This window comes from Melozone crissalis, unplaced genomic scaffold, assembly GCF_028551555.1.
Source record: "Melozone crissalis strain CALT ecotype California unplaced genomic scaffold, PUWL_Pcris_2 ptg000114l_1, whole genome shotgun sequence".
NCBI classification, from domain to species: Eukaryota; Metazoa; Chordata; class Aves; order Passeriformes; family Passerellidae; genus Melozone; species Melozone crissalis.
In genome coordinates this window covers 5,634,783-5,706,543 of record NW_026535891.1, presented here as the reverse complement: position 1 = coordinate 5,706,543, position 71,761 = coordinate 5,634,783, and the positions used below count along the sequence as shown (strand labels likewise).

The 71,761-nt window shown below is 48.8% G+C and overlaps 1 protein-coding gene and 1 pseudogene across 1 annotated transcript; both read right to left on the bottom strand.

Moving 5' to 3' along the window:
• Positions 1-19,819: 19,819 nt before the first annotated feature.
• LOC128948214 (olfactory receptor 14J1-like) lies at positions 19,820-20,752 on the bottom strand (annotated as a pseudogene).
• Positions 20,753-41,484: 20,732 nt separating this feature from the next.
• On the bottom strand, positions 41,485-53,869 carry LOC128948124 (olfactory receptor 14J1-like; the record flags this gene model as incomplete). The annotated part of the gene is made up of 2 exons (XM_054292707.1): positions 41,485-41,499; positions 53,408-53,869. Coding segments are annotated over 2 exons (477 nt in total), but the record flags the coding sequence as incomplete, so codon positions are not given.
• Between the last annotated feature and the right edge of the window lie 17,892 nt (positions 53,870-71,761).

The following is a 71,761-nucleotide window of genomic DNA, read 5'->3' as shown; positions in this document are numbered from 1 at the left end:
ATCAGTCCCTGAGAGGGAGCTGGAGAAACCACTCCAGAACTCCAAGGCAGAATCCAACTCCAAAGTTTCTTGGACTTTTAATGGGTCCCACTGAGGGACATGACTGAGAAAGTGTTCACAGGCCCCAGGCAGAGCAGAGAACTGGAGGCAGTGATGACAGGTGGGGACAAAGAGAAGCCAAGTCTTGGTGCCCTGGGGCACAGCAGCAGGTTCTGTGCCACCAAGGGCTGTGAGGAGACACCTTTTCCTGAGGCACTGAGGCCTCCTGGCACAGCCCCAGCCAGGCTGGGCACTGTCAGCCCCTTGTCCTGCCCTCAGCATCCCCCCCTAGCCCACATCCCAGTGGCCTCAAGGATCTGGCTGGAAGGAGTCCCTGGGGAGCCTTGCTCAGCAATGGCCCTGGGGGCTCCTTAATTCTCACAGAGTTTTTCAAAGGACTTTGGGTTTGGCTTTTGCCTTTGAGTCTCTGAGAGGTTTGTGCAATCATGGCCTCCAATTTTTATCTGCTTTAATTAGTCCCTGGAGAGGCTTTGTCAGTAACAATAGTCAGTTGGGCTCATTAATGCTTCAGAGTACTTCAGTTGTTTGAAGGTACTTGGTGTTTCCCTTTGGACACAGACTCTGGGAGAGGTTTGTGCAATCATGGCCCTAATTATCTGCTTTAATGAGTCTCTTGAGAGCTTAGTAGTGACACTCAGTAGGGCTCATTAATGCCTTGAGATACTCAAGGTTTTTAAGGTACTTTATGGATTTAAGAATACTTTTAGGTACTTCTAAGGATTTTCCTTCTCCCAGTTAGTCTCTCAGAGGTTTTTGTGCCATCCTTGCCCGCAATTCTCTCCTCCAAGAAGTCCATGAGGAGTCTGTGTTGGGTATCTTTCCCCTTTCTGTTTTACAACAAAGACAGAACTGAAAGAATTTTGTAAGTCTTTCTAAAAGCATCCAAACAAACATGAGACAATTAACAATACAACAACAACTACTAAGAGAATGAATAGTCCTGTTTTAGCTAGACATCATCCAACCCTTTAGTCCCTTGGATTGGAAGAGTTTATTGAACCAATCTTTGTTTCTGACTTGAAACTTCTTGAACCCTTCCTTCAGTACCTGAATGCTCTTGTGGATTGACTCACTGTGGATGGAGAGTTTTATGCAACACATGCCCTCAGGGTCTACACAGCCATGCCCATGTGCCCAGAGCAAAAACTCTATCGCTGTTCTGCAAGGTGGCATGTCTGATGGTCTCTGTCTCTGAGAGCAGGCCACTCAGTGTGAGGGAGTAGCATTGGTTTGCTTACTTAACAGGCACCCAAGATGGTCTAATTGTCCTAAAGCTTTAGCTGCAGTCACCCAAGGTAGTCCAAATTAGGAGTGCTACCATCTGATACCTGGATTAAAGCTTTCAAAGCCATCTCTTTGATATCATCCAATACTTCTTTGGAGATAGCTGCTGCATGATCGTCTGGTAGTCTGTGTTGTCCTTCTCCAGCTAGATGGTTGATTGTCAATTCTGTCCTTGCCTCTTTATTAGCATAGTCTGCAATTAATTGATTTAGTAAACACTTCCATCCCCCGTCCCACAGGGTGTATTCTGTAGATGACAACAACATGGCCATAATATATTTTAAATCATAGGGGGTTAAGACATGTAAACATGGCCCTCATTAGACCATTAAAACAAGGTAAGTCCTTCCTATGATTTTTAGCTGCCCTGCACAGATAATTTTTGTTTCTCTGTAAACCAATGGCTGATACCTGGGATTCTGCTCCCTTCTTTCATAAGGGGGCAAAGAGGAGTTTCAAGGTTATTTGCCAGTCTCCTTCCTTAACTGGAGGCATGGCCCAGGGTGGAGAGGATGATTGACAGTTGGGGCATTACCCACAGTTGTAGGGGTGGAGTCTGGAGATTCTTTTGGGGCGTAAGAGGAGGTCGTGGTAGCAGGAAGTGGAGGAGCCAAGATGGAGGGAGGATGATTGGGATCCTGAGCCACATTCAGGCTCCTTCCATCTTGAGTCTCCAAGGCATGATGCTCCAAGACCGTGTGGCCATTGCCATTTTGGACCATCGTGGAAGGTCTGAGAAAGGCAGATTTGAGGGGAGATACCAAGTTAGGAGTGACCAACAGATTGAGTTTTTGACACACTGCTTGCTGGTGAAGGATCTCAAGGATGGTGTGGAAGATGGGGAGCATGTGGGGTGCAATGGGGTCCCTTTTGATCAAAAGGTTGCACAATTTAAATCCCTCTGAGTCCCAAAATTCAGTGGTATGGATTTCATCAGCAGAGGCATCTGGAAAATTTTTAACGATCCATCACATGATTGATTTTAATTCATTCTTTGAAAATATTATGTCATGATCAGTGAGAATGAAAGGATCCATATATGCTCCTTTCTACTTTGGACATCTGGCTGCCCATTTTTCTCTTATTCTGCCTGATGTGAGAGGGCCACCGGAACACCCCAAATCAATTATGGGACGTGGGAGCATATTGTAAAAACACAGGGGCAAAATGGGCAATGAATGTCTTGCATTTCCCCAAACCCACCTGCAATCCTATGCAGGTGAAACCGTTGTTGTCCCTGCCGATCCTGGGCAAGGTCCCTTGAAGAAATGATGAATCCGCCGGGCCTGCCAATGCAAAATCCCAGGGAGCACTGGCCTATCCATCAGCTAACCGCAGCTGATGTGACTGACACAGGCAGCCCTTGATGTCATGGTCCCTGTTTGGGTGCTAAATGTCACAATGAAGGTGGCTGCAACAAACCTCTCTGGTTCCCTGACTTTAGGACGAGGGTGGCGAAAATGTAAAGGATCAGGATCAACGGAGTTGTTTAAAAGGAGCTTTAACAACAGAGTGAAAAACAATAAACATGGAGAAGTCGAGAACAGTATGAGGGGCAGGATCCAAAGACCTGAAACAAAGGAGAAGCAACAACATGTACACTTGGGGGTAGAACACTCTAGAACAATAACCATATAGGGAAGCAAGTAACCAATAGGGGAATAGAACTTGGACAAGTTAGCACAGCAACACTAAAGGCTTATGGGAGAACTCTCAAGCTCACCCTAAGTAAAACAAATAATTCCCATGGCTTGAAACTCACACCCAGTTCTTTTGGGGTAAAATCTGGCTGACTCAGTTACAGCCGGGCTAACTCTCAAAACGCTGCTTTGCACTGGCCCCTTAGGACCATGTGGCCCAACAGAGCCACAATGATGTCCTTGGTTCCACGAGGCCCCACAGTGTCACAATGGTCCCTTGGATCCATGGTCCTCTGCAGTGTCACAATGGCCCCTTCATTTCACAAGGCTCCCAAATGTCACGTTGGTCTCCATAGGAAGGAAAGTACAGACCCCCATGTTTCAGCAGCTGATGAACGGCAACCACCAGAGGCCAAGGCAAGCCTGACCTATCTGTCCGGGAAGGTTTGCTTGGACCAACCCTTGGATATCCAAAATTAGGAATGTGGAATCCTAATGTCAGACATTTGTGCCTGGAGAAGGATGATTTTTTCCATACAAAGAAAAGCACAGAGCTCTTTCCAGTGCTTGGAAAACAGGTGAGTTCTGGCACTCAGGAGTTAAAGACCAGCCAGACCTGTCTCTCCTGGCAGCTTTTGTCTGGCAGCAATCCTTGGATATAGGAAATTTGGAGGTAGAATCCAAATTTTGACCATGGATATCTGGAAAAGACGGACAGTTCTTTTCCATACAAAGGAAAGCCCAGAGCCCCAATGTTTCAGGGGCAGATGGGAGTGGCCTTCCACATTCCAAGGCCAGCCAGACCTGTCAGATGACCTCTGGGAGACCAAGGCAGCCACACCTATTTCATGGTCCCTTGGTTCCACAGGGCCCTGCAGTGTCACAATGGCTCCTTGCTTCCATGAGGCCTTGCAGTGTCACAATGGTTCTCTTGCTTCCATGATGCCCTCGGGTGTCATAATGGCCCCGTGGTTACACAAGTTCTTAAGGATCCTAATGGTCTCCATGGTTCCACAAGGCCCCCCAGTGTCACAATGGTCTATTTGTTCCATGAAGCCTTGCTGTGTCCAATGGCCCCTTGGTTCCATTGGAGCCCAGTAGTGCAACAATGATCCCCTTGGTTCCACAAGTTCCCATAGTGTCACAATGGCCCCCTTGCTTCCATGAGGCCCTGCAGGGTCACAATGGCCCTTTGGTTCCATGGGGCCCCACCGTGTCACAATGGTCTCCATGATTCCATGGGGCCTTGCAATGCCGCAATGCTCTCCATGGATCCATGGTGCCTTGCAGGATCACAACGGCCCTTTGGCTCCACGGGGCCCTGAAATGCAGCAATGGCCTCTTGGTTCCACAAAGCCGTGCTGCTTCACACTGGCCCCTTGGGACCATGCGGCCCAACAGACCCACAAAGATGTCCTTGGTTCCATGAGGCCCCACAGTGTCACAGTGGCCCCTTGGATCCATGATACCCTGCAGGGTCACAATGTTCCCCTTGGTTCCACAAGTTCCTACAGTTTAACAGGTTCCACAAGGGCCTGCAGTGTCACCATGGCCCATTGGTTCCAGAATGCTCCGCAGTGTCACAATGGTCTCCATAGGAAGGAAACAAGTGAGCCCCAGTGGTGCAGAGGCAGATGAGAGGCAGCCGCCAGAGGCCAAGTCTAGCCATACTTGACGGGCAGATTTTGTCTGGGAGTAACCCTTGGGTATAGAGAATTTTAGACGCAGAATCCCAATTTTGGCCATGGGTGCCTAGACAAGAAAGACCATTCTTTTCCATAGGAATAAAAGCACAGAGCCCCAGTGCTTCACAGTCAGATGGGAAGTAGCCCTTGACATGTCAAATTCAGTGGGACCTGTCAGACAGCCCCCAGGAGGCCAAACCATGCAGACCTGTTTCATGTTCCATTGACTTCATGGGTCCTCACACTGTCACAATGGTGTCCTTGATTCCATGAGCTCTGGCAATGTCACAATGGCTTCTTGGTTTCATGAGCCCCAACAGAGTCACAAGAGTCCGTTGGCTCCACGCAGCCCCACTGTGAAACAATGGCTCCTTGTTTCTATTTTAAATTAATCACAATCAAACCAGAGTTTGATCATTGATCCTTGCTTCCATAGGGCCCATGATTTGCACAATGGTCTCCTTGATTCCATGATTCCTAGATTCCACAGTCTCACCATAGTTTCCTTGGATCTCCATTGTCACAAATGACCCATGGTTCCATGAGGTTCCATAGTGTCACCATGGCTGCTGTCAGAGGCTGGATGAGATCGATTTCCCGAGACACCTTGGGATACTCGAATGCCCGTGTGGGGCCAGGGCCGGGTCAGGCCTTGGTTTGTGGTGGATCAGAGCCCCGCCCCCAGCCCTGGCCTGGCAGAGCTGTCAATCACACAGCTGGGGGTGATTTTAACACAGCTCTGATTAGCCCAGCTGTTAATCAATCAATCAGACACCAGCAGCTGGTGCTACCCTAGATCTGATTGGACAACCAACTGGCAGTCCCACCCCAGGGACGGGCTCATGAAGGCCCAGGGGGTTAAAGCCAGAGCACAAGGCCAGCCCAGGGTCTGGATCCTGCCTTCTCCTTGGGTTCCTCTGTTAGCGATTCTGGAACCCCAGCAGTTGGTACCTGTGTGTGTGTCTTCCTATGGATCTTTTTTCTGTTGTTCTCTATTTCTTCTCCTTCTAATCCAACTTACCTGGAACATTTTTGGGTAACTATACATGTTAAGGGTTAAAGGATTTTAGGTTAAATGTATGAGAATCCAAGGCACAGGGAATATTTCTCTGTCTGCTCTGAGGCATCCTGACCCCCAGAGAAACAATGCCTTTCACATTTGCCCGTGGAGAGGACTTCCAAGTCTTTGACTTAGATTACAATTTACCAAAGTGTGAAATAGATAATAAAGAATAGTATAGTATGTCACTTGGGTGAGAAATTTAGGTTTTGGGATTTTTAGTATGGTGTAGATATGAAGCAAGATGGAGCAATTGGGGTGTAGTCCCTGTCTTCTTCATCTACTCCATTTTCTGCAGTGTTGGTGGCAGAGGGTGATTGGTCAAGGAAAGCACAGCGCACATGTTATATGGAGAGACAAGGGATGAAGTATTGTTCGATAAGTAGAAATAACATAGGTTTTAAGAGTTAATTGGATGAGACAATTCTAAAAGAGCTTGAAACTGTACGTTTTGGGGCCATTTTGCAGTGCTTTTCCAGTGCACTGAGCCTGGTGTGGACAGCAATGCAAAACTTTAGATAAGATAACAATAAACAAGAAGCTGAAAAAATCCCATACATCTCTTTTTACCTAGCACAGAACTGCTACAGGAGAGTTTACGCCATCCAGGGAGCCCCCAGAAAGCCCAACATAAAACAAACATCAATAAATGGTGTTATCTGAGTGGATTTTTGAGGGAACACTTGGCTGACAATGTTTGTAATAAGTTTGCTTTTTTTCCATAAAATTGTTTACTGAAGGGTGTTGTCTTAATTGGCCAGTCATGTGAAATGTGTTGATTAAAGGACCAGTGAGGTCCACCTGTAGCAAACCAAGATGTAAAAGTAGATGATTGAATAAATGGGTAGGTTTTAGCCCTTAGCCTTCTGATGTGAGTCTGTGTCATCTCTGATTCAATGGTGACGTTTGGGCATCTATGGGGGCTATTGGGAATCCTTTCTGCACATTGTGACCCAACAGGATTTTCCCTAATAAATTTTGCCTGAAGGTCTCACTGTGCCCATGACAGGAACCCCTGTGAGTGTCTGGGACATCCTGGCTCTTTGGCAGCCTGGGGACTCCTGGGATGTCACCATAGAGCCCCCATGAGTGCCTGTGACAGATTGGTGCCTTTGCAGCCCAAGGTCCCCTGGGATGTCACCAGGGAATGGCTGTGACTGCCTCTGACCACAGGGCTCTTTACCATCCCAGAAAGCCCTGGGAGGTCTCCATGGAGCCCCTCTCTCTGCCTGTGACATTCCAGCTCTGGAACAGCCTGGAGACTCTTGGAAAGTCCCCATGGAACCCCTCTGAGGGCCTGTGACAAATCTGACCCTTAGCAGGCAACCATCACCATGACGCTGTTGCTATGGTCAGTTTCCATGGTAACCATCACCAGCCCCCTGTTGCTATGCTCAGACCCTTGCCAGCTCCATGGAGACCCCATGCCAGGGGTGGTTGCCATGGACACCAGCTCAGGCCTGCAGCCAGAGCCCGTTGCCATGGCAACCATTGGCAGCCCCATCCCCAGGCTCATGGGATCCCAGAACCACAGAATTGGCTGAGCTGGGAGGGACCCATCAGGATCCTCCAGTCCAACTGCTGGCCCTGCACATGACACCCCAACAATGCCAGCCTGGGCCTGGCAGTGCTGTCCAAACGCTGCTGCAGCTCAGAGAGCCCTGGAGCTGGGACCCTTCCCTGGGGAGCCTGGGCAGGGCCCCAGCAGCCTCTGGGCAAAAACCTTTTCCTGACATCCAACCTGAGCCTGCCCTGACTCAGCTGCAGCCGTTCCCTCCACTCCTGTCCCTGGATATCCATGCCGAAGGGGAGGAGGATGCACCAGAAGAAAAGGGCAGCTGGGCTTCATCCTTCCACAGGGAAGGCCGGGGGGCAGAAATCTCTGGCCCTGCCTCTAGATGCTCCCACAGGGATGTGAGGGCTGATCCCAGAGCCCCAGGGGTCACAGTCAGGGCTGCCCTCAGGGAATGCTCACCTGGTATTGAGGGGCAGCATGGGAGCACCTGGATATTGGAGCACCCAACTGCTCCCCATGTTTGGAGGTGCCTGAGGATGGCTGGGATGATGCCAGGGACATCCTGCAGTGACATCCCCCCTGTCCAGCTCTGGGTGAGCTCAGTCCCAAACCTGACCTTGATCCTGGTGTCAATCTCACTCCATGTTGAGACACACTCCCAGTTCTGTATTTAACCTCATCCCAGTCCCAGACTTGTCTAGCCCCAGACCAAATCCCAACCCCAGCCATAAAGGCAATCCCATGTCTAGCCTTAACCCCAATCCCAGCTCTAATCTAAATCTCTGCCCCAAGTCCAAGCCCAGCCCCAATTCCAGTCTCTTCCTAAGTCCTCAGCCCCAAACCAAATCCCAGGTTCAGCCCTTCTGGGGCTTTGGGGGTGTCTCTGTCCCTCTGACCCTGCAAATGTTTGGGTGGGGTCACAGCAGGGCTGAGAGGGACAGAGACCCCCTCCCCCGGCTTCCCCAGGTGTGAGAAGGTCGGAGAGCCCCCCCCAGCCCTGAGCACTCTCAGCAGCGAGAGGGACACAGAGCCCCTGGTCCCCAGCCCTGCACAGGCATTCCCTGAGGCCAGAGGGATGGAGACCCCCCAAGCATCCCTCAGGACGAGGGGACAGAGACTGCCCTGAGCACCCCCGGGCACAGGGAGGAGTGGGAGGGAGACGCCCCAGGCATTCCCTGGGGTGGGAATGATGGAGACCCCCTGGGGAACGGCCTGGGATGACAGAGACAGGGACACCCCTGGGGAATGGCCTGGGGTGACAGGGACAGGGACACCCCCTGGGGAACGGCCTGGGGTGACAGGGACTGGGACAACCCTCCCAAGCCCCTCTCAAGCATCCCCCAGGGCAAGAGGGACAGAGACCCATTGAGCATCCTCTGGGAACTGGACAAAATAAACTTGGCAGAAATCAAACTTAATTCTGCATAAAATACTTCGATGAACATTTGCTTTTCCCACAAGTCATGTGATGAAAACGCAAACAAATCCCAAATATTAATACACCAACAATACAAGCAATTCTGTGGCAATTCCAAGATTCATCGGTTCCTGCACAGCTCCAGCTCAGCTGCTGGCAGGTTCCAATAAAAGAAAAGTGTAAATTTGGCACAATACATATTATTAAAAGGAAGGAGAAGCCCTTAGTAGCTGTCACAAAGGTGACAGTGACAAAGAGAATAATGATTCTCACATTTGTCAAAGAACCCAAACCTGGGAATTCAGTTGTTATTCAGGAATCTACATACTTGAGCTGGGCTTCCTGTAGGACTTTTAGCAGCCTTGGGTTCCTCACCATGGGGTGAATGAACCTTATCAGTCTCGCTGGTAACGTTTGCTCCCTTTCCTCCAGTGATTTTAACAAACTTTTCAAGGAAAGACAACAAAATATTTTGTGTACATTCTGGGCCCACAACAGCCATTTTCCTCATCAGTTCTCCCATAAGTTGCTCAGAGGAAGCTGTGTCCAATTTTCTAAGAGTTCCTCCAGAGAGAACCACAACCTCCTCAGAGGAGGGAACCATGCTGTTGTCAAAGGCACTTGGGGTCAGAGAACAGTGCCTAAATTTAATGTGCCAAAATAATGTCACAATCTGGTTAGGAAAATTGTTAGAGAGATGCCTCTGCCCCAGTTACAGTACTAACGAGACCAAATCCAAAATGGAATTTATTGAACAGTAAATGTGAGGTAGAGAGAGAGATGGAAAGAAAGAGAAAAGGGGGGAAGAGCAAAGTGACAGGGACAGAGACCTCCCCTGGGGCAGGGCAAGTGTGACATTGTCCCCTGTGTGTGTGGCCTTCCTGGAGTAGGAGTTTTACACCTGAGCCAGTTTGGGTAAGGGGGGTGGTGTTCGCCTCCCGAGCAGGGATTACCCCACTGTTTCAGGTTGCAATGTAAGATGTAACCAAATGCATGTTTTCAATCCCCATCTTCATCAACTGGTATAAAAAGGTGGGGCAATGTTCTTTGTCTCTTCCATGACTCACCCCTGATAATGCCCTCCAGGGGAGATATCTTCTGTGAATGGGCCATTGAGTGTCACTGCAGGACTGATAAAATTCCATCATCCCATTGTGGGATGCTCCACCCAGGGGGAGGAACCAAGCATTTCTACCTGGATATAAGCTGAGGTATGAAAGACCAGAAGCAGCTTGCCTACTGGATTGCCAGAGGACAAGATCTCCATAACCACCACTGGACCTTCAGAGGAAGACCAGACCCTTCTATAGGATCACTGCCTTGACAGAATCATGGTAATCACTCCAACAGGACTGCAGTCACCATTTAATGGGACTGCTGCCACCACCCTGACCAGCAGGGTGTCAGGTTATATTCTGACTCTGACCGTTTAAGGCGGTGTTTCTGTATCGTTGCCTTGATCTTCATTTTCTTTTAAATTTTAATTCTGGTTTAGAGGCTTCCAGGTTTACCTTAAAACCACTGCAAAATTTAATATACTCATTCCTTGTTTTCCTCCAAAACCAGAATTTCCAATGCCCAGAACTGTGCCAGATGGAGGAGGAGGCTGTGATGAAAAGGAAGGAGCCCTGGAACACCCAGTCAGGTGAGGAGGAAGTCACTGCCCCTTTCCCCCTCTCTCCTGCTCCATCTCCCAGCCCAGCACTGCCCCTGGTTGCAGGATAAACCTGGGGTCAATGCCATCCTGCTGGGAAATCGCTGGAGGGATCTCTTTCCCCTTCTCTCTGGCATGGAAGAAAATCCCATTCTGTCCTTGTCCTTCCTCCCCTAGACAAGGAGCTGAGGATGGAGACAAGGGAGGAAAAATCTCCATGGCAGAACCTCGTGGAAGAGGCCGTTTTGAGCAACTCCATGGCACAGGAATACAACATGGAGGAAATACCATGGAGATCCCACAGGAGGAGGGGCTGAAAATCCAGCCCAGGGTCCTCTGAGGAAGAAAGACCCATCCTGAGCCAGGACGGTGGGAAGTTTCAGCCAGAGCTCAGGGCTGGTGGTCCATGAGCAGCTTAATGATGGGGAGAAGTGCTACAAGTGCTTGGAGTGTGGGAAGAGCTCAAGCAGGAGCAACCACCTGATCAGCCACCAGATGATCCACACTGGGGAAAGGCCCTATGAGTGTGGGGAGTGTGGGAAGGGCTTCAACTGCTGCTCAGAATTTATCAGGCATCAAAAGATCCACACTGGGGAGAGGCCCTATGAGTGTCCCGAGTGTGGGAAGCGGTTTCACACCAGCTCCAATCTCCTCCTGCACCAGCGGATTCACATGGAGGTGAGGCCATTCCACTGCCCTGAGTGCGGGAAGGGCTTTAACTGCAACTCCAACCTCATGACCCAGCAGCACATCCACACTAGGGAGAGGCCCTACAAGCTTCCCCAGTGTGGGAAGAGCTTCAACCACCACTATGCCTTGACCATACACCAGTGGAGGCAAGGGTAAGGGAAGCCCTGCGAGTGATGGAAGAGCTTCGTGCACTGCTCCGGCTTCATCCATCATTGGAAGACCCACATTGGGAAGAGCCCTGGTGATGCATATTCCCTGTGATCCATGCTGGGAAGACACGTGTCCATTTTCCTGTCCCTATCAATGACATGAGGTGGGACTGAAGCACGTGAGGGCCTGGCCATGGCCCTGTCATTACATTCACTCCCATCTCAGATCATTGCCAGGGGCAGGAAAGGGACTCTCTCTCTCCCTGAGGAGAAGGGTGTTTTCCAGGCAGGAAGAAATACATTGCTGGGAAGAGCCAGGCAGTTGTGTAGTAGTTTTCCCTGTAAGTCCTTTTTCTTATCCCTCCTGTTATCAGTATTGTTTCTGTTTGTGTTTGTTCCTTATCTCGTTGCTGTTCCCAATAAATTGTTCTTATTCCAGCCCAGGATCTTTGCCTTTCGTGCTTTCCATGGGAGGCGGGAGGGCAGCGAGGGCAGCGCGGTTTTAGCAGGAGTAGGAAATTGGGGAATCCCATTCCTGAAACCCTGCCTGTGGAAACTGAGCATCCCAGCTGGTTCCAGCACTGGTGGCCATGGCAACAGCCTTGGGAGCGGGTCCCTGGCTGGGGCTGTGGGAACCTCTTCCCTCTGGTGCCCAGGGACAGGAGTGGAGGGAATGGCTGCAGCTGAGTCGGGGCAGGCTCAGGTTGGATGTCAGGAAAAGGTTTTTGCGCAGAGGTTGCTGGGGCCCTGCCCAGGCTCCCCAGGGAAGGGTCCCAGCTCCAGGGCTCTCTGAGCTGCAGCAGCGTTTGGACAGCACTGCCAGGCCCAGGCTGGCATTGTTGGGGTGTCATGTGCAGGGCCAGCAGTTGGACTGGAGGATCCTGATGGGTCCCTCCCAGCTCAGCCAATTCTGTGGTTCTGGGATCCCATGAGCCTGGGGATGGGGCTGCCAATGGTTGCCATGGCAATGGGCTCTGGCTGCAGGCCTGAGCTGGTGTCCATGGCAACCACCCCGGTATGGGGTCTCCATGGAGCTGCCATGGAAACTGACCATAGCAACAGGGGGCTGGTGATGGTTGCCATGGAAACTGACCATAGCAACAGGGGGCTGGGGATGGTTGCCATGGAAATTGACCATAGTGATAGGGGGCTGGTGATGGTTACCATGGAAACTGACCATAGCAACAGCGTCATGGTGATGGTTGCCTGCTAAGGGTCAGATTTGTCACAGGCCCTCAGAGGGGTTCCATGGGGACTTTCCAAGAGTCTCCAGGCTGTTCCAGAGCTGGAATGTCACAGGCAGAGAGAGGGGCTCCATGGAGACCTCCCAGGGCTTTCTGGGATGGTAAAGAGCCCTGTGGTCAGAGGCAGTCACAGCCATTCCCTGGTGACATCCCAGGGGACCTTGGGCTGCAAAGGCACCAATCTGTCACAGGCACTCATGGGGGCTCTATGGTGACATCCCAGGAGTCCCCAGGCTGCCAAAGAGCCAGGATGTCCCAGACACTCACAGGGGTTCCTGTCATGGGCACAGTGAGACCTTCAGGCAAAATTTATTAGGGAAAATCCTGTTGGGTCACAATGTGCAGAAAGGATTCCCAATAGCCCCCATAGATGCCCAAACGTCACCATTGAATCAGAGATGACACAGACTCACATCAGAAGGCTAAGGGCTAAAACCTACCCATTTATTCAATCATCTACTTTTACATCTTGGTTTGCTACAGGTGGACCTCACTGGTCCTTTAATCAACACATTTCACATGACTGGCCAATTAAGACAACACCCTTCAGTAAACAATTTTATGGAAAAAAAGCAAACTTATTACAAACATTGTCAGCCAAGTGTTCCCTCAAAAATCCACTCAGATAACACCATTTATTGATGTTTGTTTTATGTTGGGCCTTTCTTGGGGGTCCCTGGATGGGGGAATCCCCCCTGTAGCAGTTCTATGCTAGGTAAAAAGAGATGCACAGGACTTTTTCAGTCTTCAGCTTTTTGTTTATTGTTATCTTATCTAAAGTTTTGCATTGCTGTCCACACCAGGCTCAGTGCACTGGAAAAGCACTGCAAAATGGCCCCAAAACGTACAGTTTCAAGCTCTTTTAGAATTGTCTCATCCAATAAACACTTGAAAGGTGCATTATTTCTACTTATCTACCAATAACTCATCCCTTGACTGTCCACATAACCTCTACACTGTGCTTTCCTTGACCAATCACCCTGTGCTACCAACAGTGCAGAAAATAAAGCAGATGAAGAAGACAGGGACTACACCCCAATTCCTCCATCTTGCATCCTATCTACACCATACTAATAACCCCAAAACCTAAATTTCTCACCCAAAGAACTTAGTATAGTACTCTCTATTACCTGTTTAACACTTTGGTAAATTTTGATCTATCTCAAAGTCTTGGAAGTCCTCTCCATGGGTGAAGTTGAAAGGCATTGTTTCTCTGGGGCTCAGGACCCCTCAGAGCAGACAGAGAAATATTCCCTGTGTCCTGGATTGCCACACATTTAACCTAAAATCCTTTAACCCTTAATATGTGAAGTTGCCCAAAAATGTTCCAGGTAAGTAGGATTAGAAGGAGGAGAAAGAGAGAACAACAGCAAGACAGAAGATCCATAGAACAACATGCACATAGGTACCAACTGCTGGGGTTCTAGCATCGCAAAGAGAGGAACCACAGGAGAAGACAGGATCCAGACTCTAGACTGCCCTCGTGCCCCGGCTTTTAACCCCCTGGTCCTTCATGGGCCCGCCCCTGGGGTGGGACTGCCAGTTGCATGTCCAATCAGAGCCATGGTAGGCACCAGCGGCTGGTGTGTGATTGATTGACAGCTCAGCCAATCAGAACTATGTTAGCACTGCCTGTACTGTGTGACTGACAGCTCTGCCAGGCCAGGGCTGGGGGCAGGGCTCTGTCCCACCACAAACCAAGGCCTGACCCGGCCCTGGCCCCACATGGGCATTCCGAGCATCCCAAGGTGTCTCGGGACATCGATCTCATACAGCCTCTGACAGCAACCACAATGACAGTACAGAACCTCATGGAATCAAGGGTCAGTTGTGACCTCATGGTGCCTCATGGAATCAAGGAGACCATTGTGCAGCTCAGGGGCAGTATTGATGCAAGGGTCAAAAATCAAACACTGGGGCCCATAGAAACAAGGAACCATTGTGACACAGTGGGGCCACATGGAGCCAAGGGAACCCTGTGACTCTGTTTGGGCTCATGAAACCAAGAAGCCATTGTGACACTGCAAGACTTCATGGAATCAAGGAGAATACTGTGACAGTGTGGGGACCCATGAAATCAAGGAAGCATGGAACAGGTCTGCCTGCTTTGACCTCCTGGAGGCTGTCTGACAGGTCCCACGGAATTTGACATGTCAAGGGCCACTTCTCATCTGACTGTGAAGCACTGGGGCTCTGGGCTTTTCTTCCTATGGAAAAGAGCTCTCTTTCTTGTCTAGGCTTCTATGCCTGAAATTAGGATTCCACCTCTAAAATTCCCTATATGCAAGGGTTTCTCCAAAACAAAATCTGCCAATACAGTCAAGTGTGGCGAGACTCGGCCTCTGGTGTCTGCCCCTCATCTGCCCCGGTGCTGGGTTGTTTCCTTCCTACGGAGACTATTGTAACAATGTGGAGGGTTGTGGAGCCAAAGGTCATTGTTACACTGTAGGAACTTGTGGAACCAATGGAATCATTGTGACACTGTGAGTACCATGGATCCAAGGGGCCATTATGACACTGTGGAGTCTTGAGGAACTATGGGGGCCATTTTGACACTTTGGGGTCTTCTGAAATGCAGGGAACATTGTGACACTGCTGAGTACCACGGATCCAAGGGACCATTGTGACACTGTGGAGCCTCATGGAACCAAGGACATCACTGTGGTTCTGTTGGGCCGCATGGTCTCAAGGGGCCAATGTGAAGCCATGGGGCTTGGTGGAATCAAGAGACAATTGTAGCATTTCAGGGCCTCATGGAGCTAAAGGGCCATTGTGATCCTGCAGGGCACCATGGATCCGTGGAGAAAATTGTGGCATTGCAAGGCCCCATGGAATCATGGAGACCATTGTGACACTGCAGGGCCTCATGGAACCAAAGGGCCATTGTGACCCTGTAGGGCCTCATGGAGGGAAGGGGCCATTGTGACACTATGGGAACTTGTGGAGCCAAGGGGATCATTGTGGTACCACTGGAGCCCATGGAACCAAGGGGCCATGGTGACACAGAGGAGCTTCATGGAACCAATAGATCATTATGATAGCCTGGGCTTTTGGAACCATGGAGACCATTTAGATCCTTAAAGACTTGTGTAATCAAGGGGCCATATGACAGCAGAGGGCATCATGGAAGCAAGAGAACCATTGTGACACTGCAGGGCCCTGTGGAACCAAGGGAACATGAAATAGGTGTGGCTGCCTTGGACTCCCACGGTTCACCTGACAGGTCTGGCTGACCTTGGAATGTGGAAGGCCACTCCCCTGAAACACTGGGACTCTGGGCTTTCCTTTGTATAGAAAAGAACTGTCCATATTTTCCAGGTATCTATGCCTAAAAATTGGATTCCACCTCCAAATTTCTGTGTATCCAAGGAATACTGCCAGACAAAAGTTGCCAGGACAGACAGGTCTGGCTGGTCTTTGATTCCTGAGTGCCAGCACTTACCTGTTTTGCAAACACTGGAAAGGTCTCTGTGCTTTTCTTTTTATGGAAGAAAAACCTCTGTCTTCTCCAGGCACAAATGTCTGACATTAGGATTCCACATTCCTAATTTCAAATATCCAAGGGTTGGTCCAAGCAAACCCGCCAGGACAGACAGGTCAGGCTTGCCTTGGTCTCTGGTGGTTGCCACTCATCAGCTTCTGAAACATGGGGGCTCCGTGGTTTCCTTCCTATGGAGACCAACGTGACATTTGGGAGCCTTGTGAAATGAAGGGGCCATTGTTACACTGCAGAGCACCATGGATCAAAGGGACATTGTGACACTGTGGAGCCTCGTGGAAACAAGGACATCATTGTGGCTCTGTTGGGCCACATGGTCCCAAGGGACCATTGCAAATCAGCAATGTGAGAGTTAGCCCAGCTGTAACTCAGAGTCAGCCAGATTTTACCCCGGAAGAACTGGGCGTGAGCTTCAAGTCCTAGGAGTCATTTTTGTAACTTAGGCTGAGCTTGAGAAGTCCCCCATAAGCCTTTAGTGTTTTTATGCTAAGTTGTCCAAGTTCTACTCCCCTATTGGTTTATTGGTTACTTATTTCTTCTATATGTTATTGTTCTAGTTTTCTAGCCCCAAGTATCTATGTTGTTGCTTCCCCCTTGACTCAGGTTTTAGGATCCTGCCCCTCATACTGTTCTTGACGTCTCCATGTTTATTGTTTTTCACCCTGTTACTAAAGTTCCTTTTAAACAACTCCATTGATCCTGCTCCTTTTCATTTTCACCACCCTCGCCCTGAAGTCAGGGAACCAGAGAGGTTTATTGCAGCCACTCTCATTGGGAAATTTGGCGCCCAAACAGAGACCATGACATTCAGGGCTCCCTGTGTCAGTCATGTCAGCTGGGGTTAGCTGATGGATAGGTCAGTGCTCCCTGGGATTTTGGATTGTGCCAGGCTCGGCAGATTCATCATTGCTTCAAGGGACCTTGGCCAGGATCAGCAGGGACAACAACGGTTTCACCTGCATAGGATTGCAGGTGGGTTTGGGGAAATGCAAGACATTCATTGCCCATTTAGTCACTGTGTTTTTACAGTATGCACCCACGTCCCATAATTAATTTGAAGTGTTCCAGTGGCTCTTCCCTGTTGGGGATTTAGCTGACTAGAGACTGGAAAAGTACAAAGCCGTGGCTAATTCTAAGTCCTGCACCTGCAGGATAGCGTGTCCTTGGGCCTAGCTGTAGTATGATAACAAATAGTGAAAGAGACATGAGAAAAGAGAGATGTAACCCCTAAGAAATGGGGAAGAGCTGATGTTGTGGTGTGGCTAATGGACGGTGTAAATTACAGAATATTCATGAGCTTATTATTTGCTGTATAAGTGTTTGAGGCTTTCTTCAATAAACCGGACCTGTGATGAACCAGCTGGTGTCCTGGTCCTCTTCCTTCAACAAATGGTGACCTCGAACGTTAACCCCCTCATCTCGCACTAAAAGAAAAAGGGGGAGAACACGCCACGGTTGAGGAAGTTGGAGTTGGTTCCTGTTTGCAGTCGGGACGGTGCCGGAATTTTGAAGCACCCTCGGGGTTCACATCAGTGACTCAAGCCATACGTGTCTGACGAAGCCTAGAAAGCTGCAAAGAGCGCACTCACAAATAGGTCTGAATAGGCAAGCAGCACACAATTTATTCGCCGCGTATTTAGAAAGGCGAGGGGTAAAGGGGATAGATTTAAAAAAGGAGCTACCAGGGTTATTAGCCTACGGATACGCTAAGGGGGTTTTCCTTAACCCACATACAATCCATGAACTCTCAGAATGGAGAAAATTTAGGGATATACTATGGGAAGCGGTGTTAGAAGATGATAAGACAGCAAAGAAATCGAGCAAGCCATGGTGGGTGATGCACAATAGACTGCTTCAGCATGTCTCTGAGCGCAAGGCAGCAGCTGCGGCTCGGGGCGCCTGCGGGGCTGTGCCACTCTGAACTCGGCATGGGCGCTGCGCCATGGAGAGCAGCCGCAGGGGGAGTGGAGCCGCCGCGGGGGGAGCGACCCGCACCACCACGGCTGCAGCGCTGGGTGCGGCACACGCTGAGGGCGAGTCTCGCGAAACAAGGAGCCCAGCACAGGGGTGTCGCCCACTCCGACACAAGCGGGGCGGGACCAGAGCGCTTTTCCAGCGCCAGCGTTTCTCCCTCCGCCCCGCAGCCGGCAAAAAGCTTCAGTTTGAGACCTTTACAGCCTTAATAAATGTGACTCTTGTCAACAAAAGTTCCCTACTGCAATTAAGAAGCCAGTGATAATAAACAAGCGACACCAAAGACCATTACTATCAAGACGTTTCTCACCTAAGTTAAAAAGACTTTTTGTTCTCCCTGGCAGAGACTGTGAAACAGAAATCAGCGTAGTGAATGCGGGAGTCAAATTTCGGACGATTTGGCTTAGCATCCATTATGCTGCCTTAGAATCACCTGTAACTCTGAAATTGTATTTTGAAAAATTTAAAAATGTTAAAGATGTGTTAAAGTGATTGTATAAGTAAGATGTTATGAGTGTGCTTTTTGGTATAAAAATGCTGCAGCAAACACGTGAAAAAAGTTGTTTTAGCTTAGTATTTTAGAATCAGGCCTGTAAGTAAGTTATAGTAAATGCTATATTTTACTTTTATAGTAAGTTTTATTTTTTACTAAGTAGTTTAAGTGAAATTACCTATTAAGAGCCATTAAATGTTAAATACTGTTAAGGTTAAGTTTTGTTAAGTTTATTTTCTGTTAAGTTTAAGTGCTGTTCAGTTTAATTTCTGTTAAGTTTAAGTGTTATTAAGTTTAAGTAGAGTTAGATTCTGTTAAGTTTAAATTATATTAGGTTTAAGTTATGTAGAATTAAAAGTCAGTTAAGTTTTGTTAAAGTTAAGTTTTGTTAGATTTAAGTGATTTTATATGTAACTTTTCTTGATTAGAAAATCTGTTAAGTTTAAGTTCTGTTAAGGTTTAGTTCTGTTGAGTTAAAGTTTTGTTGACTTTAATTTCTGTTAAGTTTAAGTAAAAATAAGTTTAAGTGATGTTAAGTTCTGTTAAGTTTAAATATTTTAAGTATTTTAAGTCTAAGTGCTATTAAATTTAAGTGATGTTAGATAGATTTATGCTTTTATGCCAGGCGTTTATTTTATGACTTGTGTGTAAAGTGTTGTTGTGAACATCAGAGTAACTTTAGTTAAAGGGGAAAATTAGAAGCATTTGTGAGTAGAGCCATTCCTGTTCGAAGTATAACTGCTGTTTGAGAATAGAAAGCAAACTTACCAGACAATCAATGCAGATGAAACCTGCGCACATGTTACTCCTTTAGCTTATTTTTGTAGGTTGTATTAGCGCACCTGAGTTTTGTTTGAGCCTTGTAGCACATAGAATTCTTTATGTATCTGTCGTATAGCATATCCTATAAATAGTGATAGCCTTTTTAGTTTGTTTCCCTAGCTTAGATCCCTTGTAAGAGAGAAACCTTGCTAGCTGAGAATACTGTTTGAAATACTGTTTAGTTGTAAGAATTGCCTATTTTTGTGTTGCAAAGAGTGTGACACAGTTAGCCCATAGAGCTTTGCTTTTTCCAAAAAATAAAAACAGGGGAAATGTTGGGAATTTAGCTGACTAGAGACTGGAAAAGTACAAAGCCGTGGCTAATTCCAAGTCCTGCACCTGTGAGATAGCGTGTCCTTGGGCCTAGCTGTAGTAGGATAACAAATAGTGAAAGAGACATGAGAAAAGAGAGATGTAACCCCTAAGGAATGAGAATGAGTTAATGGTATAGTTTAACCAATAGATTGCTTGGCTTACAGAATATTCATAAGCTTATTATTTGCTGTATAAGTGTTTGATGCTTTCTTCAATAAACTGTACCTGTGATGAACCAGCTGGTGTCCTGGTCCCCTTCTCTCGACATGTGAAAGATGTCTTTTATTATAAGTGAGTTGCAGAAATTGGCCAGCAGTTTAATGGTCCTGAAACCATCCAGTCATCAGTCTCCACACTGCAGCCTTGAGCTCCTGGTTCCTCAGGCTGTAGATGAGGGGGTTCAGGGCTGGAGGCACCACCGAGTACAGAACTGACAGGGCCAGATCCAGGGATGGGGACGAGATGGAGGGGGGCTTCAGGTGAGCAAATGTCGAAGTGCTGAGGAACAGAGAGAGCACAGCCAGGTGAGGGAGGCAGGTGGAAAAGGCTTTGTGTCATCCCTGCTCAGAGGGGATCCTCAGCACGGCCCCGAAGATCTGCACATAGGAGAAAACAATGAACATGAAACAACACAATGCTAAAGAGATGGAAAACACCATGGACCCAAATTCCCTGAGGTTTGAGTGTGAGCAGGAGAGCTTGAGGATCTGTGGGATTTCACAGAAGAACTGGCCCAGGGCATTGCCATGGCACAGGGGCAGGGAAAATGTAATGGCTGTGTGCATGACAGCATTGAGAAAGCCACTGACCCAGGCAGCTGCTGCCATGTGGGCACAAGCTCTGCTGCCCAGGAGGGTTCTGTAGTGCAGGGGTTTGCAGATGGACACATAATGGTCGTAGCACATGATGGTCAGGAGGGAAAGCTCTGCTGAGATGAAGAACACAAAGAAAAAGAGCTGAGCAGCACATCCAGTGTAGGAGATAGTCCTGGTGTCCCAGAGGGAATTGTGCATGGCTTTGGGGACAGTGGTGCAGATGGAGCCCAGGTCGCTGAGGGCCAGGTTGAGCAGGAAGAAGAACATGGGCGTGTGCAGGTGGTGGCTGCAGGCTACGGCGCTGATGATGAGGCCGTTGCCCAGGAGGGCAGCCAGGGAGATGCCCAGCAAGAGGCAGAAGTGCAGGAGCTGCAGCTGCCGTGTGTCTGCCAATGCCAGCAGCAGGAAGTGCCTGCTGGAGCTGCTGTTGGACATTTGCTGGAGCTGCACATGGGGACCTGTTAATGGACTAAGGACAGTGCTAATTTAGAGGAGATATCTGCAACCAAAATCACAGCCATTTCCCATACACCCCCCTCTGTAACACACAGACATTGTTTTGTCTTCATGAGTTCTTTATAAGCTCTCCCAGAACTGTCCTGGTGTTCTTTTTTATAAATCCTCAGCATTTCTGCTGCCCTCAGGGAGAACAGAGCAAGTTCTTTGAGGTAAAGTGATGAGTGGAGAATGAGGGGAGATGGTCTGTCATTTTGACCTCTTCAGAATTTTTCTGGATTTTAATATTTCTTCTGGGGAGGATGATCACCTTCCCATGCTTCCCCTAAAAAAGTCCCATGCACTACTGAGAGGAGATGTTTCCATAACAGCCTAGTTCCACATTTGTAGCCAAGGACTCACGTTGCTCATTTCACAAACCCAGCAGCATTTTCAGTGTCAGAACACCTCTGCATTTCCCCATCAATCTTATAACTCAGAGATGCTCTAGGACCGGTTTTCACTCTGGATTGGAGCTCCCAGCCTGGACTGAAATCTCAGGGAGACTCCCAAGTGTCCTTATGCTGGCATTGGATTGAGGGAGATGCAGCTCCTTCCCTGGCTGCACTGGCAGCATTACCCAGAGCCGGGCACTGGGGACAGCGTCACCCTGAGCCAGCTGTGCCCCCTGCCAGATCCCCCAGGGCCGGGCAGCTGCTCCCAGCCCTGTGCTCTGCAGAGGGAACTGGACCTGGGGCTGCAGAGCTGCCCCATGGCTCTGCTGCAGCTCTGCCTGCACAGGAGGGGCTGCACGCCTTGGAGCCCTGGCCCTGAGGGCAGAGGCTTGGCTGGGGCACAGGAGGGAGGGGCCTTGTTCAGAGGGAGGGGCTGCACTGGAGGGGATCCTGTGGGCATCTCTCAACTCTCCCTGCCACAGCATTGCTGGGTTTTGTTTTCTCTCATTGCCCAATCTTCTCTCTGCTTCCCGCAGATTTTCTTCCTGCAGGTGTTTCCCTGTTCCTGATCTCTCCATGCCAGCACTCACAGACCCCAAATCTCTGTGCCCTCTCCTTGGCCTGACAGAATCCTGCGTGTTTGCTGGGCACTGGATGGGGCAGGTTCTGTTTGCAGCTTGGAGAAAGGACAGCTCAGGCTGAGCCTGAGGGGTCCAGCAAATGTGATGCTGGTGCTGTCCATGTGCAGAGTGACTGAAAGCACATTAGGGATCTCCTGTGAATCTATTGATCAGAAAAAGTAATACTTAGGATGTTTCTGGCACTTGTCAAAATTAATAATAATAATTCATGAGCAAGCTTTAATATTTATCTCCTCTTGGGTGCCATTCTCCACTAGTAGGAAACTGAATATCTACTTAGTTATTGTAAATGTCCTCATTTTTGAAAAATTCATTATTTTGGAAATATTCTATGACTGATCAGAACCCCTCAGCATGCCAGACCTTAATGAACATTTCACCTCCCCTGCACTAGAAATACTCAGAATTGTACTCACAGAGTCTGTTGGCATTGGGATGTTCCAGCTTCAGGAGATGGCTCCAGGAGCTGCAGCTGCATTGTCCTGCAGCCACAGGTTCCTGTGCCAAGGGCTGGCAGTGATTCTGCCCCAGACACTTCTCAGCCCCTTCCCAGCCCTGACTGATTGAAGCTCTCTGGAGCTTGGGTCAGGAATGGTCCTTGAGGCTTCTTCATGCTCCCTGCAGGGACTGCCGGTTTTTCAAAGGACTTTAGGTTTGGCTTTTGCCTTTGAGTCTCTGAGAGGTTTGTGCAATCATGGCCTCCAATTATCTGCTGTAATTAATCCCTGGAGAGGCTTTGTCAGTAACAACACTCACTGGGGCTCATTAATGCTTCAAGGTACTTCAGTTATTTTAAAGTACTTGGTGTTTCCCTTTTGATACAGACTCTGTGAGAGGTTTGTGCAATCATGGCCCCAATTCTCTGCTTTAATGAGTCCCTGGAGAGTTTTGCACTGACACTCAGTGGAGCTCATTAATGTTTTGAGATACTCAAGGTTTTTAAGATACTTTATGGATTTAAGAATACTTTTAGGTACTTTTAAGGATTTTCCTTCCCACACTGAGTCTCTGAGAGGTTTTTGTGCCATCCTGGCCACCAGTTTCCTCCTCCATGGAGTCCATGAGGAGGCTGTGTTGGGTATCTTTCTCTGTCCTGCTTTACAACAAAGATAGAACGGTAAGAATTTTGTAAGACTTTCTAAAAGCATCCAAACAAACATGAGACAATTAACAATACAACAATCACTTAGAGAACGAATAGTCCTGTTTTAGCTCAACGTCATCCAACCCTTTTAGTCCCTTGGATTGGAAGAGTTTATTGACCCAGTCTTTGTTTTTGACTTGAAGATTCTTGAACCCTTCATTCAGTACCTGAATGCTCTTGTGGATTGACTCGCTTTGGCTGGAAAGTTTCTTACAACACATGCCCTCAGAGTCTACACAGCCATGCCCATGTGCCCAGAGTAAAAACTCTATCGCTGTTCTGCAAGGTGGCATGTCTGATGGTATCTATGTCTTAGAGCAGGCCACTCAATGTGAGGGAGGTAGCATTGGTTTGCTTACTTAACAGGCACCCATGATGGTCTAATTGTCCTAAAGCTTTAGCTGCAGCCACTCAGGGTAGTCCAAATTGGGGGTGCTACCATCCGACATCTGGATTAAAGCTTTCAAAGCCATCTCTTTGGTATCATCCAATACTTCTCTGAGGATACCTGCTGCTTGATCATCTGGTAGGCTGTGTTGTCCTCCTCCAGCTGGTTGGTTGATTGTCAGTTCTGCCCTTGTCTCATTATTAGCATAATCTGCTATTAATTGATTTAGTAAACACTTCCATCCCCCTTCCCACAGGGTGTATTCTGTAGGTGACAACAACATGGTCATAATATATTTTAAATCATAGAGGGTTAAGGCATGCTGTAAACATGGGCCACATTAGTCCATTAAAACAAGGTAAGTCCTTCCTATGGTCTTTAGCTGCCCTGCACAGATCCTTGATTTCCCTGTAAACCAATGGCTGATACCTGGGATTCTGCCCCGTTCTTTCATAACATATGGGGCAAAGGGAGTTTCGAGACTATTGGCCAGTCTCCTTCCTTAACTGCTTCTTGCTGGATTCTTTCCTAGGGGTCTTCTGGGGTTGAGGGGAAAGGTGGATCTGGGGAATCCAAACTGTCTTCTGGGGAGGAAGAATAACTTGGAGCAGAAACTTTTGGATTAGAAATAGTATGACAATTGGGCTTAGTATCTTTGACCATGGGTGTTATATTGTTGCTGGATGGTGAGGCAAGGGGCACTGCCATTTTGTCAGGTGTTCCGGGCCTTGATTTGGGATGGCAGACTTCTGGGGTGGAGTTCTGGAGGCATGGCCCAGGGTGAAGATGGAATGATTGACATTGGGGCCTGACCCGCAGTTGTGGGGGTGGAGTCTGGAGATTTGTTCAGGGCGGAAGAGAAGGCTGTGGTAGCAAGAAGTGGAGGAGCCAAGATGGAGGGAGGATGGTCGGGCTCCCAAGTCACATTCAGGCTCCTTCCATCTTGAGTCTCCAGGGCATGATGCTCCAAGACTGCCTGGCCATTGCCATCTTGGACCATTGTGGAAGGTCTGAGCAGGGCAGGTTTGAGGGGAGGTCCCACTTTAGGAGTGACCAATGTATTGAATTTTCAACATGCTTCTTGCTGGTGAAGGGTCTCAAATTTGGTGTGGAAAATGGGGAGCATGCGGAGTGCAATGGGGTCCTTCTTCATTGAAAGATTGTACAGTTTAACTCCCACTGAGTCCCAAAATTCAGTGGTATGGATTTCGTCAGCAGAGGCCTCCAGAAAACTTTTAAATATCCACCTCATGATTGACTTTAATTCATTCTTTGAAAATATGATGTCATGATCAGTGAAAATGAAAGGATCCATATATGCTGCTTTCTACTTTGGACATCTGGCTGCCCATTTTTCCTGTTCTCTCCCTTATGTGGAAGAGCCACCAGAACACCCCAAATCAATTATGGGAAGTGGGTGCATCTTGTAAAACAAAGTGGCAAAATGGGCAATAAATATCTTGCATTTCCCCAAACCCACCTGCAATCCTATGCAGGTGAAACCGTCATTGTCCCTGCTGATCCTGGTCAAGGTCCCTCGAAGCAACGATGAATCCGCCGGGCCCGGCACAATCAAAAATTCAGGGAAGCACTGGCCTATCCATCAGCTAACCCCAGCTGACATGACTGACACAGGGAGCCCTGAATGTCATGGTCCTTGTTCAGATGCTAAATGTCACAATGAAGGTGGCTGCAACAGATCTCTCTGGTTCTCCTGACTTCAGGGCGAGGGTGGCAAAAATGAAAAGGAGCAGGATCAATGAAGTTGTTTAAAAGGAACTTTAATAACAGGGTGAAAAACAATAAAAATGGAGAAGTTGAGAACAGTATGAGGGGCAGGATCCAAAGATCCAAGACTAAGAGGAAGCAAAAACATGTACGCTTGGGGGTAGAACACTCTAGAACAATAACTCTATAGGGGAAACCAGTAACCAATAGGGGAATAGAACTTGGACAACTTAGCATAACAACACTAAAGGCTTATGGGGGAACTCTCAAGCTCACCTTAAGTTAAACAAATGATTCCTAGGGCTTGAAACTCATGCCCAATTCTTTTGGGGTAAAATCTGGCTGACTCTGAGTTACAGCTGGCCTAACTACCGTACCGCTTGTTTGCACTGGCCCCTTGTGACCATGCAGCCCAACAGAGCCACAATGATGTCCTTGGTTCCATGAGGCTCCACAGTCTCACATTGGTCCCTTGTATCCATAGTGCTCTGTGGTGCCATAATGGCCCCTTCATTTCACAAGGCTCCCAAAAGTCACATTGGTCTCCATAGGAAGGAAACCACGGAGGAAACCTCCATGTTTCAGGAGCTGACGAATGGCAGCCACCAGAGGCCAATGCAAGCCTGACCTTCCTGTCTTGGCAGGTTTGCTTGCAGCAACCCTTGGATATTTGAAATTATTTATGCGGAGTCTAATTTAAAACATTTGTGCCTGGAGAAGAGTTTGTTTTTTTTTCACAAAAAGAAAAGTACAGATTCCTTTAAAGTGTTTGGAAAACAGGTGAATGCTGCCCCTCAGGAGTGAGAGACCAGCCAGACTTGTCTGTCCTGCAGCTTTCGTCTGGCAGCAATCTTTGGATACACAGACATTGGGAGGTGGAATCCTGATTTTGGCCATGGATGCCTGGAAAAAAAGGACAGTTCTTGTCCATAAAAAGAAAAGCCCAGAACCCCGGTGTTTCAGGGGCAGATGGGAGTGGCCTTCCACATTCCAAGGTCAAACAGACCCATCAGATGACCCCTGGGAGGCCAAGGCTGCCACATCTATTTCATGTTCTCCTGCTTCCACAGGGCCCTGCAGTGTCACAATGGCTCCTTGCTTCCATGAGGCCTTGCAGTGTCACAATGGTTCTCTTGCTTCCATGATGCCCTCAGGTGTTTTAATGGCCTTTGGTTAAACAAGTCCTTAAGGATCTTAATGGTCTCCATGGTTCCACAAGGCCCATAGTGTCATAATGGCCTATTGGTTCCATGAAGCCTTGTTGTGTCCAATGGCCCCTTGGTTCCATTGGAACCCAGCAGTGCAACAATGATCTCCTTGTTTCCACAAGTTCCCATAGTGTCACAATGGCCCCCTTGCTTCCATGAGGCCCTGCAGGGTCACAGTGGCCCTTTGGTTCTGTGGGGCCTCACAGTGTCACAATGTTCTCCATGATTCCATGGGGCCTTGCAATGCCACAATGCTCTCCATGGATCCATGGTGCCTCACAGGATCACAACAGCCCTTTGGCTCCACGAGGCCCTGAAATGTAGCATAACCCGCTTGGTTCCACAAAGCCCTGCTGCTTCACACTGGCCCCTTGGGACCATGCGGCCCAACAGACCCACAAAGATGTCCTTGGTTCCATGAGGCCCCACAGTGTCACAGTGGCCCCTTGGATCCATGGTACTCACAGTGTCACAATGTTCCCCTGGTTCCACAAGTTCCTACAGTGTAACAGGTTCCACAAGGGCCTGCAGTGTCACCATGGCCCATTGGTTCCACAATGTTCTGCAGTGTCACAATGGTCTCCATAGGAAGGAAACAAGTGAGCCCCAGTGGTGCAGGGGCAGATGAGAGGCAGCCACCAGAGTCCAAGTCAAGCCAGACTTGACTGTATGGGCAGATTTTGTCTGGGAGTAACCCATGGATATAGAGAATTTTAGGCGCAGAATCCCAATTTTGGCCATGGGTGCCTGGACAAGAAAGACAGTTCTTTTCCATAGGAATAAAAGCACAGAGCCGCAGTGCTTCACGGTCAGATGGGAAGTAGCCCTTGACATGTCAAATTCAGTGGGCCCTGATAGCCCCTAGGAGGCCAATCCAGAAGACCTGTTCCATGTTCCCTTGATTTCATGGATCCCCACATTGTCACAATGGTCTCGATTCCATGAAGTCTTGCAATATCACAATGGCTTCCTGGTTTCATGAGTCCCAACAGAGCCACAGGAGTCTCTTGGCTCCATGCTGCCCCACTGTGTTACAAGGGCTCCTTGTTTATATGGACATCACAGGTCGATCACTGACCCTTTTTTCCATAGGGCCTCTGAGTTGCAAAATGGTCTCCTTGATTCCATGATTCCTGGATTCCACAGTCTCAAAATAATTTCCTTGGACCTCCTTTGTCACAACTGACCCATGGTTCCATGAGGTTCTGTAGTGCCACCGTGGTTGCTGTCAGAGGCTGGATGAGATCGATGTCCCAAGACACCTTGGGATGCTCATAATGTCCATGTGGGGCCAGGGCCGGGTCAGGCCTTGGTTTGTGGTGGGACAGAGCCCTGCCCCCAGCCCTGGCCTGGCAGAGCTGTCAATCACACAGTAGGGGCTGTGCTAACCCAGCTCTGATTGGCCCAGCTGTCAATCAATCACACACTAGAAGCTGGTGCTACCCGGATTCTGATTGGGTAAACAACTGGCAGTCCCACCCCAGGGATGGGCCCATGAAGGCCCAGGGGGTTAAAAGCCGGAGCACGAGGCCAGCCCAATGAGACAGAGTAAAAATCCATTTTGAATTAGGTGAAGTGTCTAGGAGAGGTAGAAAGTCTGTAAGGCCAAAGCTGAAGGGAAAAACTGCAGGACAGAGATAGTGAGGAGACAGAGAAAAATAACCAGAAATGGCCACAAGGTCAATCTGCCCTGACCTAGAAATTCTTTTGATAAAGAGGAATTGGCGATAAATGTCACGCGGAATGAATCTGTATGAACCTATTGTGAAACTGTATGCACATGTATTTGGAAGGAGAGATAAAAGGAGATCTGAAGTTCTCAGAGGTACACGTGCCTTTTTTTAGGAGAGCAATCTCCGCATGCGTCCAGCGCTGTAAGAAACATACCAAGCTTTACAACTTTTACACAAAGTTGTGATGTTTCTTCTTTTCTCTGTAAAACACTATGGCGAGCCAGGTAGGGAGTTCTCTGTCCCCGCAGGGGCAGGGAGGATAGATGGACCTCCAAGGCGTGCCCTAGAATTTTTTTTCCTGGTGGGTCTCCACTTGTCTCAACTTGCCTCCTGCGAGGACAGACAAGGACCTGCTGGCTGCAGAGGAAGATATGGTATGTACTGAGGGGCCCCTGGGGGAAAAGAGACCTAGGGAGTAAATCACTCAGAGATGTCTGGGTCCAGCTGATGGAGCAGCTGGAGTAGAGATGACGGTTCATTGTTCTGACAGCAGACCGCTAGCGACCCTGGGGGTGGGTTGAATGAATCTCTATGTGTGTGTGTATGTATAGTGTCCGGACACTGTATGGGGGTTCATTGTCTGATAGAGCAGCCACTAGCGACCCTGGGGGTGGGTCGAGTGAATCTCTATGTGCGTGTGTGTGTGTCAAACACTGTGTCGCTGTATGGTTAATGCATTGTGTGGTCAGTGCACTGTGTTTCTAATCGTGCAAGTGTCTAAGTGTATGGTGTATAAAAGAGAGTAGATCTACAGTGCTCTACAGTGCGCGGGGGTGAGTACTTCCCATGTTTGAAGCAGCTGAGTTAGGCCTGAGGTGCCGGCTGCAGCAGGCTGTGGGGGCAGGGAGAGAAGTGCCCTGCGGAGAAGCGAGTGGAGGAACGTCAGTGATGGTATTTATTGTGTTTACATGTAGTGATTTATGTAGATTTGGTACATTTTAACTGTGAGTACGAGATCAGAGAGTTCCTTTGCCCTGGATGTTTGGACTTGATCTCTGGACTGTGTGCTGTTATTTTGATTGTGTCCAGGAAAAACTGATGTGAGTAAATGCTGAATTATGGTATGCTGTGTTGTGTTGAGAAAAGTGGGCACTTTGAGAGATATGCCCTTTCCCAGTGATTTTGTGTGGGGATTTTCTTCCACTGCATTGTGGTAATTTTATTCTCAGATTGTATAGTGGTGTTTGTGGAGATTTTAAGATTTTGTTTGCAACAAGAGTAACATTTTACACAGAAGAACTAAGGTATGGTGATTTATGCTTAACTATGATAAAGCAAATTAAAGGAATTCCAAGAATTCTCCCCCCCTCAGCAATTCAAGCCTTGGCTCTAGTGAATTGGAGATAAAGGGGGGGAGGGGTACGTGTGGCTGTGGCTGTGGCTGTGGGCATATCATAGTTCCGGCTGTGACAAGCACAGCCTTTCTGCAAGGCAGTAAAACAAGTGTAAGTAGACACAGCGCTTAATTAGATTGTGCAAGGAGAGAACTAGAAAAGACTGATATTTTGGAAAACAGAGTTTAGATAGAAGAGATGAATGAGTTTATGAGACTTCAGCTGGTACTATAGTAAGTCTGGACTGGGAATGGCCTGCGGTAGGGATTTAGAGTTCTCTGTAATAAACGGAATAGCCTGCCTTTGCGGGCAATTCTGGGGAGCCTTTCGTGCATCAAGAGGCTGGCACGCTGCTTGGGTATTACTGCAGTGTGGTGTTTGTGAGAAACGCTAGTATTGCTGTTCTAATGAGCATCAGGGCACATGCCCCGAGTGTAAATTAAAGGTTTCTGATCAAGCTGATTCAGAACCTAAGATCTTAAGGCTTGTGTGTGGGAAATCACATCTGATACCTGCCACCTGGATCTGTGTGGGGGTGTGGGAGGAAGACGGAGAAACTTGTGTGAAGCTTTGTAAAGAGAAGTCTGGGGGGAAGCGAGACAGGGCAAGGAAAAACAGATAATGAGAACTGACCAGAGCAAAGAGGTTCCTAAATTAGCCCCTTTTAAGAGGGGCTCACTGGGAGAAGGCTGCCAGTAAGAGCAGCTCAGAAAATAAAAATATTTATAATACTTCATTGCAGTTAAAACTGTTTTAAAATAGGAAGGTAAATGGGATGGGGTTTTGTATGCTGATATGTCTTTTTGTTTTAAGAAATCACCCAGAATGGCAAAGAGACTGGGAGATCAGACCACCCTCTGGTCTTGGCCCTTGAGGAAAACAAGGCAAAGAGAAAACAAATCAAGCGTGTTGTTCAGCTTGCAGCATAAGATAGCAACGTATGAAGTCAAACAAAGATTATCATGCTGAAACGCAAAGCGATTACAGTTCGCAAAATGAGTACATATGATTTGTTAAAGGCTCCTCCTAAGGAAAGGGAGGAAGGATAAAGATGACCTCCCCAAAAGGGAAGAAGACTTAGGCCCCAAAAGTATACCCACTTGAACCCATCCCCCTCCTGGCATTTCAATTTCATCCAGAACTAGGATGTAACCCCTCTGTGAGAGGCAGTGAGATCAGAAGAAAGAAAAGGGTAGAATTTTAGTTGACACAAGGGCCATATATTCAGTTTTAAATAAAGCTTTAGTACCTGTGGAGAATGTTTATGTTGTAGTGTGGGGAACAACTGGCCAGTCTGAGAAGGCATAGTTTTGCAAACCTTTAAAGTAATGTTTACTATGTGTGCTTAGAAGCTTTTGTACAATTTGCTCAATTCGCTAAACATTCTCAAATGAGAAAGGTTACTCTGGAGGCAAATGAATGATATAAAGATGTTAGGCTTAACATTAACAGCCATTGAAATTAAGAAAGACATTAGTAAAGAGATATTATAATAAGTAAATAAGTGTTTTCGAGGGTATGGGCCTCTGCTGTACCAAGGAGGGTGAAAAATGCTCCCACATAGTAATCAAGCTTAAGGAAGGAACACAACCAGTGAGAATTGAGCAGTACCCTCAAAAGCAAGATAGGAAAGGAATCAGCCCAATAATTTATAGTATTGGATTGAGGGCTGTCAATAAGATAACACAGAATTTATACCCTGTGGTAGCAAATCCATATACTTTACTAACTTGTTTCGCACCTGAGCTAATCTGGTTCACTGTTTTAGGCCTAAGAGATGCCTTCTTTTGCCTCCCTGTCCACGAAGTCAGCCAGAAAATTTTTGCATTCAAACACAGCTCACATAGTCCATGTGCCTGAAGGCTTCAAAAATTCCCCACTCCTATTAGAGAACAGCTTGCAAAGACCCAGACTCCTGGGAAGCTCCACAAGAGGAAAAGAGGATGTTGCAGTACGTAGATGATCTTCTAGTAGTCACTCGGATGAGGGAAGCCTGGACGGTAAGCTTTTTGAATTTCCTAGGACTCCACGGATGCAGAGTCCAAAAGAAAAAGGCACGGGTAGTGAAACAGAAGGTAATCTACCTGGGGTAAGAGGTGAGTGCTGAGCAGCAGACTTTAAGGCAGGGAAGCCCTATGCCAAACCCCGAAACCCCAGACAATAAAAGAACTCCGAACCCTCCTAGCCACGGCAGGGTGGTGCCAGCTGTGGGTTTATAATTATGGACTGCTCATCAGACCCCTCTATGCTCTTATTGCCAATGGAAACAGAGATCTCCAGTGGACAAAAGATGCCACACGGGCCTTTCACCAGCTAGAGAGTGCCCTCATGTCAGCTCCAGCATTGAGACTTCCAGATGTACGTAAGCCATTCTTTCTATTTTTCCATGCAAGGAATTGCCCAGGGAATATTGGCTCAGGACTTGGGCCCATACTGAAGTGCAGTTGCTTACTTCTCTAAGCAGCTAGGTGCAACAGCCAAAGGATGGCCAGGTTGCCTCAGAGCTGTAGCAGCAGTTGTGCTGAATATTCAAGAGGCACGCAAGTTTACCCTGGGACAAAAATGACTGTGCTAGTGTCCCACACAGTTTCCGCAGTACTGGAAGTAAAGGGTGGCCACTGGCTTTCACCACAGAGGTTTCTGAAATACTAGGCCATCATGGTAGAGCAAGATGATGTAGAGACAGTGGTGACTAATATTGTCAACCCAGCTTCTTTTCTCAGTGGAATCAAGGAGAAGCAGTACACCATGATTGCCTGGAGACCATTGAAGCTACCTACTCCAGCCTCCAGCCACCCAGACTTAAAGGATACTCCTCTGGACGATGTAGAGACCTGGTTCAGTGACAGGAGCAGCTACATTGCCAGTGGAAAGCAACATGCAAAGTACGCAGTGACTACCTGTAGAGAGGTAATAGAGTTTGGACCCTTACCAACAGGTACCTCTGCATAGAAGGCTGAGATAAATGCATTGACCCATGCCTTAGAAACAGCAAAAGACATTCAGAGTCGTGCATACACATGGAGCCATCTGGAAGGAGAGGGGACTGCTGACCTCACAAGGGAAGAAGAGACAATCCGGCTGCTGAAGCAGTTCAGCTACCTGAAAAAGCATATTAAGGCACACCAGAGAGTGAGCTTAAAATTGGAGGAGAGAAATGAGCTGGTGGATGGAGAGGCAAAGAAAGCAGCAAAGGGTGAGGTACAGATTTTCCTCGAAGGTAAGCCATAATACAATAATACTAATCAAAAGAGACGTACAACTACAAGGGGTGGGCTACCATTGAAAGAGAGCTAGTAATCCTTCCCATTTTCATGGTTACTAGTGAAGGAAGAGCACTAGAAAATACACTAGGGCCTAACTACTTAAAAGCTTTTTATAAAGTGTGGCTCCTTTCTCAAAATGACCAGTGATACAGAGTGCATTGAAATGAAGTGTTGACTTTGAAGTAGTAAATTCCACAGGCTTTCTAGAACATACATCTGATTGAAAGAATCATTATCAGGAATTTATATGCCACTATCACTCAGGTGAGCTGACAATGTGATCCTTGCCTCCAGACTAACCCCAAAATGCTCCCTGGCCGAAACTCAGTCAGACTGGGAGAGGCCATGGGCCTGCACAGCAGTGGCAAATTAACTTTTCAGAACTCCCAAGGAAAGGGAGGTATCAGTATTTACTGGTGTTGATAGATACATTTTTCAGGGTGGCCAGAAACATTCCCCACCAGAATTGTCAGAGTTCAAGAGGTGACCAGATTATTTGTACAACAAATAATACCACGCTTTAGAGTTCCAGCCATGATGTCCTCAGATAAAGAATCATATTTCATTTCCAAAGCAGTGCAACAGATAAGTGGCCACCTGGGCATAGATTAAGAACTTCACACTCCATACTGCCCCAATCAAGCAGCCAGGCAGAGAAAATGAATAATTTGATCAAGCAGCAGATTGTAAGACTGGGGCAAGAAGTAAATCTACCCTAGCCCAAGCTCTTCCACTAGCACTATTGCAAATTCCAACTAAATCTTGAGATAAAGGAATGCTGAATCCTTTTGAAATGCCTTATAGAAGACGGTATAGAATACAAAGGGAATGTCCAGAATTTCCACCTACACGGTGGCTTTAAGAAAACAGCTCAGAGAAATTGAGAAACATGTGGCTGGAACTCGAAGCAGGGAGTTAGATAGCCTGGGGATGATGTATATGTTAAGTCTCTTACAGAGAAGACTTCAGAACCACAGTGGGAGAGACCACTGCAAGTAATTCTCACCACCTTCACTGCAATCAAAATCAAGGAGCAGAATGCCTGGATCCATCACTGGAGTGAAGAAAGCCCTAGAAGTCCCTTGGAGAGTGATATCAGAAGAGAATGAACTGAAACTAAAGCTTACTCAGGCAAAATGAGTATATTGCGGTCGGGAGTAGTTCATACTTTAGTTTACAGAATTGTTTTGTATGTAATTATAACTGAAGTTTTAGAACTAGAGAGTACCTCTATCCAAAGCAATGCTGAATGGCCTTGGTCCCAGGCATTTAATCAGTGTACAAGATCCGTGGGAGAAACTTCTGAGATAAAAGATTTAAACCTATCCACTGTAGTAATTCACGGGGATCAGGTACATGAGGAGCAGGAATGGCAGGAATGGGAACTGTGGACACTTCAAGGGATCAGAGGAGAAGAAATCAAGGTAGGGTGCCGGATGATAAATGGGACGGCTTATGAGAGACCAAATGAAATTAGTGTTGTAACCCCTCCTGGTGTATACGAACACCAGGAAGTTTGTGATAACCTAAGTGAATAAGACTGTTGGTGTAATTTCACCTTGATACAGCCTGTAGAAGTGACCTGCCTTTGAGCTCGAGTTGCTATCAGACTTTCATTTGAATTCAAAGTAGACACTGGACTTTTTGCAACAGCAGGGCCTTATACAACCCATACTAGTTCAGACTCTACCCAAACTTGAACCCAAAGTGTATGAAATAGGCCCCTACGTAGTAAAAAATGTGAGTGAACAACAGCTATTATTCAATCCAGAATGGTCTCTCAAAAGTGTTGAGTTGATAATGCAAATTAACATCTCAAAAATCCAACCAGCCTGCTCCTCCTTCCTAAAAACATCCTTTGAGGGCTGGGCAACATGGTTACAAAGAAAGGCATATCTCAGGAGCAGAATAAGAAAATATCTAATTGGCATATTTGAGACAGGATTTGGAGTTTTAAATAGAATTGATTCAGAAATACTGATGAATAAACTGGCCACTGCAGCAGGTAGCCTAACAAAATTGAAGCAGCCTTTACAGTCATCTCCATTGGCATTAGGAACTAGCCAGTGACAGATGTCAAAAGTACTGCCAAAGTAAGGAAGTATGAAAAGGCCGGGGACCAAGACCACAAGTTAATAGTAGAAGCACTTACTACAGTTCAAGATAATGTGTCTTTAGCTTTCAGTTGTATACAAGCACAGTTATGGATGCAGGCAACAGTAGTTCTGATCATACGGGAAAGGGGTGAAGGTAATTTTCCAGCTGAAATTCAGAGAATTGTTTGGCATAATACAACTGATTTTGAAAGGGAGTTTCAGTCCTGGTGGACTATGGTGAATTTCACCTATGATCCTGCTTCTAATGTGGCAACTGCCTTTGTGCTTACCATATGTAATGCCACTGTTTATGTTATCCATCCCATCATTGCTCTAGGATTAAACCATGAAAAAACAATACTCTATCCTTCAGAACATAGAGTGTGGGCACGAAAGATGAATGAAATGTGGCAAACAGTAAACTTAGAATCCTGCATTACTTGAGAGCAGATGGGATTCATTTGTGAAAGCAATACTATTAATGCCCAAGATGTGTGTCTAGAAACTGAACTGAGTATTCACCACTTTGAAATTCATCCAGTCACTGACCAGAAAACTGTGCTCGTATATACTGGAAAAGGGGGGTGTATGCCTGAGAACTGCCTGTGCTGCTGTAAAAATTGATAGCAATGATGTTATTTTGTCTAGTAGAAATCATTCTAATTTCTGTATTTTTAATTTTGTTAAGATTATCGGGTGTGATTTTTTGTACTCAGCCCCAGTGACATCCCACCAGCTGGTTAAAACGAATTACAAAATGTAACACAGATTATCACCTACCCCTACTGGGATGGACCTTACATTAGTAAAACAATTAATTAAGCACCAAGACCTACTGGAAATCTTGAAAGAAATCCAAGGAAGTGGAAAGAAAATCTTAATTACTGTCCAACATGATACAAAAGAAATAACTAGAATTCTGCAAAGAATAGAACAAAATGCAGATCATCACTGGTGGGATGTGGTCTTTAGGTGGTCACCAGCTACAAATAGAATCCTTAATAAGTTGTGTCATCCTACTGTAGTTTTGTTAATATTAGTTAGAATAAATTCAGGATTATCCATTATCAATCGTACATGGTAAAGCACTAAAGTACATTTGTTGTCATAGGAATTTGTATGAAGTAAAAGAATTTACTTCCTCCTTTTAGGAAAGGGGGGAATGAAGCAAAGTGAAAATTTTCCAGGATAGAAATCCATTTTAATTTAGGTGAAATGTACATTTTTGAGTTGAGTCTGTGGTTAGAAATCATAGTTATTTAGCCAGACTGCAAGGCCTAAGCTCAGTGAAGTTACTTCAGCGAAGGACAGAGATAAAGGGGAGGAGACAGAAGATGATAGAGAGAGACAGGGACTGCTGTAAGGGCAAGTCAGCCTGACCTCGAAATTCTTTCTGATAAAAAAGAACTAGTGGTAAAAGTCACATGAAACCCATAAAAAAGAATATGTATGAATCTATTGTGAAACTGTATGCATATGTATTTGAGAGAGAGATAAAAAGAGACCTGAAGTTCTCAGAGGTACGCATGCCTTTTGAGGAGAGTTTCCTCCACATGTGTCTGGCGCCGTAATAAAACATACCAAGCTTTACAACTTTTATGAAGTTGTGAGGTTTCTTCTTTTCTCTGCAAAACACAGGTGTCCTCTGTCCCTTGACACTTCCCCGCCCCGTACCTGGTTGGTGGTCCCCTGTGTTCCTTCCCTCCCCTTCTGTCCTGTGTAAAGGGGCGAGTAAACCATGTGGTTGGGAGTTCTCCTGGAGCCGTTGCTGGATTCGGAGGCCTGTGGGCCAGGAATAAAGCTCTGGATCGAAACCTTCCATCAGAACCGACTCCTTCACCTTGCCTTAAAGCTTCTCCACCAAAGGTAAACCTGAACTCCTGCATGCCTGGACTTGCCTCCAAGCGCCCAGCTGCAGCATCCAGCTAGCCAAAAGTGTCTCTGGGGTAAAATTCCACAGTTGCCGCTATTTGGTCAAGCAGCAAAGGCCAGACAAGCTCATGTACATTCTGTCTGGCTATATTGGTCATTATTTCAGTGGTAAATATAGTTTTAGGTTATAACATTATGTAAAATAGAAACTATGCAATTTAAGATACTTTTTCAACTAGCTCAAGAAAGAGATGGGATAATCAAGAAATTCTTTGCCCAGAGATAAGAGCAACAGGACACATAAAGCCCCAAAAGAAGAATTCTTGTGTCCTTATTGGAAAAGACCAACTTTCTTCCACCTCCTTCCTGACTTTGAGGAGCCAACAGGATTAACAGGGAGAACATGACAATAACCAGAGAACATCCTTTGTTTGAAAAGAATTTATGCAGCATGTATGAGATATATGAATATGCCACAGGCTATTACTTTTAAGGGCTAATCCTTTGTTAGCCTGTGTGCTTTCGGGGCATAATGGCCCAGGAGGCACCAGGACTGTTCGTATGTCTTTGTTTTTATTGACCTTTATTGTTCTGACTCTTGTTGTCCAAATTCTTAATACTCTAACATTTATTACTATCTTAATAACCATTTTATTGCTATTAATCTTTTAAAATTTAAAAAAAATGGATTTTTGTTTTTTGCAGTGTGCAATGAAATTTGGGACGAGTCTTCATTCATCATCTCCAGTGCACACTGCCCTTGGCCAGCACACTGGCCCGTTTTGGTACATCTGTGACACTTCTAGTTGAGGCAGAAAGAGTAATGGCATTTGAAGGCAAAACCAAGGGAAGAATGAGGCAGCCCAAACACCCTGTGCAGATGCAGGCCTTCAGCTGTGACTGGAGAGCATTGGGGTTCCTGCCACTTGGATTTGGATCCCTAAATGCAATAATCTCTTTGGCTGGAGGAGAGCCTTGCTCAAGTGAGAAAGCAGAAAGATCAGAGAGGGTGCTCGGGAAGGTCTCCTGTGGTGCAGAGCTGTCAGCGCCTGTGAGGTGAGAGCGGGCCCGGCCTTGCCCGGGCTGGAGCCCCAGCAGAGCCCCGGCAGAGGCCGGAGCAGCCTGAGCCCCGGCAGAGGCAGGCTGGAAGGAGGCCCTTGGAGCTGCAAGAGGCAGCAGCCGGGCGATGGGTGCCTCTTGCTCGAGCGGGCGAATCCTCCGCTCTCAGAGCCCAGGTGGCAGCTGGCTGCTGCGGAGGGGAAGCGCAGCCATGCTGGGCACAGCCCGGCCTGGAGGCATTGGCCATCTGGAGTGTGCCCAGGAGCAGAGAAAGGCCAAGGGCAGCTGCGGGCCGCTGGGCTGGCTGAGAATTCCTCCTCTTCTGCCAGCTGCCCTGAAACCCCTGGCAAAGGCCAGCAGTGTGTGCAGCACTCTGGGCACCAGGGCAGGGAGCCGGGCTGCTCGGCAGGCTGGAGCACAGGGCAGCTCCTTCAGGCCCGGCACTTGTGCCAGGGAAAGTGAGGCCAGCGTGAGGCAGGGACAGCTTGGCAGGGCCCATCTGCAGGAGCCAGCGCCTCACGCAGCTCTGGGAGGAAGCGCCTGCAATCCTGCAGTTCTGCACTGAGCCAGAGCAAAGATGTGAGATGCAGAGTGTTTGGAAGAAATATTCAGGCCCACCAGGCCAGCCTGCTTTGTGCTCTGTGGCACACAGCAAGCACTGTGCAATGCAGCTGTGAGCTGCTGGGAGAGAGGGCATTGGGGATGTGCCTGAGGTGAGTCAAGGGGTTAGCTGAAAATGTAATTAAGATAATTGAAAAGTGAGGATGACTCGAGGGGAATAGAATTGGGATAGTAGAAGACTGCATATTTTAGTTAAGATTTTAAAATTAGGTAAGAAGCTAAATTAGTAATACAGCTAGCAGTAATCACGACCCTTAGTTAAAGAGTACCAAATATATTAGGAACATAAAGCTAGGAGTGACAGGGATAGAGGAAGCAATTGTGAAGAAGCAGGGACCATAGAAATACCTTGCCTTAAGAATAATTGAACAGTTAGGAGAGGCTTGGACCATGAGCAGGTCAAAAGGTCTTGCCAACTGGCCATGAGAGAAGAGTTCACCATGAGGAAGACGGCTTTCTTCCTCCCATACAACCACTCCCTCATTTCAAAATCCAACCGACCCAGTCAAGGGAATACAATTGTGCAGCTGCAATAGATATTCAGCTGATAAAAATGCGAAGCAGGCAGGTAATAATTATGTATGATGGGTCCTTAGAAACCTAATGTAAAACCTTTTCTGTAGAAATAGAGAGCAGGAGTCTGCAACTCCTTGTACATGTCTTTGGAAACTAGTTCACATATGTCCAGCGGTGCAATAAATACCCTTCTTTTTTACTATAATTAGTTGAAGAGCCATCTGTCCATGCTTCAAGGGTTATGCTGGAGTAGTGAACTGATTTGGAAGGGAGCAGAAAAGTTTCAGCAGGCAATTTTTGGAAGAGATGGAAGCCTCTTGTGACTGAAGGGAAAACCATTTGGAAAGGAGAAATGATCCCGAAGTCCATACAATTGTATCTTTGTGTCTGAATTTAAATTAGGCTGAATATAGATAGCTTCATGCAATTTGTCTATAAATTTATCAAAGTCTTCATTCTTTCTTTGACAAATTTGTGTAAAGGACATGGTGTGTAACTTATCTGGAAGTGCAAGGATAGCATTATATGCTAGTTGTTGGCTCATCTGTAAGACTTGATCAATGCTCCTAGCCTGGGTAGTGGCAGTAGCCCAGGGCCCTTGGCCAAGTAACCGTTGTGCTGTTAAACCATACAGAGGATCACCTTGCACCCTAGCTCTTGCTGCTTCTTGAGGACATTTTTCCTCCCAGCTTTTATGAAACATCACCTGCTATTGGGGTGGCATTCTAAGTCTTATTAGGGTATGCACATCAGCTAGAATTAATGGGTTAGATGGAAAAATATACTGCAGAAGTGACTGTGTAAGTTGGGATTTTCAACTAAATTGTGAAATTGCAGCTCTCAATTTTTCTAAAATCTTCCAATTGAAAGGTTCTCAAACTCTACTTGCAGCATTAGTTACTACAGGAAAAGCTTCTACATCATTGGAGAGAAAAGTCCCTTCTACAATAGCTTCTGGAATAACTTTTTTCTACTTTCGTTACTGAGCTGCTTCTATTTCAGGGTCACATTCCAACTCTAATTCCACATTCTTAACAGCGTGAGAAGGAGGATTTTGTTTAACTGGCTCGAATGCTGGCTCAGAGACAGAATGGAGGAGTTTTTGCAAGAGAGTGGCAATATTCAGCTGATGCACAATCCAGCCTGCTTGTAATAATGGACAATGAACACGTTCACAAAGAATGAATTATAGACATATTCAGAATTGGGCTCGGTATGTCCTCGAAAAAGACACAAGAAGAACAGTCATCAGGACTCAGCAAGTTTGTCAGAAAGCTTGGGAAAGTGAGCCATGGGTAGGCCAGAAAACCCCAGCAAGATGCGTAAAAAATTAGATGATCCAATCAGCATTCTATTTTAGATGCGTGAACACCTAGGATTAACCAATCATGTATTAGGTAGAGACGCGTGGACAGCAGAGATTTATTTTAAATATACTCTTTTAAAGGATAATAAATTTGGCTTCACTAGATCATATTGGTCATGGTGTGATGTCCCAGAACCTCCGCGTCCCACAGCCTGTTCCCGCAGGAGGCTCTGGTGAGCCCCTTGCAGGACGCTCTGCCGTGCACGCAGCCCTTCTCCTGCCCGCCCAGAATGCTCCTGGGACAGCAGAGCACAAGCTGGCCGGCTCTGGGCTCAGCACAGCCCAAACAGAGGGGCAGGAAGACGCAGCAGCTGTTTTGCAGCCCTGCCCAAGAGAGGTGGGAAGGGTCTCCTCCCTCTGGTCTCACTTGGTTGGGTTTCTGACTGGCCCTGAGGCAGGGGCTGCCATTCCTCATTGTGGGGAGACCAGAGTTGCCAGAACCACACCGAGCCTGCAGGCACTGCCTGACAGTGCTGCAGCCAGGGATGGTCGCGCCTCTGAGTCTCAGCCACTCCCTGCTGCTGCTGCTGCTGCTGCTGCTCCATTTGCTTTTAGGCACACCCAGCGCTCACTGTTAGGCCATGACGGTCTCTGCTTCTGCCCTCTTCCTGTCCCTGTGTAGGGATGGAGAACTGCTGTTCTTTCAGGAATCTCTTTGTGAAGCCTTCTGGCATTGCAAGCTCCTTTGCCCTCAGTGGATGCTTGCCATGGAATCCCGCACAGCCGGGTTCACAGCATACTTGAGCTGGCTCTTCTAAAACACAGGGTCCTTGCTCCCTTCAGCGTGCTCAGCACAACCTTTAACTCCACGGTGCTGTGCAGCTGGAGCAGCAGGACAGGCACCTTTGCAGCCTGAGCTGCCCTTGTTCCTCTCTGTCCGTGCATGGAACACAGCACGGAGGAGAACGGCAGCAGGGCTCAGGTTTTGCGCTGCTTCAGCTCCACAGAGACACGGGTAAAGTGAAAAACCCAAACAGTTTATTAAGGGAAAGTGAAGCAAATGGGTGAGCTGGGAGGCAGAAAAGGGGATGGGCAGGGCCTGAGGGCTGCAGGGAGGGAGCTGCCAACAGGGAGAGAGATGGCAAGAGCTCCTGGAGCTTGGCACAGGCTCAGCTCTGAGCAGCCAGAGCTGTGCCTGGAGCTCCAGCTTGTCCATTCTGCTCTGCCGGCAATCCAATCTTCAATGGGCACTGGAAATCGCTGATGGACGCTGGTACATCTGATCCATCAGACAAAGTCCTGAAGATCTTCTTTCAAAGGTCATTTGAAGCAGTTTGCTCATGCACGATGGACTCTCCTCTTATTTCAGGGCTTGAAGAGCTGGAAGAGAGAGGAACAGAGTCAAGGTCAGAGGCCAGACTGAGGGAATCCAAGGAAAGCCTCCTGCTAGGGCCATCCCAGCCGGCTGCAGCGGCCCAAGCGCGGCTCTCACTGTAGCCGGGGCAGCAGCCGGGCCAGGGGCAGGGAGGGGCGCCGGGCTGCTGGCTCACCCATGAACCTGACGGCCGCCTCTCGCACGGGCCTCTGTGGGCTCTGCAGGTGAGGCAGGGCCCAGCGCAGGTGCTCGGCCGCTCGGCTCTCGTCCTGCAGCAGCTGCAGGGAACGCCGGCAGGGGAGGCTCGGCACCGGCTCTGCCACTCGGCCGGGCGCTCCCTGCTCCCAGCACCGGCCGAGCCAGCCCGCACGGCCCAGGGCAGGGAGCAGCGTGGGGGGCACAGGCGTCGGGCAGGGGCACAGCTGCCGGCCCCCGACACTGAGCACCAGGGCAGGGGCTGCCCCACTCCAGCCTGCGGCTGGGGCTCCCGGGCTGTCCTTACCAGGCTGTCAGCGAACTTCATCCACCGCTTCTTCCTCAGCAGCTCCTCGAGATCCCTCCTTCTCAGGGATCACCTGTGTGCTGCACAAAGCAGGGCTTCGCCAGAGGCCTGCAAAGCAGCAAAGAGCCGCAGGTGGCACCAGAGCCCAGGTGAGTCACATGGGAGCTGGCTCCCTGTGCCAAGGCCAGGGGAGGCTGGAGCCCGCGTGCTGCCGGGGCAGGAGGCGGCCGAGCCCCCTGCCAGGGATGCGGCAGCATCACACCAAACCTCACCTCAGCCACGTGGAGGTTCTCATGGTGCCAGTGTGAAATACAAAGTTGTGTTTTGTGTCAGGTACAAACAGGCGATGTGTGTAGTTGTGAATGAGAAATGTGTGGACCCCGATAATGGGAGAGCTGTGAATTCTATTAATAACTGAGGAAAATAAAGCATGAAAAAAGGCCTTTGAACCTATCTGTTGTTTGCAAATTAACCCTAGTTTATTTAGGAGCATTGGAATTAGGGTGTTAAAGTTGTTGCTTTTTGCCTGCATTTAATCCATAAAGAGTTCTGCAATAATAACCTTTTGAAGTATAATTTTAGAATATTAATTGTATCCTTGAAACTATAGCTTTGGAATATATATAAAGGAAATATGCTTATGTCACGCCTCATTGAAGCAGAGAAAAACAGCTTGAAAAAGGAAGATGAACATCACCTCAAGGGTTTATGGTTTCGACCAAAGGGAAGCTGGACATCACTGTTATGAGATTTATAGTCTCTGCAATTAAAAGGTGGACACGCATCTGGGGAGCTGGACCCCACCAGATGGGATTCGTCTTTCTTCTTTCGGAAACTGGACCGTCACCATCTGGGGATACTCCTTTGAGATACATCCTGAGAAATTAAAATCACAATAGTGTATAGAATTGTGATGTAATAATTTGGAATAAAAATTGCTGATGAGTAAAAGATTGGAAATAGAAACTGCGGAAAAAAGCTGATGAGTACCCTTATAAATACCTGTAACCCTCAATTATCGGTCTGCATTTGGAGGGAAAACTTCCCCCACTGTACCCAGCGCTGTATTTCTCATCCTTTACCATATTAAATAATAAATTGATTGCTGCTTGAATATTGGCCTAGTCAAGCTTCTTATTCATAACAAGAGCTGGGGGTTCCTTCCTCAGGAGAGCACCAGGGGATTCCCAATATTTTGGTTTGACATTTGAGGTCCTCTTTCCAGCCACCATGTTTTTAGGTTAGGGTGAGGGGTAAAAAGGGTCTTAGTGAACAGTGGATTCTGTTCTTCACGTCTAGACATCACTTTGATCCCTCAATTCCATGTTGGTTTGATGTTTTTAGGGGGTTTTGGCTAGGTTTGCTGAGGGGCTTCCTCATTTGCATGCCAACCCCGATGTCATTTCCATGCCAACTTGGTTGTCCCCTCCTCTTCACTGTCCCAGGTGCTATCCTCCTGGAAGCAGCAGGGTGCCGCTCCACAAAAAGGGGAATTCTCAACAATCAATAACAGGTAGTTAATGAAAAATTATTAACAACAGGTGATTACATCAACAAACAGTTAGAACTCCACCCTGGCAGCAACTGGCCCAACCTGGGAACTCTGCAACCTTTTAATAACATGGGCAACTTTTCTACTCATAACAGTATAACAACATAGAGAGGGTTTTGTGACATCACTGAGGGAGTTGTGACATCATACAGCTTCTGTGACATCATAGAGTAGGGTGTGTGGCCATAGAGGAGATCCTGCCATCACAGAGGGTGGCTCAGTGACATGAGAGAACGGGTTGTGACATCACTGACTGGCTGTGTAACATCATAGAGCAGGTTGTGACATCACAGAACAGATTCTTACATCACATTGTGGCTTTCTGACATCACAGAGTCTTTTGTGACATCACAGTACAACTGCCTGACATTCCAAGCTGACATCCCAGAGTTGGCTCTGTGACATCACAGGAGCCGTGTGACATCACAGGTGGCTGTGTGACATCACAGGGGCTGTGTGACATCATAGGGTCAGTGTGACATCACAGGGTCTGTGTGAGGTCCCTGGGGAGGTCACTCTGCCCCAGCCCCCCTCACAGCTCCCCCCAGAGCAGTCCAACCCTGCTCGTGCACAGTGGGGTCCCCTGTCCCCCCGGGTCCCCCCGGCCCCGCAGCCTCCCCCAGAGGATGTTCCACGACATCGACCCCAGAGCCTGACACGGGGACGGAGGGCGGGGGCCCTGGGGCTGGCACAGGGGAACAGGGACCCGCCGGCAGCGTCCCCGTGTGCCCCAGGGCCAGAGCCTGGGCCAGAGCTCCTTCACCCTGCTACCAATGAGGCCTTGAGAGCGCTGAAAAAATCCCCGGCAAGGGAGCAGCAAAAACCAGATTGAATTTTAAGGGACAGCAGCACAAAGTTCCTTGGCAAGAGTCACTCTGTTCTTGACTGGACACTTCAGGCACACCAAGGAAACAAAGCAACAACAAAACCAAATCAAATCCAGGCAATCAAACCAGAAATGAACTGAGAACTGTCCCTGTGTGTGTGTATGACACAAGCACAGTAAGGGCAAGGATAAAAGGAATATGGCCTAAAGCTTAACAGGCCTCACACTTAACAGGACTTAACTTACACCTTAAATGTAACCGATACCTTAAATTTCAAAGTTTAGCAAAACAACAGCACTTAACAGTATTTAACTTTACTTAGAACCTATGACTTAGCAATTTAACAGAAGAATAACACTTAACAATATTTAACTTAGCTAACAACTTAAATTAAACGTAACAATTTAGCAAAAGAACAACTCTTAGGAGAATTGAACTTAGCTTAGACCTCATGACTTAAACCTTACTTACAGCTATCTGGATATCTGACTGACTCAGCTATCCAAGGCACTCAAGCCCCTCAGAGAGCAGCATTTCTGCCACATTTTCCCAGCACAGGCACTACTGTGTGCACACAGACACAAAGAGTCACTGCAAGGCACCTGTGAGCAATTCCCCTGAGGACAGAGAATGCTCGCTGTGGATGCTTTGGCATCTCCCCAGAGGGTGAAGGGTTGAGCCTGGAGGAGTGGGGGGATCGGCCCAGGCTCCGTCGTTGTTGGGGATCCCCGAGTGCAGCAAACGGGAGAGTTCCCGACTGGGAGAGGCCCCACTCAGAGGGAGTCGCTGGCCCAGGAGAGCTCCAAGGGCTCCTTTTGGAGCGCTGTTTGTAGGGCCCCAAGAGAGGGGCTCCAGTCCCAGCAACGGTTCATCCTGGCCGCACTTGGCACCAACAGCTTTCTTTGGCAGTGTGAGAACAGGGATGTTTTGCCATGGACGGAGCAAAAACAGTTCCCAGGGCTGCTCCTACAGAACCCAGGAGCTGGTTGGGCAGCAGCAGTGCCTGGAGCAGACAGTGTTTGTGATGAGCTGCAGAGGAGCTGAGCCCAGGGGCTGTTGGCCAAGGCCGAGGCCCAAGGAGCATTTCTCAGCTGGCAGGGCGGCCTGAGAAGGGGAGGGAGGAATGCAGCAGCACAGGGCCCATGGAACCAAGGGATCATTGTGACCCTGTTGGGCCCTGTGAGACCAAGGGACCATTGTGACACAGTGAGGCCTTATGGAACCAGAGAGACCATTGTGACAATGGAGATACCTACAGAACCAAGAGGACTATTGTGATACTGTGGGGCCTCATGAAACTAAGAGGCCTTTGTGACATTGCAAGGCTTCATGGAACAGAGAAGTCACATGACATTGTGGGGCCTGGGGAGCCACGGAGACCATTGTGACACTTCAAGGTCTCATGAAATGAAATTGCCACTGTGACACTGCTGGACCCCATACAACCAAGGGTCCCTTGTGACACTGCAGGTCTTCTTGTAATTAGGAGGCCATTGTGACACTGCTGGACCCCATAGAATCAAGGCACCATTGTGACACTGTTTGGCCCCATAAAAGCAAGGGAACATGGAACAGCACTGGCTGGTTTGGCCTCCTGTTGACTGCCTGACTGGTCAAACTCATCTTGGCATGTTGGGGGGTCTCTTCTTATCAGCTGCTGAAACACTGGTGCTCCGTGCTTTCCTTCCTATGGGAAAGATCTGTCCTTCTTAGCCAGGTGCCCACGGCCAGAATTGGGATTTCCACCTCCAACATTGCCTGTTGTGAAAGACTGCAGGAGATTGTTGGCTGGAAACATTTTGTGTGCCAGGGAGGAAGGGGCAGGTCCAGTCTTGCCCTGCCATGCCCTGCCCTGGAAACACAATCCCCCCAGAGCCTCTATCCCAGCCCAGCAGTGTCTGCCGGTCCCTGGCACAGCACAGGCAATGCTCCACAGCCACCTCTGCAGCCTCAGCCCAGCTCCTGAGGGACCAAATGAGCCCAAGTCCCACCTGGGGGAAGGGCCCAGGAAGACCAAGGGGTATTGAAGGCTGACCACAAGGCAAGCACACATCTTGGCCCTACCTCACCTTGGAATTTCCATCTGAGCACTGCTGGAATCCAGGAGTGGATAGTTCTGTGTGTTTGTTTGTCTGTGTGCTTCTCTGTATTTTTTTGTCTGTCTCTCTTTCTGTGTCTACTTCTTCTATATATATCCTCTTGCAAATTTTGAGTAACTTAAAATTGAATAGGCTTGGAGCTTGTGAAGTTGAATGGCATATGGTAATGCTTTGAGCTGTGTTTTTTGTTGATTGAATGTCATATTAAACCTTTTGCAAAAGTTTCTCTGATTTTCTAAAGTTGACAGTAAAGGTTATTTTGCTCTTTTGAACTTTTTAGAGTCTCCTTTTGGTATTTCTCAAGCACATAAAACTCAGAGGACACAAACAATTGAGTTTCCATTTAAATGTCTCCTTGAGAGAGTTTTTTGGGGGATGGGAGTCAGGGCTTGTCTGTCCTGCTTGGCACAGCCCAGGCAGGACTTCCCCAGCCGCATTCCACACTCCATTTCCCAGCTGGAGCCGCTGCTGCCTCTTAGTTGTGCTGCCCCTGCCCCAGGGACGCTCTCCTTGTCTGCACATTCCCCCACGGTCTCTGGGCAGGGATGGCCTCAGTGGGGGCTGCTGACATCCTCAGCAACTTGGAGGCTGCTGCTGAATTTTCCTACTCCAGAGGCTTGTTCAGCCTTCAGCTCTTCAGTGCAGGAATTCAGTGTCCCAGGGCTCAGTAACATACAGAACAGCTGAACAAGCCAAGCCTCTGGGAATAATTATATTTCAGTTTCCAAGTAATTTGTAGTTAAATAGATCTCAGTAGTGTATTCAAAGTGAATACATGATATTTAAAAAGACAGTGAGAAAACATTTTTAAAGTCCTGATAGTTTTGTTTTCCTGGTAATTCCATGATATGTGCAATCTCCAATTGACATTGAATCCAAGTACCTCCTTGTGCAGTTTGAATAGATATGGAAATCAAGACCCTTCATGGCTGACAATCAATCAGACTCTGTCCCTACCCCCACCCCACCATTTCCCCCATTTAAGCCCTGGCACTCAGAGCAGCCTTGTGCAAATCTGAGCTCCCTCCAGCCCAGGCTGCACCTGCAGCTTTAAGCTCCTTGGCTCCAACTCCCACCTGCTTTCCTTGGAGAAGGAGCTGCCTGAGACACAGAGGGATGTTCACTTCTTGTCAGCCAACAAAGCCAAGGGAAGGCACAGCTCCATCAAATGCAAAAATCAGTCTTGTCCCTGGATCTACCCCGCACCTGATCCCCACAGCCTCTCCTGTTTCCTTCATTCCTCTTTGCCAGGGACTTTCTGGTACAAGGAAGCTCTGCTCTGGCTATGGAGGATGGTGGAAGTGCCACCACTGGAGTGGGAAGCACAGCTCATCAGGGTTTCTGTCCTTTAGGGGTCAGGAACTGATGAGACTCAGAGACACAGAAAGATTCTCTTCATGGCCAACGGACCACAGTGGAACAGGACACAATTTAATAACAATCACGCTCTTCCCTGAGCTATGTGCAATGTCCCAGCAGCATCTGATGAACCCACCATTCACACGTGATTTCCATACTAAAATTAATTTCAGAGAAACATGGTTCTGTGATAGATATAGGCACAATTAAGTTCTTGTATCAGGATGCTCGTTCTGTAGTGGGGACAAAATAGCTCAAACAATTCCTGATTTGCAAAGCTGTCAGTGGCAGATGGAGAAGGGGCTCAGGCTGCTTTTGGTGTTGAGGAAGTGCTGAAACCAGCCTGACTCATTTCATGTCTTCCTGTCCGGGCTGATCTCCCCTCTTTCCCCTTCCACCCATTGGCTTTTGTCTCCCACCAGGCCCCCTGGTGAAGAGCCTGGCTCTGTGTTCTTCATCCCCTCCTCGCTGGCACTGCCAGGCTGGCATGAGGAGCCCCTCAGCTTTCCCTGCTCAGGGCTGGACAAGCCCAGCTCCCTCAGCCTCTGCTCACAGCCCAAGGGCTCCAGCCCCACCTTGGAGGCCCTTCCCAGACCCTGCTCCAGCTTCCAGACATCTTTCCTGCCATGGAGAACCCAATCCAGGCCACAGTGACTGGATAACCCATGTCCTTGCTGTCCTGGTCATACAGCCCTGGCTCCTTGTCCCCATGTCAGGCTCTGGGGTGGATCCTGTGGAACATCCTTTGGTGGAGGCTGTGGCTCCAGGTGGGCCGGGGGGATCCTGGGGGACAGGGACCCTGCTGGGCATGAACAACATTGGACTTGTTGGGAGAAACTGTGAGGGGGAGCTGGGGCAGAGTGACCAACCCAGTGACCTGACACAGCCCTGCTGGGATGTCACACAGCCCCTCTGGGATGTCACAGCCCATTCTCCAATGCCCCACAGATGGTCTGTGATAGAACAGCCTATCTGTGATGTCACAGCTGGCTATGTAATGTCACAGAGGCAGTCTATGATGTAATAGCCCACTCTGTGTCCTCATGTAACCAGATGATAAATTGTCTCCGCCTGGTGAACTCACACCTGGAGCTTGTTCTCCACAACCCCAAGCCTATGGAGGCCACACAATGCCCATTGTGTGAGAAGGGGAACTGCAAGTTCAGCAGCCTCAGTGTTCTGCAAGCTCAGCCAGGCCCACTGGAACATTGGGGTCCATGACCACCAGGGACCACCAGAGAGACCCCCAGGGTCTGGAAGAACACATGGATAAAGGGGAGGGGAAATATGTTATTGATTTTGGGGAAATTATTATCATATGTATGTCTAGTCTAGGACAATCAATGAATATGTGTGCAAAATACAGAATAGAAACAGAAACTTTCCTGTACTCAGCATGCACAGCTTTGGGAGGAGTCATCCCCCGTGCATCCAGCTGAATAAAGAATGCTGCTTCTTAATGCTACATTGGTGTTAAGGAGTTTTCTGTTTTACAGAATTTTTGGTAACACTCCCACTGCCAAGAAAAGCTCTGTCTCCTGCTGTGCACAGAGAAGGGCTGGTGGCAGATGTGGGGCTCAGAGGCTGCCTGGGGCACAGTGACCATGAAATAATGAAGTGTTCAATGTTCTGTGAAAGAAGGAGGGGCAGCAACAAAACTTCAACACTGGAATTAGGAAGGGCAGACTTTGATCTATTTAGGATGCTGATGTGTGGAGTACTAAATCTGGTACTGATCTTTTTAGGGGACACAGGCCTTAAGAACCAAGGGGTCCAGGAAGGATGGACACATTTCAAGAAAGTAATCTTAAGGGGGAAGGAGCAGCCTGTCCCAGTGTGGCAAAAGATGAGCTAGTGAGGTAAATGACTGGCCTGGCAGGGCATGGAGGTTTTGTAGGAACTCAGGGAAAAAGGGCCAGCAACTCAGGAAGTTTTTAAGGATATTGTTAGGTTATGCAGGAAGAAAAGTTGAGAGGTGAAAGCTCAATTAGAACCTAACCTGGCGGTTTCTATAAGAAGAATAAAAAATTGTTTTTATAAAATTTTATAGCAAAAGGAGGGAGAGGGAGAACCACAACCCTTTATTGATTGCAGTTGAGAACAGAGTAACTGAAGATAAGTAAAAGACTAAGCTACTTAATATCTTCTGTCAATTTTCAATATTAGGACAGGCTGTCCTCAGGACAAGTGCTCTCCTAAGCTGGTAGATGGGCACAGGGACCAGAACAGGCCCTGTAATCCAGGAGGAAGCAGCTGGTGACCTGCTGAGCCACTCAGATTCTCACAGGTGTGTGGGATCAGATGGGACCCATCCTAGGAGGATGAGGGAGCTGTGGATGATCTCCCCAAGCTGCTCTCCATCATTTACCATCAGTCCTGGCTCAGAAGGGAGGTCCCAGAGGACTGGAGGTGCCAGTGTGAGCCCATCCCCAAGAAGGGCTGGAAGGAGGAGCTGGGCAACTCCAGGCCTGTCAGCCTGATCTGGGTGCCCAGCAAGGTTATGGAACAGATCACCCTGAGTGCCATTACAGGGCACCCACAGGATGGTCGAGGGATCAGAGCCAGTCAGCATGAATTTAGGGGTGGCAGGTCCTGCCTGACCAACCTGATCTCCTTTTATGACCAGGTGACCCACCTATGGATGCAGGAAATGCTGTGGATGTTGTGTGCTTGGACTTCAAAGCCTTTAAAACAATGAGCCACAGAATTCCCTGGAAAAACTGCAGCCCATGGCTTGGACATGTTCACCCTTCCCAGGGTAAAGAGCCAGCTGGAGGCTGGGCCCAGAGAGTGGTGGGGATGGTGCTGCACCCAGCTGGTGTCCAGGCACTGGCGGTGTCCCCCAGGGATCTGTGCTGGGCCCAGTCCTGTTTAATCTTTTCATTGATGATCTGGGTGAGGGGATCGAGTCCACCATTCACAAATTGCTGATGGCACCAAGCTGGGTGTGATTGTGGATCTGCTGGAGGGCAGGACAAGAAGACATAGCCTTAAGGTGCACCAGGGGAGGGTCAGGCTGGACAATAGGAAGAAGTTCTTCACAGAAAGGGTGAGTGGGCATTGGAATGGGCTGGCCAGGGGAGAGGTGGCAGAGTCACTGTCCCTCTCCAGTGGCACTTAGTGCCATGATCTGGGTGACAAGGCAGTATTAGGGCATTGGTTGGACTTGATCATCTCAAAGGTCTTTTCCAGCCTATTTGATTCTGTCATTCTGTGATGATTGGGATATTCTGGGGCCATTGTGACACTGCAGGGCCTAGTGGAACTAAGAGGACCATGGTGACACTGTGCAGCCCCACAGACCCAGGGGTCCACTGTGGTGCTCTGAGGCCAAATGGACCCACGGAGTGCTCCGTGACACTCTGGGTCTTCATGGAACCACAGAGACCATTGTGACACTGCAGGGCCTTGTTTAACCAAGGGGTTTCACCATTTTGGCACTGCAAAACCAAGGAGACCATTGGGAGACTCCAGGGCCCAGTGGAACCAAGGGGACATTGTGACACTTCTGGATCCTGTGTAACCAAGGGGCCACTGTGACACGATGGGGCCTCAAGGAATCTGGAAGAACGTTGTGACAGTGTGTGGCCTTGTGGAAACAAGGAGTCCATTGTGACACTGAGGGGACTTGTGGAACCACAGGCACCATGGTGACAGTGTGGGACCTCGTGTAACCATAGGGGCAATGTGACACTTGGGGGCCTCATGGAAACAAGGGCCCACTGTGGAACTGCAGCACCAACGAGAACGTTATGACACTGTGAAGTCCCACAGAACCAAGGGGTCAACTGTCACATTTTGGGGCCCTATGGAACCAAGGAGACCAGTGTGACAGTGCTGGGCCTAGTGTAACCAAGAGGCCATTGTGACACTGAGGGGCCCCATGGAACCAAGGACATCTTTGCAAATGACACCAAGCTGGATGTGAGTGTTGATCTGCTGGAGGTCAGGAGGGCTCTGCACAGGGCCCTGGACAGGCTGGATCCAGGGCCCAAATCCAAAAAGGTGAGGTTTAGAAAGACCAAGTGCTGGGTTCTGCACTTTGGCCAGAACAACCCCTGCAGTGCTACAGGCTGGGGACAGAGGGGCTGGAGAAAAGGCAGGCAGAAAGGAACCTGCAGGGACTGATGGACAGCAGGCTGGGCATGAGCCAGCAGAGTGCCCAGGTGGGCAAGAAGGCCAATGGCTCCTGGCCTGCATCAGGAATGGTGTAGCCAGCAGGAACAGGGCAGGGATTCTTCCCCTGTGCTGGGCACTGCTTGGGCAGCACCTCGAGTGCTGTGTCCAGTTGTGGGCCCCCTGGGGTGGGCAATAAGAAGAAATGTGAAGCAGGGGGTATAAAGAAAGCAAATGTGAAGCAGAGGAAATGCTCAGGGCAGTTTGGGGGCAGCTGCCAGGCAGCCGTGGCTCTGAACAACAGCGTCTGCAGTGGGACAGGAAACTCCCAGCTGATGGGAAAAAACTTTCTGGCTGAGTGCAGAGGCCCAGACAAAGCTGAGTGGTTTCCCTGGTGTCCCCCAACCCTTGCTGGACCCAGGGGTTGATGGCATTTGTGCTCCCTCAGGTTCATATCCCCACATCAACAGCATGGGGGTGCTCCCCCTGCTGTGGGCTATGCAAACAGGGGCTGCTGAGCCAGTGCTGCCGTGTCTGTGCCTGCAAGGATGGGGCATCTCTGTGAGCCAGGGGAGAGGCCAGGGCTGCAGAGGGGGGATGTTGTTGGCAGCTCCATCAGGACGCTCTGGGACGCTGCCCTGGGCTGTACAGCGCACTGGGGATGGATCAGCCCCTGCTCTGCTGCTCCTTCCTGTCTGCCCCAGGGCCCTTGCAGAGCCCCAGCCCTGCTGTTTGCCCCCAGACTGCCCACGGCCAGCCTGGGGCTTCTCACGGGGGTTTTCTGTGCTGAGCATTGGCCTGGCCGTGTTCTTGAGAGAGCCTGGGCAAGGAGCCTGGAGCCCCCAGGCCCTGGCCTGAGGCATCAGCTCTGCCCCAGCAGTGCCCATGGCCTGTCCCTGCTGCAGCCCAGGCACTGCCACCCCCAGGACTGTGCCCGGCCCCGAGAGCACTCAGGACCTGCAGCAACACCAGGGCCACCAGGGCAGTGGGGCAGGGCCACGGCAGCAGCACTGGCAACACCAAGTGCTGCTGCTGCTGGGCACAGCTGCTGTGCCAGCCCTGATCTGCCCCCAGCTCTGCACACAGACATTGCTGCTGCAGCTCCAGAGAAGGCAACAAAAGGGCATCTCTGCAGAAAACTCTGCCTGGAGATCCTTTAGAGGCACCAGGGATGCAGCCCGTCATTGACACAGTATGTGGCCACAGAGAAGGCAGAAAGTAACAAAATGAGAAATTGCACAAGCAATGATATTTATCTGTGGACAATATAATGAAAGTAAAACAAAGGAAAAAACACCACAACCAAAGCAACAAAAAGTATCAAGGATGACTTTTATTACAAATGATTTGCAGAAAGTGGCCAGCATTTAAATGTTTTTGAAAGCATCCAGTCATCAGTGTCCACACTGCAGCCTTGAGCTCCTGGTTCCTCAGGCTATAGATGAGGGGATTCAGGACTGGCGGCACCACCGAGTACAGAACCGACAGGGCCAGATCCAGCAATGGGGAGGAGATGGAGGAGGGCTTCAGGTAGGAAAATGTGCCTGTGCTGAAAAAGAGGGAGACCACAGCCAGGTGAGGGAGGCAGGTGGAAAAGGCTTTGTGCCGTCCCTGCTCAGAGGGGATCCTCAGCACGGCCCTGAAGATCTGCACATAGGAGAAAACAATGAACAAAAAACAACCAAATACCAAAAAGACAGTAACAGAAAGAAGACCAAGTTCCCTGAGATTAGAGTGTGAGCAGGAGACCTTGAGGATCTGGGGAATTTCACAGAAGAACTGGCCCAGGGCATTGCCATGGCACAGGGGCAGGGAAAATGTATTGGCCATGTGCACCAGAGCATTGAGAAAGGCACTGGCCCAGGCAGCTGCTGCCATGTGGGCACAAGCTCTGCTGCCCAGGAGGGTCCCGTAGTGCAGGGGTTTGCAGATGGACACATAGCGGTCATCACAGTCAGCAGATAAAACTCTGCTCCAATGAAGAACATAAAGAAAAAGAGCTGTGCAGCACATCCTGTGTAGGAGATGTTCCTGGTGTCCCAGAGGGAATTGTGCATGGCTTTGGGGACAGTGGTGCAGATGGAGCCCAGGTCGCTGAGGGCCAGGTTGAGCAGGAAGAAGAACATGGGTGTGTGCAGGTGGTGGCCGTAGGCTACGGCACTGATGATGAGGCCGTTGCCCAGGAGGGCAGTCAGGGAGATGCCCAGCAAGAGGCAGAAGTGCAGGAGCTGCAGCTGCCACGTGTCTGCCAGTGCCAGCAAGAGGAAGTGCCTGATGGAACTGCTGTTGGACATTTGCTGTCTCCAGACATTGGAACCTTTTCAAGAAGGAATTACAGTGATAATTGAGGGGAGATTTCTCACAGAAAAGGCAAAGTTATTTCTCATAGACCCATTTCTTCCACTAAACAACTGCCCCTGTCCATGTCTCAGAGATCTTCCTTCAACTCTGTTGCTGGAGCCCTGATTGCTGCTGGCCAATGTTGTGTGAGGAGCTGGACCTTGGTCTGCAGGAAACCTGGGAGTCAGCCCTGACCCCCAGTCAGTGCAGGGGCACATTAAGGGCAGGGGCCAGTCCTGTTTTTGGGATTTGTATAAAGAATGTTGAGTCAAGGCAGAGGAGCTGACTGCATGAAGGGATGGGGATTGCAGGAGGCAGAACAAGAGATTTTGCTGCACCTGGGGAGAACAGAGAGTCCAGGGAGTCAGGCGGATTGTCTGAGGCTTAGTGCAGACTGAGGGGACCTGCTCTGTCCCTCTCTCCTGTTCCAACTGCCCTGCACTTGCACCTTTCTGAGATCCACTCCTGCGTTAGCCTGGACAGCCAAGAGACACAGCTGAGAGCAGAGAATCCCTGGCACACAAAGGGGCTCCTGCCTTTCCCAGAGTCAGAACAGTGGGCTCATTTCCAGCCCCCCAGGCTGCCCTGCCCAGAGCTCCCCAGGCACAGGGAGCTGGGACACCCCATTGCTGTGCTTAGCCTGCACAGGAGGAGCCCAAGGGCTGGGCCTGGCCCTGCAGCTGGAACTGCCATTGCAGAGAGCCCCTCAGCAATGCCAGAAGCACCTGGGCAAGGCAAGGGGAGAGAGAGAGCCGGGCCTGAGTAAAAGCCTTTCCCTGGCCAGCCCTGCCCAGCCCCTGCCAGGCAGCAGCAGGGCAGGACAGTGGCCTTCAGGCCCTGGTCAGCAGGGAATGGGCACATGGCCGCAGAGATGCCCTTCATCTCTGGGGCTGCTCTGCCGGCCCAGGAGGGACTGAGGGCCCCGAGCCCCCGGGCTGAGGGCTGTGCTGGCTGCGAGGGGACACAAGAGCTGTGCTGCTCAGAGCAGTTTGTGCCCTGCAGGGCAGGCCCGGCAGGTGGCACATCTGCCCTGCAGCGCTTCCCTCAGCACTGCCTCCCTCCCTGCTTGCCCACGGCTCTGCTGCTGGAGCTGTCCCAGCCCCAGCTGCTCCTGTGGCCCCGGGCTCCTTCTCTGCCAGAGCTGCCAGAGCCCAGCCCAGCCCCTGAGCCAGCCCTGCCCTGCAGCTGCTGGGCCCTGCAGGGATTAAAGAACAGCTCCCCCATCCTGGGCACCATGGAAAGGTGATGCTGCATGGATCTGGAAGCTGGGCAGATGCAGGCACTTGCTGAGGTGCCCAGGAATCCTCAGCCCCTGCTCTACTCTGCACAGCTGAGTTTCCATTGCCACCAAGCTGAGCCCGGGAAAAGTTGGAGCACAGATTCAGCAAAGCAGAGACCCGAGCAGGAAACTCCTGCCCTGAATGAGTTCATGACAAGTCCTCTCAGAAATGAGCAGGGCATGAGCTGGAGCTCTGAGCAGCCCTGGCTGCAGCCCCAACTTCACCCCCTGCAGCCGTCCCTGGCAGCAGGAGCCGTCCTGCCCTGTCCCTCTGACGGTGCCCAGGACAGCCCGGCTCTGCAGCACATCCTCCTCCTCCTCCTGCGCCTGTGGCACAAAGAAACTGGGAGAGTCCTCCTGACACATCCCCCAGGCTGTGGGGTGTCCTGGCTTCAGGAGATCCCTCCAGGAGCACAGGGGTCATTGCCCTGCACCCACACACTCACCATGCACAGGGCTGTGAAGATCTTTCCCCAAGTGAAGTCTCAGTTCAATGTCTTCCCAATCCTGATTGCCTTCAGCCTGTCTCTGCCCGGCTCCTGTCCCCTCAGTGCCTGCAGGCAGAGCCCTCAGCCCTGCTGGGCTGGGAGAGGAGCTGGCCCTGGGAAGAGCTGTTCCTTTAAAGCTCAGCAGCACAGACACAGCACAGGGACTTTAATGAGCCTCTAGGGGATTTGGTGTTGTTTACATCAGACTCAGTCCCTGAGAGTGTCTTCAAAAAACTTCTCAAGAACTCAAACTTAAATTGAAAGTCTGAAGTTTCCTGAAGTTTTAATGGTTCCCACTGAGGAACACGACGGAGAAAGTGTCCCCAGGTTCCAGTTAGAGCAGAGCACTGGAGGCAGTGATGACAGATGGGGACAAGCAAGGAAGAGGTGTCTCTGGTGCTGAGCAAAGCTGGATGTGTTTGAGGAATGCCAAGGGCCAAGGCCTGATCCCCAGCCCCTGGCCAGGCAGATCCTGTCCCTCCCTCCTTGCTCAGGGCTCTTGCCGGGATGGGCACTGGCATGTGGGGATGTGCAGTGCCAAGGGCAGGAGCATGGGGCGGCCCCTGCCAGGCTGCTGAGCAGGGACAAGGAGGCGATGAGGCCCCAGCCCTGCAAGGGTCACTTGTCTCCTGCTCCTGCCTCAGGCCCAGGGCCAGCAGCCATGGTCAAAGTGCTGCCCAAGTTGGCTCTGGCAGGGCTGTCTTGCAGCTGCTGCCCATCCCTGTGCCCTGTGCAGCCCAGGCTGTCCTACGGTATCCCTGCCCTGCGCCTCTGTCCCTGCAGGCTGTCAGCATCCCCCTGCTGCCCCACCTGGCTGGGCCCTTCCTTCGCTGACAGCTCGTCCTCCTGCCTGCCTCTGCCTGCCCACACAAAGCCCGGGGCTGACCCAGACTCCTTCTGGGGGATGTGTTGCACCACAGCCCTGCCCTGCAAGGGAAATTCCTTTGTCCTTCTGTCCAGTCTTGATCTCCTCAGTGGCAATTTACATTAAGTTTTTCCATTTTTCTCCCTGTTTACTATTATATTAAAAGGATCCACCATCTCTGAAACCTCCCTTCAATCCCTCCCAGGGCTCTCCTCTGCTGTCCTCAGTCCCCACCCCACTGAGCACAGAGCTCCTCTGTCCCTGTACAGTGCTCATGTGCTTGAGGCCAGGGTGCCTGGACAAGAAGGATGGTTCTTTTCTACAGGAAGGAAATCACAGAGCCCCAGAGTTTTGAAGGCCGATCAGAGGCAGCCTCAAGGAGGCCAAGGCGAGCTAGACCTGTTTGTCTTCAGAGCTTTTGTCTGGGAGCAATCCTTGGATAGACAGAGTTTGGGATGCCAAATCCTAGTTTTTCCATGAGCACCTGGACAAGAAGGACAGTTCTTTTCCATAGGAAGGAAAGTACAGAGCCCAAGTATTTCACAGGCAGGTGAGAGCTGACCCTCAGGAAGCCAAGGGAACCTAGACAGTCCTGGCAGCTTTTGTCTGGGAGCTATCCTTGGATATAAGGAAATTTGGAGGAAGATTCCCAATTTTGGCCAGAGACGCCTGCATCGAAAATGTTTTTTTCAATGGAAAGAAAAGCACATCCCTCCAGTGTTTTGAAGGCAGATGAGAGGTGGCCCCCAAGATGCCAAGGCCATCCAGAGGAGTCTGTTCTAGCAGGTTTTAGATAGAAAGAATCTTTGGATTTAATCAAATATGGAGGTAAAATCCTAAATTTGGCCATGAACACCTGGAGGAAACGGAGAGTTCTTTCCCACAGGAAAGAAAGCACAGAACTCCAGAGTTTTAGGGGCAGATGAGAAGCAACCTTCAACATGCAAGATCAGCTGGACCAGTCAGGCCAAGCCAACCAGACCTGCTTGGGGCCCTGCAGCACCACAATTGTCCCTTGGTTCCATAAGCCCCCATAGTATCAAAAAAGATCTTTGTTTTCATGAGGCCCAGTGACACCTCAAGCAGAGGTCTTGGTTTTGAAGATGTGGGAAGATGCTCTGAGCCCAGTGCCCATGGTGCTGGTCTCTTCCTGCCGAATCTTCTTGATGAATTGGCAGACCACCTGTAGGAGAAGGGCAAGAAACCAGGGATGTTGCAGGGAATGCTCCAAGCGCGGTGCCAGCAGGCCCAGCCCAGGTGGGGATGGCTGCAGGTACCTGGGCTGTGCTGCGGAAGAGGCCACGGGCGGGGTCCTGCTCTTGTGTGCGCTGCAGGGCTGCACCTGGCAAAGAGCGAGCGCAGCCAGAGCTGAGGGGCTGCGGGAGAGGCCGGAGAACACAGCCCAGCCCTGCGCTCCCCAGGCAGGGACAGCCCCGGGATTGCCCCAGGGGATGGAGCAGGGCCCCTGCGGGGTGTCTGCCCGGCCCCTCTTCCGTCCTGTCCGTGGGAATGGAATGGGATTGGGTGGGATGGGATAAAATGGGGTGGGATGGAATGGCGCCAAGTTGGCTGCGGGCACCAACCCTGTGGCTCCGCTCTGCCACTCGCCCTCCTGCAGCAGCTCAAACAGCACCACTGCTTTGGTTATATGTGCTGGGGCAGCTCCAGGGCCTTCTTCCTCCTCTTCCCCCCAGGCCACATTGGGCGTTTTCAGGGGTCTCTGCTCCATGATAATGACTGGTTTTGTGCGGGCACCTGCAGAAGAGAAGCCTCGGGAAGGCCACGGGTCACCAAGTCCTGTGGTCTGACCTCGAGGTCAGCTGCAGGAAAAACGCCTCCGAAAGGCTCCGGGTCAGATGGGAACGAGCACGCTGTGCGGGGGCTCCTCACAGCACCGCTCTGTCCCGTTCTGCCCCGTTGTGTGTTCCCAGCACCTGGGCACGCTTGTATTTCCCACGTGTCACAAAGGGCCCTTGGTCACCGGGTTCCGTTCCATGGCACAGAGACCGTGCTGCAGCGTGCAACCCAGGGCCCTTGCACACACTGCCTTCTGCCCTGGGGCTGCCGCCAGCCCAGCCAAAGTGGCCCAGCTTGGAAGGGATGCCTGGCCCCAGGTGTCTAAGACAGCCCACACAGGATTTTTAGGAAGGGCTCAGACCATCAGCAAACGCTGCCCGGCTCTGTGGGCTCAGTCCTATCCCCATATCTTTCCCTGAGAGCATTTGAATTTCTAAATTAGAATCATTTGAAGGGAGGGGATTTACATTTTCCATTTCAGAGAAGCCTTCTGCCTTCATTAGCAGACACATCACTCTTCAAACCAAGACAATTGTTTATCATCTTGCAGATGCGCAGTTGCTGGGGAGCCCCGTTTTACACCAGGGACCTGGAAAACCATTCTGAGCAATTGGGAAAATCCTAGGTGGTCCATCTACCCATAGATGAGGTCTCCAAATGTGCCCCAAAATGTGGTCCAGTTCTTAGAGGCCTAAAAGAGCAAGTCCAAGGGACTTGATGATATTTTTTGGCTCAGAAAGCCCTGCAGCTGATGGCACACTTCACAATCAGCAGGGGACACAGCTAGGCCAAAGCCCAGACCTCTGCTGGGAGCCTTTCTCCTCAAATACCCTTCAGACAAACCTCCATGCAAGTCAGTTGGGGAAGTTTCTTCAAATGATACATTTCTGGCACATGACTACACAGGCTTATGTGAAAGATTCCAAAGCAGCTGTTGTGGAGTCAAAGAGCCAGCACTAAGAGTCCTTGTCATCTCTTTGTAGCTAAATCCCACTTTGGGGGATTTGAGGGAGTTTGGAATGAGATAGAGAGCAGACCTCTGAGTTTTTTAGATGATGCCATTGCCTTTTCTTCTCTTCTACATAAAAAAGAAGGGTGAGTTTGGCTCACATCTGCACGGCATGGCTCACAAGGCTGCAAGATTTGTAGTTACAAGAGTTTTGTAGGATTTCTTGGCCAAGAAGACACTGCCAACAAGGATATTTATGTTTTGCAGCCAATCCTTCAATATTTTGTCTTAGGGACTCATGCTACAGTGTAAGCTTCCTTAGCCAATCATGTTATGACACACAAACCTACAGCACTGCATCCTAAGCTTCTAGTTTACCATTTTAACTACTTTTTTTTCTAGATCTTCAGCCCTAAAACTCTAAACTTTCCTCCACTTCAACCTTCCTCCCTGCGTCTCTGCTAATAATAATAAACTAGAAATGCACATTCTTGCTTCTAGCACCTAAGTTTGGAAGCCCTTTCCAAGGTCTCCAATCAAATCCTGTGTTTAATTCTAAGCTTTGCTGACAAGACCAAAGGTCTGAGATTTCCCTGCATTTGGGTTATCAACAACACCCATGCTGTTAGTTCCAGAGTGCCCAGGATCCATCTTGCAAGTCAACTCTGGCAGGATCAAGGTGGCTGCCAGGGGGCTACTTGTGGCCTCTGCCAGCCCATTGCCCCGGGCTTGCCAGCGCCCCAGCCCCTCAGGGGCTGCCCCAGCCCGGCCAAGCTGCCCAGCAGCAGCGCCGCAGCCCCACAGCAGCTCCAGAGCAGCCCCATCCAGAGGCACCTGGGAGCCCTCAGCAAGGCAGCCAGCAGCACCCGGGCAGGAGGACACGGATGGCGCTTCCTGCCTGGCACAGGGCTTGTGGCCATCTCCAGGCACTGCTCTCACAGGGATCCCCGCTGCCCCGGCCCCTGCCCACTCGCTCTGTCAGCAGCACAAAGGCTTCAGCAGAACCACCACAGGCCAAGGGGCTTCTGGCATTTCCCCTGCAACACTGCACACCTGGGCAGCTTGCTCAGCACAAGCACCCTTTTTCCTCCTTCAGGGCCTCGGGATCCCTCAGCTTGCTCTGTGCTGCACAGCTCTTTTTCCTTGTGTTATTCCTCTCAGCAGAGTATTTCCTTCTGACCATCATGTGCTATGACCGCTACGTGTCCATCTGCAAACCCCTGCACTACGGGACCCTCCTGGGCAGCAGAGCTTGTGCCCACATGGCAGCAGCTGCCTGGGCCAGTGCCTTTCTCAATGCTCTGGTGCACACGGCCAATACAATTTCCCTGCCCCTGTGCCATGGCAATGCCCTGGGCCAGTTCTTCTGTGAAATCCCCCAGATCCTCAAGCTCTCCTGCTCACACTCCAACTTCAGAAAAATTTGGATTTTATTGCTTGGGGTCTGTTTAGGTTTTGGTTGTTTCGTGTTCATTGTTTTCTCCTATGTGCAGATCTTCAGGGCCGTGCTGAGGATCCCCTCTGAGCAGGGACGGCACAAAGCCTTTTCCACCTGCCTCCCTCACCTGGCTGTGGTCTCCCTCTTTTTCAGCACAGGCACATTTTCCTACCTGAAGCCCTCCTCCATCTCCTCCCCATTGCTGGATCTGGCCCTGTCAGTTCTGTACTCGGTGGTGCCTCCAGTCCTGAATCCCCTCATCTACAGCCTGAGTAACCAGGAGCTCAATGCTGAAGTGCGCAAAATGATGACTGGACCATTTCAGAAACATTAAACTGCGGGCCAATTTCAGTAAAGTTCAAATAGCAAAAGTCATCTTTAATAGTTCTTCTTGGTTCGATTGTTTTTTTTCCCTTTGCTTTAGATTTCAATGATGTTCATAAAGCAAGGTCATTGCATCTACCCTTTATCATTTTGTTTATCTCCACCTTTTCTGTGGTCCCAGACTGTGTCAATGAGCAGCTGTGCTCTCAGAGGCTTTAAAAAAAATAGAGGATCTCCAAGTAAAGTTTTCACCACAGATGCCCTTTTGTTCCTTCTCTGGAGCTGCAGCAGCAATGTCTGAGTGCAGAGCTGGGGCAGATCGGGGCTGGCCCAGCAGCTGTGCCCAGCAGCAGCAGCACTTGGTGTTGCCATTGCTGCTGCCGTGGCCCTGCCCCGCTGCCCTGGTGGCCCTGGTGTTGCTGTAGGGCCTGAGTGCTCTCGGGGCCGGGCACAACCCTGGGGGTGGCAGTGCCAGGGCTGCAGCAGGGACAGGCCATGGGCACTGCTGGGGCAGCGCTGATGCCTCAGGCCAGGCCCTGGGGGCTCCAGGCTCCTTGCCCAGGCTCTCTCAAGAACACGGCCAGGCCAATGCTCAGCACAGAAAACCCCCGTGAGCAGCCCCAGGCTGGCCGTGGCATGGCTGGGGGCAAACAGCAGGGCTGGGGCTCTACAAGGGCCCTGGGGCAGACAGGAAGGAGCAGCAGAGCAGGGGCTGATCCATCCCCAGTGCACTGCACAGCCCAGGGCAGCGTCCCAGAGCGTCCTGATGGAGCTGCCAACCACATCCCCCCTCTGCAGCCCTGGCCTCTCCCCCAGCTCACAGAGGTGCCCCATCCTTGTATGCACAGACACGGCAGCACTGGCTCAGCAGCCCATGTTTGCATTGCACAGAGCAGGGGGAGCACCCCCATGCTGTTGGTGTGGGGACATGAACCTGAGGGAGCACAAATGCCATCAACCCCTGGGGCCAGCAAGGGCTGGGGGACACCAGGAAAACCACTCAGGTTTATTGGGACAAACCTTTGAGTTCACCAATTCGAACCTGCACCCTAACAGAAGGTTGTCTGACCTGAGCTTCCTCCAGATTATATAACTGCAGCTCTCTCATGTCCTTTCATCCAGACTTCTGCTCCAAATCCATCACCAGCCTCGTTGCCTTTCTCTGGACATGCTCCAGACCCTCCATGGCCTTCCTAAATTGGGGGCCCAGAACTGGACACAGCACTCGTGGCGTGGCCTCACCAGTGCTGAGCACAGGGGAAGAATCCCTGCCCTGCTCCTGCTGGCCACACCATTCCTGATCCAGGCCAGGAGCCATTGGCCTTCTTGCCTACCTGGGCACTCTGCTGCCTCATGTCCAGCCTGCTGTCCATCAGTCCCTGCAGGTCCCTTTCTGCCTGGCCGCTGTCCAGCCACTCTGTCCCCAGCCTGTAGCGCTGCAGGGGTTGTTGTGGCCAAAGTGCAGGACCTGGAACTTGGTCTTGTTCAACCTCACCTTGTTGGGTTTGATCCCTGGATCCAGCCTGTCCAGGTCCCTCTGCAGAGCCCTCCTGCCCTCCAGCACATCCACACTCACACCCACCTTGCTGTCATCTGCAGATTTGCTGATGCTGGACTCAGTCCCCTCATGCAGATCATCAGTGCAGATATTGAAATCCACACTGGCTCGCTCTGATCCCTCGACCATCCTGTGGGTGCCCTGGGATGGCACTCAGGGTGATCTGTTCCATAACCTTGCTGGGCACCCAGGTCAGGCTGACAGGCCTGGAGTTCCCCAGCTCCTCCTTCCAGCCCTTCTTGGGGATGGGCTCACATTGGTACCTCCAGTCCTCTGGGACCTCCCTGCTGAGCCAGCACTGATGGTAAATGATGGAGAGCAGCTTGGGAGCTCATCCACAGATCCCTCATCCCCCTGGGATGGATCCCATCTGCTCCCAGAGACACCTGTGAGCATGGGAGTGGCTCAGCAGGTCCCCAGCTGCTTCCTCCTGGATCACAGGGGGCTCTTCTGCTCCCTGTTCCCATCCACCAGCTCAGGAGAGCACTTGTCATGAGGAAAACTTGACTTATTCTGGAAAACTGAGGCTCATAAGGGGTTTTTGGAGAATATTGTTAATAAATGATTAAATGAGAAAGGCCATTCTGATATAATGCCGATGGCTAAGCTTGATAGGGAGGACAGCAGTCTCTGATTCAGTGACTGCTGACAGGCAAGAATGCCGGATGACCTTGCTGCAACATGAGGAAAGGGAGGTGAGATTAGTCCTGAATATCTGCAGAATGTATCAAAAGAATAAGCACAAGAATGTAGAAGTAGGTGTAGTTGCTGATATGTAACTAACCAATCCTGAGCTCAACTTTTGCAATATGTATGAAGCTTATTAAGAACTGTATTTAACCCACTGTATTTGATCAATAAATTGGACTTGGATGAACCAATTGGTGTCTGGGTCTCCTTCTTCTGACAAATGGTGGAGAATGCGGACAAACCCCTGAACGCTCGCTTTCTTGGATTACAAAGAAACTCGCCACGGTCGAGGAAGTTGGGTGAGAGTCCTTGCAGCCAGGATGGTGCCGGCTTTTAAAAGCACCCTTGAGGATCACAACGATGACTCAAGTCTCTACGTGCCGCCAAGAGCCTGGAGAGTTGCAACAGCGCGCACTGATATATAAGGTATGGATCAGCAAGTGGCATACGATCTCTTCTCCTCATATTTAGAAAGGCGAGGGGTAAAAGGGATAGATTTAAAAAAGGAATTACCAGGGTTATTAGCTTATAGTTATTCTAAAGGAATTTTTGCTAACCCACATACAGTTCATAAGATAGCAGAGTGGAAAAAGTTTGGGGATATCCTGTGGGATACAGTGTTAGATGATGATAAGTAAGCAAAGAAATTTGGCAAGTTATGGCGGGTGGTATATAACACGTTGCTTCAGCAGGTTTCTGAGAGAAAGGCAGCAGAAAGGGCAACAGAAGCTTATAAGAAGAATATAGGGTATGGTCGTGAGGATGATCCCCTGGCACCTTCTGTAACTCAGATACTTATGCCTAAGAGTCCCCAGCAGAGTGGTGTGCAGGATTTTCCTATAGATAGTGTGGAACCGTCTGCACCCTTACTGTTGGGGGAGGAGGGCAGGCTGGATGGTAGAGGAAAGAGCTCGCCTCCGCTGCCAGCTCCAGGCGGGTTGGATGGTGGGGGTGGAAGCAAGCCAGCTTCACCTCCGCCTCCAGCTTTGCCTCCGCCGCTTCCCCCGCGTGAGTCGGTTTCGGTGGGGGGGTCGCTTCCCTCGCACGAGCCGGCTCTGGTTTCATCGGCTCCGGTTTCACCAGCCTTGCCTCCGCCACTTCCCCAGAATGAGGCAGCTCCAGCGGGGGGGCCGCTTCCCCCGCAGGAAGCCTCAGTGTCTGTATCAAAGTGCCAGCAGCATAGCACCCTTAAAGGGCCAGATCCTATCCCGAGGGCACACAGTGACCTATGGGGGGAGATGGCTAAACAGAGAAGGGAAGCTTGGGCTGCTGTGGCAAAAGAAGTAATGCAAATGGGGGATGGTGAGGCAATGGAAGTAGCTTCTAGCCTTGCATGTCCGGTTACTTATACACCACAGTATGATGCTCAGGGGAACCTTATACATCATTTGGCAGCATATGAGCCTTTAGACTGGAAGTTGTTAGCTCAGTTACGTTCTATAGTTAGTCAGTTTGGAGTAAAAAGTGAACCTGTTAGGCAAATGCTAGATTATCTTTTTAATGCTCAGATTTTATGTCCAAATGATTTAAGAGGAATAGTTCGGTTGATATTTACTCAGCATCAGCAGTTATTGTTTAATGCACATTGGCAGGCGTTGGTCAATTAGTCAGTTGCTGTACAGCCAGCTCAAGGAGATCCATTACATGGAGTGACAATGGATGAGCTTATGGTTATAGGAGCATATTTACGTACAGAGGCACAAATGTTAGCAGGAGCTGATAAGCTTAGAGAGGCTATGCGATTAGTGCATGCTGCAATAGACATGGTTAAAGAGCCAGGAGGGTTACCGGCTTATATGGGCATTAAACAAGGTAGAGAAGAATCATTTGGGAATTTTATAGATAGGGCAGCTGCTGCTATAGATAGGGCTGGTGTTGCAGACTTTATGAAGGGGGCGCTGTTGAAGCAGTGTGCCTTACAAAATAGCAATCCAGCAACACAAAGAGTGTTAGCTACTTCAGGGACAAATTGGACCATTGAGGAAGCATTAGAGTGAATGGCATTAATGCCAACAGCTTCACAGGAATTTGTAATAGATGCACTAAAGGAGCTAGGGTTAGGATTACAAAAGCAAGCAGAGTCTACTCAAAGTCAGGTGTTAGCTGCTCTTGCTCCTCTCCGAAGCGGCTCACTGGTGGTTACGCAAGGCTCGAGACCATTCTTCAAGTGCTACAGATGCGGCAGTGAGGGACATACACGACGAACATGTCGAGCAACCGGGATATGGTGTCACAACTGCCGATCCGGTTCCCACAACTCTGCAGCTTGTAAGCGCCGGTTGGGAAACTATCCCAGGAGCGCGCAGCAGGCGAGCCGCGCCCAGACACAAGTAGCCGCCGTGACATCGGAGACACCAGCTGCCGACGCAACATCGCAGCCACCTCCTGTCTGCAACAGCAACAGCAGGGAGCCTCGGCTTGGACTTATCAGCAGCAGTAGACGTCACGTTAATGACGAATCGGCCTGAGAGGATACCAACTGGAGTAAAGGGTCCTCTCATTTTAAATGAACAACAATGTGGAGCATTGTTATTGGGACGTTCTAAAATAACTATGCTTGGATTATTTGTATTACCTGGTGTTATCGATGCGGATTATACAGGGGAAATACAAATTATGGTTTACACCCTTTATCCTCCTATTAAAATAACAAAAGGGCAACGTATTGCACAATTAATACCATTATCACAAATGACATCTGGTATACCATCATTTACTGGACAAACGCGGGATGAAAAGGGTTTTGGCTCTATTGGTCTTACACTTTTGACTGTGGATTTACAAAATAGACCAAAGAAAAAGGTGGAAATTACCCATGGACATCAAAGCATAACCCTTTATGGATTATTGGATACAGGAGCAGATACAAGCATTATTTCTCCAGAAGCATGGCCACAACATTGGCCTCTATTCCCATCATCAAACATGCTCACCGGAGTAGGAGGATTTACATTAGCAAGTAGATCACCACTTTTGTTAGTGTGTATTGATGATCAACAAGTATCTGCTGTGTTTTCAGTTGTTCAATTACCTCCTACAGTTTCTTGTTTAATTGGAAGGGACATTTTAACACAATTGGGAGTGGTGTTAACTAATCATCACCCTTTGGGGTGATTGCCATTGCTTGGACTTTCCCCATTCCACTCACCTGGAAAACAGATACACTGGTGATGGTTAAGCAATGGCCATTAAAAGGGGAGAGTCTTATGCATGCCCATGAATTAGTAAAGGAACAATATTCACAGGGACACTTACGACTTTCTACGAGCCCTTGGAATACACCTATTTTTGTTATCAAGAAGAAATCAGGGAAATATCGTTTGTTACATGATTTACGAGCTGTAAACGAACAAATGGAACCTATGGGAGCTTTACAGCCTGGTCTTCCAAATCCAGCTATGATCCCAGAACATTGGCCACTTTTAATTATTGATTTAAAGGATTGTTTTTTCACTATTGGGTTACACCCTGATGATATGAAAGATTTGCTTTTACTTTACCAGCAATAAATCGGGGAGAACCGGATAAAAGATTTGAATGGACGGTACTTCCACAATGGATGCGCAACTCGCCCACATTATGTCAGCTTTATGTTGATGCTGCATTACAGCCATTACGTCGCAAATGGCCAGCAACTATAATATATCATTACATGGATGATATCTTGTTTGCACAGCGACAATCATTTTCCTCTTTGAAGATTAACACCATTAGGGACACTCTTGCAGCATATTCACTTGTTATTGCTACAGAAAAAATTCAAACTACAAAGCCATGGAAATACTTGGGGTGGACTTTAACAGATCAAAAAGTAATACCACAGAAATTGGAATTACAATTAGATATTAAGACTTTGCATGATGCACAGAAATTGTTGGGAGACTTACAGTGGTTAAAACCTATTGTGGGAATACCAAATCATTTGTTAGAAACCCTATGACCTTTGTTAAAGGGTATTGACCCTACTACTCCTGTACATCTGACAAAGGAGCACCATCTTGCCTTGCAGCAAATTAGTAACTGTGTACAACAAGGGTATGTGTCTCGTCGACAACTCGACTGCCCTATTGACCTTACTATCTGGAATAGTCCTTGTCATTTGCTTGGTGCTCTCTCTCAACAACAGGAGAAAACAGGGGAGATACGAGTTCTGGAATGGTTATCACCACCATTACAACATAAGAAAACAATATACTCGAAAATTGAACAATTGGCTGCGTTAGTCAAAAAAGGTCATCTCAGAATTATTGAAGTAGATGGTCGAGAGCCTGCTACCATTAGATTACCTATGGAGAAAGAAACTTTGGATTGGTACTTGATTAATTCAAAGAATTTGCAGGAAGCATTATTAGCATCATCTGCTAAAGTAGAAACCAGTAAATTAGTACCTAAAGTCTTGCAATGGATGACAGAGTGGAACTGGATTACTCGACCATTGAGAGAAGAACGCCCTATAGAAGGAGCTATTACAGCCTTTACAGATGCAGGAAAGAAATCAAGACATGCTGCTGTCACCTGGGAAGAAAATGGACAATGGAAGCATCAACTCCTTATAGCAGATCCTGCAGATAGCTTACAAACCTTGGAATTGTTAGCAGTAGTATGGGCAGTGTCTAATTTACAGGAGCCTTTAAATGTGGTCACAGACTCTATGTATGTTGCAGGAGTAGTCAGACGAATAGAGGATGCAGCAATTAAGGAAGTGAATAATAAACGATTGTATGGGTTATTGCTACGTTTGAGGAAAGTTTTATGAGACAGAAATGCAGCGTATTCTGTGATTCATATTAGGAGTCATAAATGGTCTGAAGGTTTAGGGGAAGGAAATGAACGTGCAGATAAATTGGTTGCCTTACCCATTGATAACTCTTGTCCTATTGATAAGCATACATTGGCCAGAGAAGCACATAGCAGATATCATCAAAATGCAAGAGGGTTAGCAAAACACTTTGAGCTGAGTTTATCAGAAGCCAAAGCTATTGTTAGAGCATGTCCAACATGTAGTTATCATAATGGGGGAATAGGTTTAGGCATGGGAGTTAATCCTCGAGGTTTAGAAATAAATGAAAAATGGCAAATGGATGTTACGCAGGTACCTAGATTTGGTAAAGTTAAGTACGTGCATGTCACTATAGATACATATAGTCACTACATATGGGCTACGGCTCAGGCGGGACAGAAAGCTACACACGTTATTAGGCACCTGTTAAGTTGCTTTGCTGTCATGGGAGTTCCAAAGAGTATCAAAACGGATAATGGTCGAGCTTATGTATGTGCTAGGGTCCAGAAATTCTTAAATCGGTGGTCCATTAAGCATGTGACAGGTATTCCACACTCTTCTACCGGACAGGCAATAGTAGAAAGAGCAAACGGCACCCTTAAACGGTATATTGAGAAGCATCAAGATTTAACAGACCCACAATCATGCTTGGCTAAGGTTCTGTATGTGATTAATCATTTATGTATTTTTGGGGAAGATGATACCCCTTCTGCGATTAAACATCATCCGAGGTCAGGTCAGAAAAATACTGAGGAGACAGAGGTCTGGGTTAAGTATAAGAACCCAAGTACAGGATTATGGGAAAAACCTGCAAAATTATTATATTGGGGTCGGGGGTATCTTTGTGTTTCCTCACCTACAGGACCTTTGTGGGTGCCTGCTATGTGGACTAAACCTGTTTTTGATGCAGCGTCTGGTGGACCGCCTCACGGAGAAAGACAAAGAGCGACTGAGGAAGAAACTGCCTCTAGTTCTACAATCGCTACTGCTACAATTGAAGGGAAACTCAGAAGTGTTGGACAGAGCACTGACACGCCACTATCGGACGGCCCAGGAGTTGATTGGTTTTATTGACTCATTATCAACTTTTCGTTTAACAAATCCAGCAAAGGCACCCTGCCTTGACTGTTATGATCCACATTGTGCTGCCTGGATAGCTCTACGCTGCGGGGGTTGTGATAATAACTTTTGGATAGAACAATCATTATTATGGGATTTATGGTGTCACACTTGTGAGCATGAGCACACGTGGGGTAAAGATTGGCAAGATGAATTAAGGAGACAAACGGGGCAAAATGCATATGTAGCTTTGAATCTTTACGAGTCTCCTGAACAAAAAATTCTTGCTTATTATCGTTGGGAAGTACAATGTGTTGTGAACAGAATTAAGGTTCAAAGTAAATCACGTATAATTTCTGTAAGGTGTAGAAAATTAGTACCTTTAACACAACATTCTATTGTAGGGCCCTTCAGGGGAAATCCTGAAAGAGCATTAGATCATTGCATTGAAAAATTGCAAAAATTGAGTTTGCAAGTGGCAGGACCAGTGAAATTAGGGGCGGCAAAACTGAAAACTGATAAGAAAAAGAAGGCTAGGAAGGGAACGACCTCTTCTAAATAAGGCTAATTAGTTTCTATTAACAGAATACTTTTATATTTATGGAACCCACAGGAGGGTATAGTTGATGAAGAAAACGAACAATACAAACAACGATTACAAAATAAAATACGCCTTGCGCTAAAGAAAGAGCTTGAACTATTAGCCTTATATAGTAAGAAAGGTGAAGAAGCTTTGCAAACACCACCATTAAACTGGTTGCATTGGATCGAAGAGACAGACTTTTATACTGGTCCTTACTTACATTCACTTCCTTGTTATGTTTGTAAAAGAGATGCTGATAAGTGCTATGCATGGATAGCTTTGCATTGTGCAGGTTGTAATAAGGTTTATTGGTACTCACAAAAGACAATAGCAAATTTATGGTGTAGACCTTGTTTTGGGAAGTGGATTCAAGATTTTATTTGGGTTAGAGCTCTTGAGCAAAGTACTGGCCTGCCAGGAAGGGCAGGATTAGAGCTTTTTGAGAGTGCAGAACAAGTGGCTATAGCATATATTAGATGGAAGTTGCAGCAAGTACTTAAAGAGTTTGAAATTACTAGTGCCTCACGCATCATAGCAGCTCGCTGTAAAGCTGATTTGCCTTTAAATCTACCACATGTTATACCTGTAAGCAAGGATGCTGATTTGGAATTAGACCAGTGTATTCAAAAACTAACTTAGGTCTACATTAACCGTTCTAACAAGCCAGATAAAAGACAGAAAAGAAAGGGAGAAAAATGAAGCTTGTTCTTATTGTACTGCTCAATGCTGTAGCGAGTGAAGCAATAGGGATAACACGTTTCAGTAGCCAAGAGAAAATCTATGGGTAACATTTGCTAATCAAATTAATCAATCATCGCTTTGTCTTAGTCTTGGAGGAGTCACTAACCCATTTCGAACATGCCTGGTGGGACTTCCAGTGTGGTCTCCTGGAGAATTTTGCAGTTTGATAAATAATCGAACCTTATGTATGTCTAACATGTCAAACATTACATTGCCAGTGCAACAAGGGTATACTGCAGGTCAGAGTGATGGCTATCGCCAATGTTTACTAATCCAATCACTTAACACTTCTTTGCATTCTCCTCCTGAAGAATTGGATCTTTTTGGAAGTGCAAATGCTAGTATGCCTAACACTACAGCTGGAGGATGGTTTAGTTTCAAACCCTTAGATGCTCAGAATTTAAATCAGCCTGAAGACACATGGGCCACCTTAGACTCATCCCTGAATTTGAGTGAATTCTCTCCACAGCATTACAGTCAATGTAACGGCACAAACATCACGGCACCTATGAAATTACCCACAGGAATATTTTTGATCTGTGGAGATAGAGCATGGAATGGTGTACCAGCTAAACCACAAGGTGGACCCTGTTATTTGGGAAAATTATCATTGTTTCATCCTAATGTATCCTTGCTAATGCGGTTGAGTCACAATTCAAACAGAAATAGGCATAGCATACATGACTTAGACTGCAGCCAGATAGGAGATCCACAGTTCTGGAGTACATTCAGGCAAGTAGTAGTTTCCACTATATTGCCAGGGGGATCTGCCAATAAGGCTATGAATTTAGCAAAGCAATTAGGGTGCTGGGCAAGAAATGAGCTGAACAAGACATCCCAAATTCTAGACATGCTAACCGCAGATGTGCAGAGTGTTAACCATGCAGTTTTGCAAAATAGAGCTGCTGTAGATTTTTTACT